General features: G+C 36.7%; 4 protein-coding genes and 2 pseudogenes across 4 annotated transcripts; 5 read left to right on the top strand and 1 right to left on the bottom strand.

Moving 5' to 3' along the window:
- The first annotated feature begins 13114 nt into the window (after positions 1 to 13114).
- On the top strand, positions 13115 to 14595 carry LOC145139613 (F-box protein At5g07610-like). The gene is made up of 2 exons (XM_079073372.1): positions 13115 to 14124; positions 14457 to 14595. Exons 1-2 carry the CDS (start codon positions 13115 to 13117, stop codon positions 14593 to 14595), a joined length of 1149 nt encoding a protein of 382 aa, XP_078929498.1.
- A 3886-nt stretch (positions 14596 to 18481) lies between these two features.
- On the top strand, positions 18482 to 19589 carry LOC145139612 (uncharacterized; annotated as a pseudogene).
- Positions 19590 to 20587: 998 nt separating this feature from the next.
- LOC145139611 (uncharacterized) lies at positions 20588 to 21262 on the top strand. The gene is made up of 2 exons (XM_079073371.1): positions 20588 to 20717; positions 20799 to 21262. Exons 1-2 carry the CDS (start codon positions 20588 to 20590, stop codon positions 21260 to 21262), a joined length of 594 nt encoding a protein of 197 aa, XP_078929497.1.
- A 522-nt stretch (positions 21263 to 21784) lies between these two features.
- On the top strand, positions 21785 to 23285 carry LOC145136219 (F-box protein At5g07610-like). The gene has a single exon (XM_079070389.1). The coding sequence runs from the start codon at positions 21889 to 21891 to the stop codon at positions 23113 to 23115; it is 1227 nt and encodes a 408-aa protein (XP_078926515.1). The 5' UTR covers positions 21785 to 21888; the 3' UTR covers positions 23116 to 23285.
- Positions 23286 to 30018: 6733 nt separating this feature from the next.
- LOC145137989 (F-box protein At5g07610-like) lies at positions 30019 to 31527 on the top strand (annotated as a pseudogene).
- Positions 31528 to 32779: 1252 nt separating this feature from the next.
- LOC145139610 (uncharacterized) lies at positions 32780 to 33847 on the bottom strand. Its single transcript, XM_079073370.1, has 2 exons — positions 33579 to 33847; positions 32780 to 33470 (listed from the first exon to the last, which is right to left on the bottom strand). Exons 1-2 carry the CDS (start codon positions 33845 to 33847, stop codon positions 32780 to 32782), a joined length of 960 nt encoding a protein of 319 aa, XP_078929496.1.
- Between the last annotated feature and the right edge of the window lie 31227 nt (positions 33848 to 65074).

The following is a 65074-nucleotide window of genomic DNA, read 5'->3' as shown; positions in this document are numbered from 1 at the left end:
GAAACTACGTCTTGTTTGGCCCACAAGATGTGAAGGTCTATCGAGATCTTAAAATATCAGAAAAGCCAACAATGGAAGGACGGAAAGTGGAGTCCGTCTATGTTCTCTCCGCAGAGTCTGCCTATGTAGATAAGACTCGTAAGACCGAGACAGCAGATCTATGGCATGCACGGCTGGGACATGTTGGTTATCACAAGTTGAAGGTAATAATGGAGAAATCCATGCTCAGTGGCTTACCTCAACTTGAAGTTAAAACAGATGTTGTTTGTGCTGGATGTCAGTATGGTAAAGCTCATCAATTACCATACAAGGAGTCAAATTTTAGAGCAAAGAAGCCACTAGAGTTAATTCACTCGGATGTGTTCGGTCCAGTCAAGCAGACATCAATTAGCGGGATGCAGTACATGGTGACATTCATTGATGATTATTCGAGATATGTGTGGGTTTTCTTCATGAAAGAAAAATCTGAAACATTCTCAAAGTTTCTAGAATTCAAGACAACGGTCGAAGGAGAAGTGAGAAAGAAGATTCGGTGTCTACGCTCAGACAATGGAGGAGAATACACCTCGGAAGAATTCAATAGCTATCTAAAAGAATGTGGTATACGTCATCAATTCACATGTGCCAACACACCTCAACAAAATGGTGTAGCTGAGAGAAAGAATCGACATCTTGCAGAAATTTGTCGAAGCATGCTACACGCGAAGAATGTCCCAGGAAGATTTTGGGCTGAAGCAATGCGAACTGCTGCCCATGTGATCAATAAACTTCCCCAACCAAGGTTAGGTTTCATCTCACCATTTGAGACACTATGGAACATGAAACCTACTGTTAGCTACTTTCGAGTATTTGGTTGTGTCTGCTACGTATTTGTACCTAGTCATTTACGTAGCAAGTTTGACAAGAAAGCAGTCAGGTGTATATTTGTTGGATATGACAATCAAAGAAAAGGATGGAGGTGTTGTGATCCAACAAGCGGAAGATGCTACACTTCAAGAGATGTAGTGTTCGATGAAGCATCTTCATGGTGGTCCTTAGAGAAGAAAGTATTACCAGACTCGGAAAATATTGAAGAAGTTTTAAAACAAAAGATAGGGGAGCAAACTGCACACATTTGGTCAAGTGTTGATACACCTGAAGATCCGAGCGACACTGATGTCATTGAGCAAGAAGTAACTCAAACAAGTAATGCCGGTGAAAGGGAGATGCCGCCTCCACAACTTCGAAGGACGGAAAGAATCCGAAAGCCTAATCCCAAGTATGCTAATGCGGCTATTTTAGAAGACGGTGTTAAAGAGCCGGAGACATATGAAGAAGCAATTAAGAATAAAGCTTGGCAGAAGGCAATGGAAGAAGAAGTTACAGCCTTAAAGCAGAATCAAACGTGGGAACTGGTACCAAGACCAAGAGATATAAAACCCATTTCCTGCAAGTGGGTTTATAAATTAAAGCGACGCACAGATGGATCAATTGAAAGATACAAGGCTCGTTTGGTGGCTCGAGGGTTCTCACAACAATATGGATTGGACTATGATGAAACATTTAGTCCAGTGGCGAAGATAACTACTGTACGGGTGCTGCTAGCTCTTGCAGCTAGTAAAGACTGGAAATTATGGCAGATGGATGTGAAGAATGCTTTCCTGCATGGAGAATTAGATCGGGAGATCTACATGAACCAACCAAAGGGATTTGAGGATGCAGTTAATCCCACTCATGTGTGCAAGCTGAGAAAAGCTCTTTACGGATTGAAGCAGGCACCAAGAGCCTGGTATGGTAAGATTGCTGAATTTCTTACCCGAAGTGGTTATTCAGTTGCACATGCTGACTCAAGCCTGTTTGTTAAAGAAAAAGAAGGGAAGTTGGCAATTGTGTTGGTTTATGTGGATGACTTGATCATCACCGGGGATGACGAAAGAGAAATCCATCAAACAAGAGAAAATCTATCGGTGCGATTCCAAATGAAAGAGCTGGGGGAGCTTAAACACTTCTTGGGGTTAGAAGTTGATCGTACAAAGGAAGGGTTGTTCCTCTGCCAACAAAAGTATACAAGAGATATACTTCAAAAGTTTGGCATGTTGGAGTGTAAGCCAGTATCAACACCAATAGAGCCAAATACCAAGATATGTGCTCATGAAGGAAAAGAGTTGGACGATGGAACGATGTATCGACAACTAGTAGGTAGTCTTATCTACCTAACTTTATCTCGGCCTGACATTGCTTATGCAGTTGGAGTTATGAGTCGATACATGCAAAATCCGAAGAAACCTCATTTGGATGCTGCCCGACGGATCTTAAGATATGTCAAAGGTACAATTGACTATGGTCTCTTGTATAAAAAAGGAGAAGACTGCAAGTTGGTTGGATATTGTGATGCTGACTATGCAGGAGACCATGATACCCGAAGATCAACCACTGGGTATGTGTTCAAGCTTGGGTCGGGGCCAATATCATGGTGTAGTAAAAGACAACCAACCGTATCATTGTCAACCACAGAAGCGGAGTACAAAGCAGCGGCCGTAGCAGCTCAAGAAAGTACATGGTTGGTACTCCTAATGGAGGACTTACATCAAAAAGTTGACTATGCGGTACCACTTCACTGCGATAACCAATCTGCAATTCGGCTGGCAGAAAATCCAGTATTTCATGCTAGAACAAAGCATGTGGAAGTGCATTATCACTTTATCAGAGAGAAAGTCTTGATGGAAGAAATTGAGATGCGACAGATCAAGACCGATGACCAAATAGCAGACTTGTTCACCAAAGGACTGAGTATTGGAAAATGTGAAGGTTTTCGCTGTCAGCTTAACATGGTACGAAGAATGAGGGCTAGTGCTGAGGGGGAGTGTTAAAGATCATCACTAGCCCAATAGAACAAATATTATCTAGAAGACTTTAGCTTGTTCTAGAACGCTCTAGAAGATTCTAGAACATTATGGAAGACTATGGAAGACTCCGGAATATACCGGAAGAGTCTAGAATACTCTAGAACGACATGGAAGACCCTGGAAGGTTATGGATCATTCTAGAAGACACTGGAGCAACCTAGACCTCTCCAGAACATGGTAGAATATTCTAGAAACATATGGAAGCATATAGAGTATGTTAGATATTTCTAGAGTTATCTAGTAGGTAGTAAGTGTATACTAGTATCTAGAACCTTCCTAAGAGGCCTATAAATAGGTGTGGAGCTCATTTGCTCCAAACCATCCAAGAAAGCCTCAAAGAGAGCAAAGTGTGTAGTAGTCTCACAAAGTGTAAGGTCTTCTTAAGTGTCTTAATAAAAGTCTTTTTTGTTTCCCATACAAAGAGTCGTGTTCAACAAGATGTGCTGAGAGGTGAAGAAGAAGATGAAACATTCATGGTGATCAGGATTCCAGGGAATAATATTATAAGGTATGATGTTGCCAACAAGAGTTGTAAGCAGATATATGATCTGAGCTCCTTTATCGATGAACCAATTAATCATGCGGAAGTTCATCGTTATATTGAAACCATAGTTTCCTTGTAAAATGTTCAATTTTATGTAAATTTATTGGTTATTGATTCATTAAGATTATAAATTGTGTTAAAAATAGCAAACTGATATTGCTTCACTACTATTAATAAAACAAAACTTTAACTACCTAAAGCGGATAGGGCAGCATGGGCCATGGCCCAAGCTTCCAAATTTTTGGGGCTCATTTTTATGTATCTATTTATATTATTTTAGAAATAAAAAATCTTTTGGTATTAAATCGTGGCAGGTAGAGACATAAATGGGCCTCATTTTTTTATTTTGTTTGGGGCCTCAAATCGGCTTGAGTCGGCCTAACTACGTTGATTGTATTGTTAATGAAATTGCCATGGGATAACCGATAACCAAATTCCAAATTGAATGGTGTCCGAACGTTAAACTATATTTAGAACAAAATACGTTGTTATTTCCTACAATTAACCAATAAAAAAATAAAGCTTACATATGATATAGTCGATTCACCAATGTATGTGTATGTGAGTACAAGTGCTAGAACCTGAATCAAGTAGATTAAATAAGGATTCTTCAAACCGAGTTTCCTCAAGTATTATAAGATATAAGTAAAAGAACTATTTTGATTGTTAATAAAAGATAAATAAAATCCAAGTCAAAATTAATGTACATTGGTATTTTGATGATCCAAATTACAGAAAACTAAAAATTAAAATGAAAGTACATTGCCCTATTTTGGTTAAAATATGCCAAAATTCACCAACCGGTGAAATTGTTGAAACAGTTGTGGTGTAAGCATATGCTCCACTTCTTCTTTTAGTTGATACGTGTTATCCCATCCAGGTGGAAGTCTTTCATCTTCATAATCTTTTTGCTCCATGTTTAAGTCTGCGGTGTGACACATTAGTTCTTCCAAACCACAAAACATCCGAAACTTACCATGACAGATTATGGCGTGATAACTTTACTACAAAAATGATGGAAAAATAAAGGACGTGAGGGGGTGTTTGAGCTTTGAATATGGAAATTACATTTAATCAATTTTCCTCTAGTGTTCTAATTTATTTTTTGTTGATTGAAATATGGCCATAGGAGCAGTTCTAGAGACATCAATACCATATAATAGTTTTGACATAGAAAAAATAGCAACTTACTTTGTGATAAACATTTTCATGAAGACTTTTTTATATGTCAATGTTTTAGGAAAAAAAAAATAAGTCTGTGTTTTAAGGTGTTTTATTTCTCCACCATTTCAGTGACAACGATAAGGAAAAAAATAAGTCGATGTTTTAGAACATCCGTGGTATCGATTCATAGAATTCTTGAAAGGGGTTTAATAGAATATTGTTGATTCTTGGATTTAAAACTGTAATATCGACTAACAGATTTAAAGCTTTTCGTGCTATTTTCTCATTACCGTCGACCCCTAATGGAATAGAGGAGGAACAGAATCGGAAATCGAGAATCGAGACTAAAACCAGTCGATTTCTAGGGCAAGAGGTGGAAAGAAATACGATACTACTAAGCTGAAATAGAGATTCAGAGCATACAATATAGGGGGAATTACTTTCAATCGGCGCAAACCCATAGTCATCGAAAATAACAATCGACGGGAGAGAGTGGCCGACTGAGTGGAGGAAAAAAACGAAAGTATGAGAACACAGAGAGGGTGCAAAGCGGTAGTGATTACTTTGACCTTGAATATACCAGATGATTTTGGATCTTGAAGCTGCTTCATTTCATGTTGAACTGGCTGCAGGCCGGCAGCCGGCGACTACAAACAGTGTCGTTGCACTCAGAGATCACAGAAGCGGTGAATGGAGCTTTCAGGAAGGATGCACTTGTTGTTCATGAACCGGATGAAGAGAGAGAGAGAGAGAGAGAGAGAGAGAGAGAGAGAGATAGAGAGAGAGAGAGAGAGAATTGATCGAAAACTTATATGAAATCTTACAGAGTAGATGGGGGTGACGATGGGTAGCGAAGCCTTCAAATTCTAGTTTTGTGGTGGACACGACTACCATTCGAGGGTTGTGAGGCGAAGGCGATCAGTGTGGTGAATGAGGCGGTGGATATGATCGAAGAAAACGGAAGTTGAGACGACGAAAAACCCATTAACTAACGATGGATGGTAGTGATGAAGGCTGTGGTAGAGGCAGTGTTTATAAACGAAATTTGAGATGGTTTTTTGCTGAACGAAAAGAATCGGTGGATGATATAATGGGAGTCAATGGACGAAGCGATGTGTGACAATATCGGAAGACAGGGAACACTCCAATGGTAGTGGATTCGCCCGTCTTGGAGAAGTTGACGTCAGAAAGATGGTAGAAAGAGGGGGAGGCGGAAAATCAAGGGTTTACGAACGAAACAAAATGAGGTAGATCGGTAGAGGTGATCTGATTTACCTCTTCTGTTGGCGGTGGGAAACAGGTGGAACTGGGAGAGAAAAACATGTGGAAGGATAAACACATGAAAAAAAACGTGTGTCCAAGACACGTAAACGTATTGTACACAGAATATAAAAAATTGACAAAATATGACCTCTGAAAGAAACCACCCAGAATTGTATCCACACATATAAATGAAGGACCGATTTTGCCAAATGTCTAGGAAGTTTACTGTTCCTAACTTTGGACAATTTTAATAATAATAATAATAATAATAATAATAATAATAATAACTAGATTGGTAACCCCCGCTTCGCGGGGGGCAGACGGACCAGATGTGTTCCTATGATATCGGTTGTAACCTTTGTTCAAGATATTTCGTATCTACTAAACGACACGTCTCTACCCATTTAGTCAAAGTCTGTCAAAATCTGACCCCGGCAATGTAAATTTTTAGCAAATTGAACCTCAGATTTGGGGAAAAATAAAGTATGTTGTCCGTATTGTTAAAAAGAGTAAAGTACATCGCTATTTACTGTATTTTGGCTTTTCATTTAAGAATAATGTCCTTATAAGAAAATATCATCCTATTCTTCAAAGAAAAAGAGAAAAAAAACCCCACCAAATGAAAATCAATCTAGAAAAAATAATCACATTAAGAAATGTTTCATTTTCTCAAGGATATACATTAGGCTATAGATAACAACCTACTATTTAGCAATGTCAAAAACAGATTTGTTTGCATATCAAAGTAGTATATCAAAACTTTACATCAACTAAAACCACAATCACTTATGAGAAAATTAAAAGAATTTCTCATATTAAGAAAAATACCCAATTAATCTAGGTAATAAATAAAATGAAAAATACATGGAACAAAAGAGAATTACAAAGTACCAAAAGCATTGTAGAAATGCTTACACACCATGAGCTTCAAAATTTCATAACCTTGGAAGCACATTCTTGAAAGAAAAAAAGTAGCAAATCATTTTTGTCTGTCTCTTCAATTAAAATGAGGTGCATAAAAGTCATAAACATCTTTTTTTCATATGGATGAATAAAAAAAACAACTGGAAATATGAAATATCTCCTCCCCACTTAAAAAAGGTAAGAGAGTGATTTGCTTTTGACTTCTTGTTTGTACAAACGACGAAAATGCCCATCTAGTCATAGAAAATAATATATAAATTAAAGAAACATGCACGAAATCTGGAATAAGAACGTGAAATTTTGGATCATTGGTTGCATATGCGTAGAAGTTATGTAGCATGGGGTCATAAATAGGAGGTAATACATCTGCAAATGGAAAAAAAAGATTAAATAATGAAAAGTTAAGAGTAATTAATTATCTTTATTTATTTTCAGTAAACATGGATGGTGGCTCACAGTGTCTGTCTAGTAGCATGATTTGGGATATAAAATTGTAAATCAAGCACATAGACAGTATGTTGTCAAACTGTCAAACTATAAATGACCAGTGTTTTATATATAATAATAAACTATTCAATAAAATAATTAAATAAAAAACAACAAATATAAGGATGAGGTTATTACCAGTAAATAGGCACCAGTCCTCTGTTGCATCTCCATCTTCCTGATCAAACTACTACATCCTCAAAATCATCTCTTTCACAAATCTCCTTGTTGATTTGCTCTCATTGGCCTGAGTAAAAGTGAAACTCTATTAAAATAATAATAATAATTAATTGGGATTTAATAGGAAAACCCTGATTTCCCTGTCTATTAAGTCGTCATATCCGTATTAAGGCTAAAGGAACACCCATTTAGTCAATGCGGGGGTTAGAAAGTGTTCAGTTGTAAAACATACAGTTACAGATACAGGTAGATACATGTTACAAACATAACTTCTTGTTTCCACTACTTTACTAATTTTAAGAATAGATTCCTGCCTATCAACTACTATTTCTCTTGGATATGAAAAGTGACTAACAGGAACATTTGAAAGATTGATTCCATTCCTCTCGCCCAAGAAAGGAGTTCCCAATTGATTGTAAAGAAATTACGAAAATACATATTCCATTACTCAACTTGGTCAAATGTACAATATTCTCCACCTTTGGTTACTATGAGTTAAATGGCATCTTAACCCATTAAGTGATGATGAAAATGACTTATAACCTGGAATCACTTGAAATCCAACTCAAATTACAATGTTTTTATGTGCAAATTGAAAGTATAATGATTTAAGATAGTTATAGACTAAGGGTATTTGGCTTGCATCATTTTAACATAAAAAAAATTATACAAACCATCTACTATTATTAACAAAAAAATCCCAAAAAACATAACCATTACCTTTGACAAAAAAGGCTAACATCAGGGGCAACTTGTTTCCATGGTGCATGCACATATTGTTGTTGACAAAACACATAAGCTATCGTTCGTTTCTTCCTGTTCTTCAGTTGATGGCGGAACGTCAGCTTAAAAGTTCTCTAAAATTTTAAGCAGGGACAACAATATGAGGTGGGTAAGGATTCATGAAAAGACATATCTGAATAACAATCAACATATTAGATGTATGAAATGATATAAAGCAAAAAAAAAGTGAAAGAAACTTACCATTCCTCCTGCTGCTGCAGCTGAAGCAAGATGCATGTAAGCACTTGTTTCAAGTTGATTTTACATGTTCCTTTGTTTGGCTCTGTTGTAGCTATTCAAACAAAAGGATATATATAAGTCCATAAGTTGGATATGCATGACACAAAAAAAGGAAAATTGTAAAATACCCTCAATCTTTATCAGCAATGCATGATTGTAAGGGTATTAATGTAGATAAAGGTTATAAGTTGTAAAATCCTAATGCAGAGTTTCATAAATAGGGAAGGAATATAGTGTATTTAAAAAATGGAATAGTGTATTTAATTCTGATAAAAATACTTTAACCGTGTCTGTAATCTGAAAAATGTAAGGCACCACACTGAAAAAAATCAAAAACCCCACTTGCTTGTGGCCAAAGGGTCTTACGAATTGGCAATTTTATTAGATCAACACACATACACCTTTTTGCCTTTATTTTCCCATTTCCTTCGGCCTCTGTGTGAATGATGATAATTGTTGGGTTTTTAGGTGGAATGTAAAGCTGCTAAACAAACAGAGAAGGCAAGGGGAAAACAGTCAAAGAAAAATGGCTACCACGTTAATAGTAAAAAAAAATGACAATAACCCACATTATCACAAATGTATAAACTAATGCAATATGAAACATATCATTATCTTAGGTTTCTACAAATGCAAATGATGGAGCATTGTATAAGAACTCACAATTTGGTTCATCAGGAGGATACTTTTGGTAATTTTCAGCTTGTATGATCTATTTGAGATGTCACCTATGCCTCCCTCTAGCTTGGCCTTTTGGATACATCTCGTACATCTGAATCTTTTTAAAACAAAGGAAGTCAAAGAGCCTACCTAAAATTTAGCATGAGTTAAAACATGGTCTAGCCATAGGAAACAACGTAAAGCCTTCTATAGAACATGATGTAGCTATAGGAAACAACCCAAAGTCTTATATGATTGCTTACAAATTTAAACTATAATGAATAAAGCAGCGACAATAAGCACCAGCAAACCTAAAATCTAGTCACTTCTCTCAGTCATTTTATCAAACAGGTCGTGTGCCTTTCCTACAATCATTCTTTATGCGGAAATCACAAATGGAAAATCAGTTATAATCAAATCCCCAAAAATTGATCACAAAGGTTTACAAAATACACGAAATTAAAAAAAAGGAAGCCAAATTCATTTGGCGATTGAATACGGAGATGAAAAATAGGAAAGCAACCCCAAATAGTAAAGGGCAACGGTACCTGGCTGATTAAACATCTGTACACTTGAAACCACATCATAAACCCAAAACTCAACCCTAACGATAGCTTATGTGGCCCTAGTCTGATCGAATTTCTGTTACAGGAAGAAACGAACGATAGCTTATGTGGCCCTGGTCTGATCGAAGCTGAAGCGGCGAAGCCATTGGAAGAGAGGAAGGGCGAGAAGAAACTGTAACAAATAAACAAATAGAAAGATGGATTAGTGGATGTTAACATAAATACGGTTGAAGGACCTTACCTCAAGCGATTGTGGATCTTTAGTCAACCAATCTTCGTGTGCATTCTGTGTGGGATTCGATGATGTTGGTAAATGAAGTCGGGGTCGATAGTAGGGAGATGGAAAGGGTTGTGAAAGACGAGGTGGGAAGGGTTAGATGGAGAGGAATCGATAGATAATGGAAAAAGCCGAGATTCCAGAGAGCGAATCAATCGGTGGACGGTTAAAGTAAGATGGATCGGTGGTGGGTTCTTCTGCATCATATGGCGGTGGATGTAGTAGCGGTGGTTTGTTATTTGAAGACGAAGCGGCTGTAGAAGCACCGTCGACAGCGGCGCAGGTAGAAGGAAACGTCGCCCAGTAAAGAAGAAGATGATTGTGTGGAAAAGAAGGAAGAAGAGGATTAAAATTATGAAGGCATTTGAAGCGGTGAAAGCGGTGGAAGGATCTGGAACTAAAAAGAGTGGTGGATGTGAAGAGAAGGTTTGGATAAGAAGCGGAAGGAAGAAACTGGAAGGTGCGATTAACTTACGGGTGTGGGGATAAATGACCGGGAAACCGGAACTGTTAACGAAGCCGATATTGCAACCAAAGGCAAAAACAGGGGCCATTTCACAAAATGACCCAAATATAGTTCAGGGACCATTTCTGCCAATCTATTAGGAACTTTACTGTTCCTTTTCTTCATAACTTTAATATATATATATATATATATATATATATATATATATATATATATATATATATATATATATATATAATAATAATAATGGCTAAATGATGATAAAATGTTTTTTTATATGTAGACCGATTCAAGCTGATTTGAGGCACCGAACAAAATAAAAAATAAAGACTTTTTTGCTGCTACCTGTCACGACTTAATACCAAAAGCTTTTTTATTTCTAAAATAATCTAAGTAGATACATAAAATGGGTCCCGAAAGTTTAGAGGCGTAGGTCATTGTTCATACTGTCCTACCCTCTGATAACCCTCTTTATATGATACAATTAAAATATAAATGACTTGAAAGAAGAAATTTATTATTATTTTTAGAACCGTTAACATACAAATTATGAATCATACTCTAAAACTTTTACTATAAGAATATTAGTTTTTTTTCTGACAAGCTTATTCGTGATAATTTTGTCTAAGGGAGGAGGGAGTCGTTCCCTCCCAACCCACCGAACCCACTGCCACATCAATTTTTCTCTTTTATTTTTCTTCATCTTTCTGAACCCACAACACACGAAAATCTTATCTTTTTTAACCCACTCAACCCACTCAATTAAAAAAAATACAAAACAACTAAGGTACAAGTTTTAAAACACATGGTACAAGAGAAAATAAGAAAGAGAAAGTAGAGAGAGATGATGAAGTGGGTTAGTAAAACCAATCAACCCACTCGTTGAAGCGGGAGTGGTACCGCCGATAACTCTATTGCTAATTAAGATTTTACATTTGATTGTGTTGTATTTTTTTTAATTGAGTGGGTTGAGTGGGTTCAAAAAGATAGGATTTCCGTGTGTTGTGGGTTCGGAAAGATGAAGAAAAATAAAAGAGAAAAAGTGATGTGGCAGTGGGTTCGGTGGGTTGGGAGGGAACGACTCCCTCCTCCCTGAACCCACTGCCACATCACTTTTTCTCTTTTATTTTTCTTCATCTTTCCGAACCCACAACACACGGAAATCCTATATTTTTGAACCCACTCAATTAAAAAAATACAAAATAACTAAGGTACAAGTTTTAGAACACATGGTACAAGAGAAAATAAGAAAGAGAAAGTAGAGAGAGATGATGAAGTGAGTTAGTGAAACCAATCAACCCACTCGTTGAAGCGGGAGTGATACCGCCGATAACTCTATTGCTAATTAATATTTTATATGTGATTGTTTTGTATTTTTTTTAATTGAGTGGGTTCAAAAAAATAGGGTTTCTGTGTGTTGTGGGTTCGGAAAGATGAAAAAAAATATAAGAGAAAAAATGATGTGGCAGTGAGTTCACTATTGAGAGGGAATGACTCCCTCCTCCCTAAATAGCCCCTTACAATGCATTACTAACGAAAAAGTATGTGGTAAAACGGGCCATAGGAAACACCTTTCGGAAAAATTTCTCACAAAATGTTTGACACATTTCCGACACAATTATTTGCTGGAAGAATCTGACAAAAAATTTTAACTCCTACTTTTCAATAGAATACCGACAAATTAAGATTCCTGGCATATTTTCGATGGAATTCCGACGAAGCTCTTTTTAGTAACAGTTGTTTATGCATATTTCTGTGGATATTTTGTCGGTAAAAATGCAGTTTTTTTTAAACATAATAAAAAAAATATAAAACCAAAATTCCAGATTATTATTGTTTTTATAAAAAAAAAATACAATAAATGAAAACCAAATGCAATTTCAACCACAATCATAGTAAATATTAATATAAAAAATATCCACTACAAGTTCAACAAAAAGTATAGCTACTATCCAATACAAGCACTTGTCCATAGTCCAACCTCTTCATCACCTATACTAGCTATAACGCTAAAATGACAACTTACATCTACTACTTCAAAAACAAGACTTTACCGAGTTATATTTGCTTAGTAACAACAATATAATGACATTAGCACACCTTCGAGAAATATATTCCTAGAATCCAAAGGATCACCTGGAATCATCACTCAACTCTTAGAAAGGTTTCCTCACAAAATAATGCAGAACGAACATGCTCCTTGCTAGATTCACACTTTTTTCATATAATTACATGTTTTTGAATTCATTATGGATTAATATATCAATAATTGTAAGGGAATAATTGCATTAATTAGTTTTCATCGAGAAAGAAATTAGTCTCCTAATGGTAAAAATGAAGAATGGCAATAAAAATAGTGGTACCATAAAAGGATCGTTAGTAAGGTCATGTCTTATCTATGATTGCAAAACTTTAAGCGATTCCAGTTCTTAGAAAGACCTCATACTACATTTTTTTTGATGGATGTGATTAGGAAAAAAAATTGATGATTAATGTTACACTATTTTCTATTTTCTACATTATATTTTGAGTGACGTTGTATTTTTGACAAATTCAAGTCAACATATAGAAAATCTTGGCAAAGCATCCGTTAGAAATCTATTTTCTGTTTACCATGAAAACACACCTTAAATACATATCTTCTTCAAGGCTATCAAGTATCAACCCACTCCAAAAATGGTTATCACCAGATCTAAAGTGAAGAAACTGCAGATCAACGATGATCTTCTAATCGAAATCTTTCTCCGGCTGCCTCTTGCCTCTGTTCGTCGATTCCAATCTGTATCCAAACACTGGCGTTCCCTTTTAACTGACCGGTGTTTCACCCTCATTTATAAAAATGGTTGTATCTCTCGTGGCTTGTTTGTTAAAGATTTCTACGTTCCTTTTGATGATGAGAACAGAAACCCTCCTTTTCTTAATCTCGACTTCTATCCTGATCCTCGTGGTATTAAAATCATCCAATCCTGTAATGGATTGCTCCTTTGTTGTAGCAAGAAGATCAAGCGTGATTGTATATACTACGTATTCAATCCCACCACCAAGCAATTCGCTCTGATTCCATCAGTTCCTGGAGGTGGACATGTTCGTAGAACTATCTGTTTTATGGCTCTCGCATTTCATCCAACTGATTGTCCTTGCTACAAACTTGTTTGCATTCGGTATATTAGACGTGATGAGAAGCTTTTTCAGATTCAAATCTACTCATCTGAGACAGAGAAATGGAAGATTTCAGATCAATCTTTCTCCGCGAATTCTTATACGTCCTTCAGCTCCGGGGTTTATTGGCATCAAGCGATTCACTGGGCTCACTCCAATGGTAATCCTTCCTACTTTAATCTCGACACAGAAGAATTGCAAACGATGCCATCATATTTTACTATCGACACACAAGATTTTACTGGACGCTATCATGAAGGAGAAAAGGCCGTTTACTTTGGGGAGTCAAGAGGCTGTCTGCATTTGGTGAAGAGGGTCCAGCGCAGTTTCCAACTGAAGGTGTACGAGATGTTGAATCATCATTCCGGGTGGTTCGTTAAATATATGGTGAAGCTTGATGTGCATCGCATGAATGCAATTCGGTGGTTCCCTGATCATTACGCTATTCAAGTCTTAGATGTGGTGAGGGGTGGAGAAGAAGATGAAACCTTCTTCATGGTGATCCAAATTCTTGGGAAGATCGTAAGGTACAATTTTCATGAAAAGAGTTTCAAGCAGATGTTTGATCAAACCATACCAATCTGGCATGGGGGAGCTTTTCGTTATATTGAAACCATAGTTACTTTCTAAAACCTCCCATTTATGTGTACATTTCTTAATTCTATCAGTCACTAGTTTTTATTTATCGAGAATATAAATCATGAAAAAGTAGCAACTTAATCCTTGTTATTACTAGGGAAAATTGTTAGAAAAGACCTTAAGTTTGTTGTTTTTCGGTTTTATCCCAACATCAATTTTTTTTTTTTTGCTTAACAGCATGAAACTTGCAAAAGTTTTTTGCATAAATGATATTTAGCAGGTTAACCACTCTAAGGCACTGTAACTTATGTTGCACAGGGACCATTTCTGAAAATTCAAATGTTTTCTTCTCCCCATCAGCCGATCGCAGTGATAAGGAGGATATTGAACACCTGGCCGGAGCTTTTATAGACAAATGAGAAAACGACAAACCGGACTAAAAAATAATAACAATAATCCTAACTTAATACTAAAACTCATAATATTTTAGGAGGTTTCAGGGGCGGAACGAGTTAGGAGGTGTTTAGCAAAGCTTAAAAAAGGAGTTTTTTTGATTTATTACCGGTTTGATACCGGTATAAATCAAAAAAAAATGTTTGGATAAAAAACAAATTATAGTTGTTGGCAACTTCTAATAAGTCAAAAAGTAATAATTAACATATCCGTTACTTATAAAAAAAACTCATTATTTCACCAAATAAGTTATAAGTCAAAAAGTCATAAGTCTTTTCAAATAAGCTTTGCCAAACAATCTCTTAGTTGGCACGGGTAGCCCGTGCTACCCCTCAAAAATTTCGAAGAAGAAGGTAAGAGAAGGCAGATGAATCATATTTTAGTCGTATGTATGTCAAGGTGCTACTCCTCAAATGAATTGTGCAATTCAAGAACTCACAACAATCCTAATCCCTTGTTTGGTATGCGGTAATAGAATCATGAAAGGACTACCGTATTCAAAAGGAATGAAAAATTGGATGTTTGGTTGGTGACCAGAAAGGAAACATCTATTCTTGATGGAATATCGTTCCCTCTAAATGTGTCTTTTTTATTCCCGCTAACCCCCTGTTTTTATTCCATTCCTTTCCTGTTTTGCCATTGGCTCCTTGAATCGTTCAAAATCCCCAGATCAGCAATTTAAACAATTGATTTCAGTCATTTCAATAAAACGAATAGCGTTTCAGCTTTCAGTCGTGTCATTGAATCGATTCCCATATTAGAAGCAATCAATTTTAACAGTAGAAGAAATTCGACGAGTTGAGTTTCTAAAAACAATTTGAACTATATATCTTAAAGGTATTGTAAACCTTTTCATAATTTCTTAGTAATTTGTTTTCAAACTCCTGGTTTTAAGTTCATATGCATAAGTTGACATTCTTGAACAAATCTGTGCATATTAACTGTTTGTTGAAATGTGTAAATGAAATGTCTTAAAGGTAGAGGGTGTAAGTTTATAGTCTTCTGTCTATGACAATAAAAAGTGTATGTCTAAAAGGTGTATGTATGATCCAGCAAAGAACAAGAGTTGTTGATATTACTAGCATAATGATCCAAAACAACAATCTGTGCGGTTTCTTTTTAAAGGTTAGCTTTTCTTTGCCTAGGTGGTAGTCTTGTAACAAGATTGACAAACTTATCTCATAGATGGAGTATATACTAGTTTAACTTTGGAAAGTTAATTTCAGTGTAAATTAAGTTTGATAGTTGGACAAGTTATTGACTAATATGTCTTTCTCGTAAGTTTGGTGATTCCGTTCCCTAGTTTTTAATTATTCGTTTTGGTTTTGTATTTGGGAACTTTTTGTCTTAATTGTATTATGAATAAGATGATGTAGCGAGGTTTGTAGGCAAGTCGAATTTTCTTTCGACTGGTAAAATCTTTAGATGAGTGTTGGGTACTGATGGTTAATTACCTCATTTTATTTGCAACCAACACATTTACTTTTTAGCATGGTTAATTAGCTCATTTTATTTGTTGCCAAAACATTTACTTTTTGGTTTTTAGGAACTTTTACATGTCAAACTTTTTTTATACCATTTAAAACGACTTGCTCACTTTTATTCAAGTCCCATTGTAGACATTTTCCCAAAAACAATAGAATAGGAAAAAAATTGTGATACCCCTAGAGGTTTCCGCCGCTGGGAGGTTTCCCAAATAATAATAACTCACAATAATCATCTAATGGCTGATTACTAGATGTTATTTTTGGACTTTATAATAAATAAAAATGCAGAACAGCTTTTGGAGAAAAAATGTTGCTTCTAAAATAAAAGTTGAACAACTCAAATACAACCTTTCTTGAAAGGTTGCATATTAGATAGCTTCACGGGATGCTATGCAATGTAGTTAGGGTTTAGGAGAATTATCAACACATACATTAAATTGGCACAAATGATAGGTCGATTTTGGAAATGATTTATGAACATCGATGAACATTGTTGGATTTTAATCGCAAACGTACAACTACATATTTATTTTGCCTTTATGCGTCATCAATGGTGCAAACATATATATAGCTTTCGTCCCATTGTTGAAGGAAAATAAGTATATAGTTTGTTTTGAGTTGCGTTTGCTCTATATATATATATATATATATATATATATATATATATATATATATATATATATATATATATATATATATATATATATATATATATATTGTCATTTCATCTAATAAATAATCGATTTTGGTTCTTGTTCATTTTAAGTCTTGGTTCTTCAAACCAAGTTCCTTGATCATAAGATATAAATAAAATAATTATTTTGATTTTTAATTAAAAAAAAATAAATGAAATACATGTCAACAACTCTTGGACATGAGTGACAAAGAGTTTTATGTAGAAAAGTGTCATTATTTTAAAAAAAAAATTAATATACTCTTAAAAGTTTTTTTTAACAGAAAAGTCTCGATTATTTAACATTTTGCCCAAATTAACGAAAAAATCATTTTTTATAATTTAATAGTAAATAACAAATTATGTAATTTTTTTCAAATAATAAGACTTTTTCACATAAAACTCAATAAACAAAACCCCATTTATTTGATGCCACATCGGATGAAAAACAAGTATACAAGAGTTGAATCCACTACAATAAAATAAAGGATAAATATTAAAAATATATATTCAAAATACAATTAAAACACAAATAAAATATAAATGACTTTTTGAACAAATTGATCATTAATACCATTTTAAGACGTCATTGTGAAAAGTCAAAGGGCATGTTTGGCGCGGAGCTTTTAGGAGCGTTTGAGCGCTTCTAGCTTCTAGCGTTTAACAAAACGCTCCATTATAAACAAAAAGTCTCATTTGGCGTGATGAGCGTTTAGCTTTTAACCTAAATCAAAAGCTCTAAAATCAATCGCTATATGAAGAAGCCTTCAAGAAAAATCTATTGGGCTTTGCATTCAATTTCCAGATTTGCCCACAATTAATAATTTTGATCGTACTCCTTATTTCTTCTCGATCTGTGCGATCTGCTTTAAACCTAACAACTAACGAACCTTTACCCCTTGCCGCCATTGCTAGATCAATCACCTCCTGCTGCTGTTTGCACCAGTAAGTATTTTTTTCTTTAACAAATTGTCATATCTATTAACAGTACGTATATGTTTGGTTTGTGTGGTTTTTCTCCCTGCATCGGTACTTCTCTAGAATAAAATAAGAACCATGCTTCTCTTTTAAATAAAAAATCTTGCTTTGACTTTTGTATTTTGTTCACAACCTTTTTTTATTGTAGCCACGTGAAAGACTACAACGTTTGTCCTTGTTTTCTATGTTAGCTTCAGATAGGCTCTTTATTGTACACTAGAGTTGTTTTTCTAGGCTTTTCTTTATCATGGCACATCAATAAATAAAATTTCTAGATACAAAAGTTACTAAAAGATTGTTGGATGTTCCATATTAGGTCGAGTGATAAAGCAAAATATATGCATCTTAAAAGCAAAAGTTACTGTTGGACAAGATTTGTCAATAACACATGTATTTTGTGGCTTAAAATCAATAGAATGCTTACTTTTTGTGCTATATGCTTTTACATACAAAATAAGTTAGTATTAAATAAACTGAAACATATTTACTTTATGATCTTTTATGGTTTATGAAAATAGTTTATAAAATAACATGTCAGACAATTTTCCCCGAGGAACTTATGCTTCTAAAACTAGTAACACATTTTATGATTGTCAAGGTGTATCTATTTGTGATTTAAGCTCTGTACACTTTGTTTGTTTGTGTTGTTGGCCTGCATTATATGTGTTTATAAAGTTCAGTATTTGTGGATTTAATTCAACTTTAGGTACATACATGGCCTCCAACAATGAAAATGCGAAAAAAAAGTTTGATTGGCCAGAGAAGTTTGTTATGATTTTTTGTGACATCTTAAAAAAATATATTATGAAATATGGACGTACTCAGCCAATTAAATGGCAAGATCTTCATCCAGTTTTTGAAAAAGATGCTGCTACTAAGCTAAACAACTACAAAGCATTAAAGAACAAATATGATGGAATGCGAAAAGACTATAATTTGTGGAAGTCCTTAAAAAATGGAGAAACGGGTTTAGGTTGGAACGAAAGTACAGGACAACTAAACTGTTCAGATGAATGGTGGGATCGAAAAATTAAGGTAGTAAGCTTAAATCATTTTTATTATCATAAACTTTAGCGTTATCTTGAACACTAATAGTGAAAAATTATATCATGTAGAAAAACTCATATGTTAAAGCCATTCGAAAAAAAACAACCTTCTTTAGAACTACAACTTGCATGGGATCAAATCTTTGGGGATGCAGTTGTCAGTGGTATAAACTGTGTGGCACCGTCCATGGATCATACTACTTTAAATGGCATGCCTAATGTTAATATTGATGATCAAAATCCGACGACGGGTGATAATGTTGTAACGGGTGATGACACTTTCTTCTCTTCACAATATCCTCAACACTCTTCTCATTTGGACTTAGGAAATGAAGATGGTGGCTACTATTCAGATTTGATGCATTATGCAAGAGATGTATTCTCACCGAACAATACCGGGGGTCTAATCAAGTCGAAAAGAGTTCCAAAGAAAGTTCTAAACTTAAACCTGTAGAAATGAAACGTAAAAAAGAGCATCGGCTGGATCTATAAAGTTACCGGAGCTTCTAACTGAACAAAATGTTATTCAAAAACGTGCTTTAGCAATATTAGAGTCAGATTCCCCTTCTTTTACCCATAGCCATGATTTTAGTATAAATGCAGCCGTAAACTTGATTAACCGAATGGTCGATGATGAATTAATGACAAAAGGGAGCACATTGTGGTGTTTTGCAATGAGTTTATTTGAAGATGCGGTGAAGAGGGAACTATTTATGAGTCTTCCGGATGATAGTGGCAGGTTGGCATGGTTGAATTATAAGAAAGACGGCAACTAAGTTTAATTGGTTAACATTGTCGATGATTCATTTTAGATTATTTTTTTCGTTTATTTGATTAGGTCATTTTCATTTGGATACTTGTCTATTTAGATTTAATTCGTTTTTTTTATTGTTTATTTGATTAGGTATTTTCATTTGGATACTTGTCTATTTGAAATTTTAATGCGACATCTATGATTTATTATGCCTTGTGTTTTAATGAATTTTTTAAATTTAGTCTAAATTGAACTAGATTCCTACTTATTTTATGCTGATAAAAATCATATTTAATAGGTACAAACGCTTCAATGGATATTGAAAGAAAGAAGAGGAGAAAAAACTTTATTGTTTACAGTTAATATTGAATTCATGCTCTACAACTACCATAGCTTCTACGTACTTTTATAAGTATATGTATAAGGTACCTTGTATGACATCAACTCAAACAGGAGAGGTTTCGATGAAGGAAATTTTAAATGGTAATCCTATTCGATGTGTTAATGCATTTAGAATGCATCCAAGTGTGTTCATGAAGCTTTGTAAAGAACTTGAACTAAAATATGGATTAAAGTCAAGTGATAACATGTCAACCGTTGAAAAGTTGGGAATATTTGTATACACACTCGCGATAGGTTTGTCTAATAGAGATGTTGGGAGCGATTTCAACGATCAGGATATACTGTTAGTAGTGCATTTCATGATGTTTTAGAGGCAATAACTGCCTGAGGAAATAGTTTCAACGGTCTAGCACGTGACATTATACGATCAAAAGATCCAACCTTTCGATTAATACCATTGCAAATCAAGAATGATAGAAGATACACGCCATATTTTAAGGTATGATATTTGTATGTTTGTTTTAAATTTTTAATACCATATGTCATTATTATTATTATTTAAAAAAAATGAATTTAGGATTGCATTGGATGTATTGATGGTACACATATAGCCGCATGCATCCCTAAAACTCAACAATTACGCTATATCGGTAGAAAAGGGATACGACATTTAATGTAATGGCAACTTGTGATTTTGATATGTGTTTTACCTTTGCATCTGTTGGATGGGAGGGTTGTGCACATGACACACGTGTTTTCCTTCATGCAATTAACACGCCATCAATGAACTTTCCAAAACCACCTGAAGGTAAATTATCATTATCTTTATTATTTTCTTAATATGATATAAGTAACATTTCAATTTTTTTGTTCTCCTCCAATATAATAGGTAAATATTATTTGGTAGATAAAGGTTATCCAGATAGAAATGGGTATATGGTTCCGTATTCCAAAACAAGATACCATCTATCTCAATTTGAAAATGAGCCTCCAAATAATATGCAAGAAACTTTCAACCGTTCACATTCATCACTGCGAAGTTATATTGAAAGATCATTTGGAATCTTGAAGAGTCAATGGAAAATACTCCATAAAATGCCCAAATTTAGTGTGCAAAATCAAATTGGCGTTATTATGACTACATTTGCCTTGCATAACTACAATCGTCGTAATGCTGAGCAAGCAACAGTTTTTGATATCGTGGAACTATATCCAGATTGCATACCAAATGATGAACCTCGTGATGTTCACGGTAATGACGGAAGTAATGAAGACTTATACGAAGGATCTAATAATATGAAGCGCATTCGCAATGATATTGCTACTTTAATATGGAATGCTCGACGTCGATGATTTTATCAATAGTTTTTACATTGCAATATAACTTGTGATTATTGTAATGGAACATAGTTATGCAAAGTTACTAAATTTTAAGAATTGTAGTTCGGCAATCTTTTATTTATTTATTATGTTTCACAATTAAAATTTAAACAAGTGCCCTTTTATGTAATTTTACACATTTCAAAAGCTTCCAGCTATACGCTACCCGCTACCCGCTACCCGCTACCAGCTAACAGCTATCCGTTACCCGCTTCCAGCTAGTTTTGCCAACCACGCCCAAAATATACTTAATACTTAATACATAACAGTTAGTTTTATATTGTATGTAACAATTTTATAGGAATAATTGTTATGTGCCATGTTTGGTTTCTAATAATATAATCCTGATATAATAAAGACATATAGGGGAGTACGTATAATTTATTACGAAATAGAACTTGTTCAAAATTTTCGGCTTAATTTCTTTTGTTAAAAATTCTGGACAAATTCAAGTCAACATCAAGAAAGTCTCGGGTAAAACTTCCATGGCAATCTTATTTTCTGTTTACTCATCGGCTTCCATGACAATCTTTCACCATGAAAACACCCCTTAAATACTCCTCCTCTTCAATACTCCCACCCTACTCCAAACTCCAAAAATGGTGAACACCAGAGCCAAACTCCAGAAAATCCACAACACCATGAAACTCTGCTTCTCGGAGGCTGCCATGGCCGATTCCGATCATCTGGCCACCCAATCTGGAGCTTTGATCGGTTCCAATGACGATCTTTTAATCCAAATCCTTCTCCGGCTTCCGGTTACCTCTGTTCTTCGATTCAGATCTGTATCCAAACACTGGCAATCCCTTTTGAGTCACCAACATTTCACCCTTCTGTATAACAAAGTTTCCATCTCACCTGGCCTTTTTGTTTCCAATTTGTATATTCCATTTGATGTTCAAAACCAAAGTCCTCCTCCTTTTCGAAACCTCGACTTCTACCCTGATATTTGTGGTATTAGAATCGTCCAATCTTGTAACGGATTGCTGCTATGCTGTAGCAAGAGGGGGCATGAACGAGTTCGCAAATATTACGTATTTAATCCCACAACTAAGCAATTTGCTCTCATCCCATCGGTTCCTGGAGGTATGGATGTTCGTAAAACCATCCGTTTTATGGGTTTGGCATTTCATCAAACAGGTTGTGTTCACTACAAGGTAGTTTGCATTCACGTTGTGAAGCCTGATGGGTTGTTTAAGATTCAAATCTACTCGTCTGATACAGGGAAATGGAAGATTTCAGATCAATCTTTCTATGCGCCTTATTATACACCTTTAAGATACGGAGTTTTTTTGAATCAAACGATCTACTGGGCTCCCTCCTGTGTTAATCCATTGTACTTTAAGCTCGATACACAGGAGTTGAAATCTCTGCCATTGCCATCTATCGGAGTTTATGGAGATGGAGGAATGCCACTTTACTTTGGGGAATCAAGAGGCCATTTGCATTTGGTGGAGAGGGCGGATTGGGGTGAGACCCATTTACACCTGAACGTGTATGAGTTGTTGAATGATCATTCTGGATGGTTTCTCAAGTATGCAGTGGAGCTTGATGAGCTTCTGAATGCTTACCCGGAGATGATCAATAGCTACCAGGATCCTTCAAGCCCTCGTTATTACGAATTCGAATTGTTTGATGTGGTGAGAGGTGAAGAAGAAGATGAAACATTCATGGTGATCAAAATTCCAGGGAAGATTATAAGGTACAACGTTGTGTACAAAAGTTTCAAGCAGATATTTGATCTGAGTCATCTGCACGACATTTCCTATGGACGAATAGGTCACTCGGATGTTCATCGCTATATTGAAAACTTGGCTTCTTTCTAACAAGAGTTGTCAATTACTTTGAAAAAAAAAAGTAATATAAGTTGCTTTTATAGATAAAAGTAAAACAAATGTGCTGATTTTATATACTAAAATTTGTATCAAGGGTTTTTAACCCAAATTAAGTCCTGTGGACATAGATAGATTTAGTAATCATATAATTTGTTTAATAATTCTAAATCTTACTTAAATAATTTGTTCTTTTTATAAACAAGTCTAATGTTTATATAAAAAAATGCATGCAATTAAAATAAATACTATAATATCTTTAGTCAATATTCGTTATATTTTTGTCGCAAAACCTGATACGATAGAAATATCAAATCACTATTAAGAATTTCAAATTTTAATATTGAAGATTAAAATTGAAACATTTAGACAAAAAGTAACAAAGGTTTAAAGGATAAATATAATTAAGAAGTATAATAAAACATTACTAAAATGAGGTTCATCATACAAACACAAGGTAAAAAAAATTTGGTATAAGGAAATTGTTTGATATAGTTTACCAAAAAACTATCACCTTGAATGGTAATTAAAAATCCTTTTTTTTGTAAATTATGTAACGTTTCAAATTCCATAAAATTTTCATTTTAAAAATAAAATAAACACCTATTTTTATAAAGATATAATTGATGTAAAACCATTTATTCATAAATTGTAATTTAACATTAGAGTTACAAGGAAAGACGATGCGAAATCTCAACTCATAAAAATTGTTGATGTGTGTAGAGTCATGCCTTTGTGATCTGATAAGTACCTAAAATCATTTAATCGTACGCCAATACTTAGTGAGTTCCCAAAATACTCTACACAACAATATACATACAATGCAGGAACACATGAGCCTTCAATATGACTGGACCGAATCGCAAGGCCTACAGTACACCTGAACCGCTCTCTATGGGCCTTCAATCCGACTAGACCATCTCGCAAAGCCTACAGTACACCTAGACCGCCCCATGTATCTTGGCCTATAACACATAGCAGGACCGTTTCAACCTAACCGACCACATGTCGACATATATACATACCAATAACAAACAAGCACATGTAATCATAACAAATCTACCTGCCTAACAGATCTCTACAACATAACAACATCAAATGCACAATGATACACAGATCACTACAACATAACAACATCATACACACAATGATATATATTATAGTACAAAGTATAGTGAGAAAACTCACTCGAGCTAACTAGTAGAGGCTTAACAGCAAAACTCAACAACAGAACAACTAACGCGAGCTACCTAGAACCAAAATGGAACTATTCCTTAGCTAAACACTCAATTTTATCATAGTTTGACCAAAAGTCAAATTTGACAAAAAAAAGTCAACGATCAATGGTCAACAAAAGTCAACGGTTAACCCAGTCAAAGTCAACAGTCAAAAGTCCATCAGCTGGCCACCACATCATGGCCAAGCATCTACCATGTTGTGGTGACCTCACGACAAAATAGTTGTGGAGACTGCTTATTGCCTCATTGTGGTGGCCATCTCATCACGTCATGGAACCTGTTTTGGCCAACTTGATGCATTAAGCTCTTAACCCTTCAAGCTATTCATTCATACTTTCCAGAAGATTTTCTTACACCCAAAGCATCATAAAAATCGTTGCTTTATAGGCATACATGTCCAATGCATGTCTTGAGCTCAAGCTAGGTCAAAATGATGAAAATGAGACCAAATCCTAATGCATGGCATCAAAACTTTATATGTAGGATCGATGATCGAATACAAACAAGAATGAACAATACGATTATCACAAAGATGGTTTTCACTAAGAAATGTTCTCACAAACAGAACGAGGCGCACAAAGCAGCTATTAGGGTTGAACTCTATTATAAGAATATATAGAGATACGATTATAGAAATCCCTACATTAATGGGATCGTATCTAATCTATAATATAGATTGATGCTAATCACAAAGATATCATATCATTCATCTAATAGCTATAGTTACTATATTTACAATACAAACTAAATTGTACAAATGTTACACGCTGACACGGGTCTTCACAAGTACGTGCTGGCGCTGGCGCTGGTGGTCAGTGTGTGTTAGTGTTTGACTCATCACATTAAAAGGTTAGACCTTACAATCTCCCCCAATCTGATGATGTCAAAACTAATCGCTAAAGAATGAAATAATAGACGAATCAACTACATCTGAAGTAGAATGTTGATATTTGCTCCTCCTTAGATTCAGCTCACCCTCAGATAAACTGTAACGCCCCATTTCTAGTATGTGATTTAAATAAAGTAATTTTCATTTCTTAAGGGGTACTCGACGAGTCAGTAGCCCGACTCGTTGAGTAGAGACGGGATTTGCACGCGGTTTAAGTTGGCGACTCGACGAGTCCATATTCTCGGACTCGGCGAGTCTGCCAGTCTGGATGAAACCCTAATTTCAAGGGTTTGCACCCTATTTAAACGTCATTATAGCCCCAAACCAGCCTCCTTCACTTCCCAGAGACTTATTCCCAAAATCCTAGCCTCCTTGAAGTGTGTGTGAGTGATCTTTGCCTTGTGAAGGGACTTTTGGTGCATTTTGGAGCAAGGAGAAGAAGGAAAAGGTAGAAGAACTCAAGGAAGAAGAAGTAGATCCAGAATACACTCCTCTTTGGCCATCCCTTCTGGTAATGAAGTTTCCATCTTGATTATTGTGCTAATAGATCTAGTTTGTCCCCAAATTGTTGGTTTTAAGCTCAAAAACCCCAAATCCTTTGTGATGAAGCCTTGTGATCGAGTCATATCTCAAATCTAGCCTCTCTTGAGCTCCATAAGCTCAAGGAGACCACCTTTTGGCAGCCATGGCTTTGTTTTAGTCAAGTAACCCCCCATAATAGCAAAGTATGAGTGTTATTGCTTCATTGCATCTTAGATACACGTAAAGTTAGCAACTTTACGTGTTCAGATAGTCCCAGAAGCTTAGATCTACGAATTGGATGCACTAAAGTTGATTAGAGTCGACTGTATGGAATCTGCATGCAAAGGACTCGGCGAGTCGTTCTTATGACTGGACGAGTCGGGTCGCGAGTCTTAGATTCCCGGTTCAATAGTAGCGAGCCTGTGTAGTGAGTAGAGTAAGGACTCAGTAAGTGAAGACTTGGATCTGGAAGCAGACGGACTCGACGAGTTGTTCATACGACTCGGCGAGTCATAGACTAGGTGTGTTCTTCTGTTGAAGGGAAACTCGACAAGTTGTTCATACAACTCGGCGAGTCGGATGAGGTTAGACTCGATGTTAGTATCGAAGAAGAACTCGTCGAGTCTTTGCCAAACTCGACGAGTAGAAGCGGGTAGAGGATTAGAATGGATGATAGGGACTCGGCGAGTTGGCGGCCCAACTCGGCGAGTCCGGTCAACTGAAAGTTGACTTTGACCAGGGGTAAATAGTCATTTTACCCTGAGATTAGTTATCAGTATTTGATTTAGTGTTTATGGGATTTGTAGCCGGGGAGTTCCGGAGCAGCGGTCAGACAATTTCAGATCTAGCATCTCAGCAGCCAGCGTTACGAGGTGAGTTTTCCTTCCAGTAGGAACGGGTCTACGGCCACAATGTCGGCCCGTTTAGTCAGTAGTAGTTTCCGGACTTCGGTCCGATGCAGTATTTCAGTGTGCTTGATGTCTTTGTGATCCAAGCATGTCTTCGTGTTATGTCTTCCGGACTTCGGTCCGATGAAGTATGCAGTTTATGTGTTATGTTAGTAGATATGATTTTGCTATGCTATGATCAGTCAGTTTCCGGACTTCGGTCCGATGCAGTTTCCGGACTTCGGTCCGATGCAGAGGGCAAGGCCCTGGTTAGTTTCCGGACTTCGGTCCGATGCAGTTTCCGGACTTCGGTCCGATGCAGAGGGCAAGGCCCTGGTTAGTTCCGGACTTCGGTCCGATGCAGTTTCCGGACTTCGGTCCGATGCAGAGGGCAAGGCCCTGGTTAGTTTCCGGACTTCGGTCCGATGCAGTTTCCGGATTTCGGTCCGATGCAGTGGGCAAGGCCCATTATGTGCTTTCTATGTTATTATATGGTATGTGGTAGTTTGGGGGAGCTCACTAAGCTTCGTGCTTACAGTTTCAGTTTTGGTTTCAGGTACTTCAGCTAGTAAGGGGAAGGGCTCGGGATGATGGCATGGCACCCACCACAGTTTAGCCTGGGAGTTAGACTCTGATATTTTGTTATGATTTGACATCAGTTGCGATATGAGACATATTTTATGATATTTTGAGATACACGACTTATGATTTTATTATATGATATTTTGATATTATGGTTTTAGTAATGTGTTAAAACAAAAAATTTTGGCTTGTATTTTTGGGATGTTTCATAAACATCAGCTAATTTTTGCTCCCCCTTAAATGTATAACCTTCTTCTTTCAAGAGAGTCAGTTATTCTATGAATGATCAAATAGAATCATTGTATAACTTAACATTTATCCACCTTTTTGAAAGCATCTTTGAACTACAAAACAACAAGAAACACAGTTGTGCGTAGTCTAACCAGTGTATCATGAGTTTCAGCGGAAAGATAGTTGTGAATTATGTGTTGCATCGGAAGGACATGAGGGATAGTGATGTCTCTTTATTGCATGTTGTTGTACTATAGATCATTGACATAGTATTGCAAAGTCTCATCAGCATTTGGCTTACGACACTGAATCATGAACTTCTTTTATTAGAAGAATAAAGACAATAAGGGAAAGATGTGTGTAATACATTTTGGTTTTTAAATGTACCCATCGGCATAGAGTGTCGAAGTTTTATCAGTATATGGCTAATATAGTTAATCATTAACTTCTTTGATATAATCTTTGCAGGGCTAGAGTGGGCAGGTGTATGTAGTATACCACGGTACATGATATACCCATCGGCACAGATTTTTCAAACTCTCATCAGCGTCTGGTATCATATGTTGAATCATAAAATTTTAAAGAAGAAATTAGCGTAAGAATGGGTTGGTGCGTGTGATAGACTACAGTACATAGTCTAACCATCGACACTGAGTTTCGAACTTTTATCACTGTATGGTATCATATAGTGAATCATCAAGTTCTATATTAGAAAACTTGTAGGGATGAGAGGTTAAAAACTTGGAATATGTCCATCGTCAATTCATAATGGTAGCATGTCATACCTCAGTCTAGGAAGTCAAGGACATGAATAACCCTTTATCATTTAACGACCTGACACGTATCTCATACGTTTTGTGAATGCAAGGATATACACGGACAAGGTTTGAGACCTCAAACATTGAATTAACTTAAGATCAATGTTTTCCTATAATAAGGATCCAGTCAAGCCTGGTAAACCAGTCTTGTCTCGGAATAACGATCAACAAAGTGCTCAAAATATAGAAAAGTAATAAGCATGAACCCTTGTGACATATACTATAACTTGGTTAAGATTATTCCTTCTAAATAATCTCCCATCAAAAAGTCATTTATGATGCTCATTGTCTCTAAATTGACTAACCCGAATCTGCGAACGTTACAAACCTTTTCATCAACAGATTGCATGGAAACCTTTCTATGTCCATTGTGGAGCTACCTATGTTGGAAGAGCTTAGTCTTTGGGATAATAACATCACAGGTACCATTCCTTCGATTTTGGGAATGAATGGTAAACTCAAAAAACTTGATCTTTCTACTAATAAACTCACCGGAGTTATCCCAAAGTCTTTATCCTTTGGTCGGAAGTTGGAAATCTTGATTTTGTTCAACTATTTCCTATTCGGGCCATTACCAGATGATCTTGGTAAATGTGAGTCACTTAGTAGAGTACAAATAGGGTAGAATCATTTGAGTGGATCGCTTCCAAAAGGGTTCTTGTATTTTCCTTCGTTGTCGCTTGTTGAGTTGTAGAATTGAAAGAAAAGAAGGAGGAGGAAATTTTAGACTTTTCAAAGTCAATACGGGTCAAGGGGAAATGGGTCAACAAGTGTGTATGTAGCAAATAGGTAACAGGGTTACCCCTTCATTTTTTTCAACGTGACCAATTAGACCCGAAACTTTATTCCCTCACAAAGCGTGCAAATAAGTTAGGGGACTGATTCGGCAATTTCAAAATACATTGTTGGGCTAACGTGTCATTTTTTTAATTATATTTCATTTAAAAAACAAAAAATCATTAAGGATATATTTGTAATTTTATGTGGCCCTAACACTTACTTTTTAACAGAGTCAAACGAACATCCAATATAAGGACCATTGGTGTGCTAAGTTTTGTCGAAAATGACCACTAGTGTGCTTAGTTTTGTTGAAAGGGACCATTCATGCAAAAAAAATCACAATGACTGTTTTGGGGACAATTTTAAAATTATAAGGACCATTTGTGAATCTTTATCTTATTTTTATTATTAAACATCTAAATAGGTCAAAGAAAAAAGAGAGAAAAAATTAGAAAAAGTGAAATTTTTATTTGGTATAATTCCTCCAAACCATAAAGATGACTCGATCAACTTTTCAATAGTTGAGCTAAACATTCTTTTTCTCAATCGAACAAGATCTAAGAATCCATTTAGTTTATGGAAAAAGAAGGAGGCACAAATGACCGCATGAGGATCAACCGGTTGGTAGTTGGTAATGGACAGGGCGAGGGGATTGCTTTTTCTTTGAGCAATTTTTTCAAAAACCGAATCTATCTGATTATGAGGTCATAAGATGACAATTCACTATTTATATGCTTAGTAGTAAAAAGGAATCGATTTACAAAGGTGTCAAATGGTGGACTAAACATGAAAAAATAGACCAAACTACATCTACCATTTCTATAATTTAAAACAATTTAATACCAATAATTAAATAATAAGAAATGTCCTTTTTGGTTTCTAATCCCTAAATGGGGGAAGTAATGTATAATTTATACCCAATAGAACTTGTTCAAAATTTTCGGCTCAGTTGTTTTTGTTAAAAATGTGGACAAATTAAAGTCAACATCAAGAGAGTCTCGGGCAAAGCTTCCATGGCACTCTTATTTTTTGTTGCTCATCGGCTTCCATGACAAACTTTCACCATGAAAACACCCCTTAAATACTCGCTGTCTTCAAGTCTCTCAACTCACTCCAAAAATGGTGAATACCATAGCCAAACTCCAGAAAATTCATAACACAATGAAGCTCTGCTTCTCGGAGGTTGCCATGGCAGATTCCGATCATCTGGCAACCCAATCCGGAGCTTTCATCGGTTCAAAATTTCAAATGATGATCTTCTAACTGAAATCCTTCTTCGGCTTCCAGTCACCTCTGTTCTTCAATTCAGATCTGTTTCTAAACACTGGCAATGGCTTTTGAGCCACCCACGTTTCACCCTGATGTATAAAAATGCTTCCATCTCTCCTGGCCTTTTTGTTTGCAATTCGTATATTCCATTTGATGTTGAGAACCAAAGTCCACCTCCTTTTCGAAATCTCGACTTCTACCCTGATTTTTGTGGTATTGGAATCGTGCAATCTTGTAACGGACTGCTGCTTTGCTGTAGCAAGAAGGGGCACGAGCGTGTTCGTAGATATTACGTATTCAATCCCACAACTAAGCAATTTGCACTCATTCCATCGGTTCCTGGAGGTATGGAAGTTCGTAAAAACATCCGTTTTATGATTCTGGCATTTCATCAAACAGGTTGTGTTCACTACAAGGTTGTTTGCATCCACGTTATGAATCCTGATGCGTTGTTCAAGATTCAAATTTACTCGTCTGAGACAGGGAAATGGAAGATTTTAGATCAATCTTTCTCTGCGCCATATTATACACCTTTAAGATATGGAGTTTTTTGGAATCAAGCGATCCACTGGGCTCCCTCTTTTGTTAATCCATCGTACTTTAAGCTCGATACACAGGAGTTGAAATCGCTGCCATTGCCGGAGACGGTGGCATCTTTCGGAGGTTATGGAGATCGAGCAATGCCCGTTTACTTTGGGGAATCACGAGGCCATCTGCATTTGGTGGACAGGGTCGATCGCAATGAGAGTACTTTACAGCTGAACGTGTACGAGATGTTGAACGATCATTCTGGATGGTTTCTCAAGTTTCAAGTGGAGCTTGATGAGCTGTTGAATGCTTACCCGAAGATGATCAATAGCTACCAGGATCCTTCGAGCCTTGATTATTACGAATTCGAATTGTTTGATGTGGTGAGAGGTGAAGAAGAAGATGATGAAGCATTCTTTGTGATCAAAGTTTCAGGGAAGATTATAAGGTACAATGTTGTGGACAAGAGTTTCAAGCAGATATTTGATCTTAATCATCTGACCGACCTTTCCTATGGACGAATCGGTGACTTGAAAGTTCATCGCTATATTGAGAACTTGGCTTCTTTCTAAAACGAGTTAATGAGTTATTACGCTTGAAAAAAATTTATATATATGTCGCTTTTATTGGTAAAACAAATGTGATGATTTCTACGGTGAATGTTGTATCAACAGCTCTTCTTTTTTTTTTTTTTTTAATTATTATTATTATTTTTTTTTCTTTTTCGATTAACTTTATCAAATAAATAATTATGAACTTAAATCTTACTCATATAATTTGTTCCATAAATCTTTGTGAAATTATTAATAACTTTTACTTAATTTGTTGTTTTTGAACATGTGGACATTAAATAAAATTAACTATCATAATGTATTATTATAATCTATGCAGGTCCGTTCCAAATATAATTTGGGCCGGGCGAGAAGGAAAAAAAGGACTCTATAATACATAAATTTCATCAACATTTTTGTATTAACCCATTAATTGAAAAAAAAAAAAAACTTGTACTAGCATCTTAATATAAAACAAAGCCTATAAAATTTTTGGGCTACCTTAAAAGATGGGTCATGGACGGTCGTCCCTATTGCCCATCCTTTGGGACGAGCCTGAATCTATGAAATGAAATTAATATATATGAGAAAACTCCATAAAAGTTCTTATATTATGGTTGTATAATCGATTTAATCATTACATCTTTTTATTTAATTAAGTCTAAAAAACCCATAATTATATTCATTTTGAAAATAATGTATATATATGTTGCTTTTATTGGTAAAATAAATGTGATGATTTCTATTAGAGCATAAGGTGTGGCCAACTAGTCATAACATCATTTTGATGCCATCTCACATGCCACATCACCAATGGTGTTATAACACCAAGTGGGGAAATGGTCACCATGTTGCATCTTGTTATAACACCAACTTTTTTTCATTTTATAATTTATTTTTTATTTTTCTTCGATTTTTTTTAATTTAGACAAATATTTTTTAAATATAACATAATAAATAAAACATAATGTTTAAAAATTATAAATAACATACAATAAAAAACAATTTTTAAACATTAAAATTAACATAGAAATTAAACTATTCATAACATCCAAATTCAATAAAAAAAAAATACAACGCTATTCGTTATCGTTATTGTTACCATAGAAGATATAATCTGTCAAGTCCTCTCGAAGTTGTCTGTGTTTATTTGCGTCCTGAATGTCAACAACTCGATGCAAATACTCTGTTGTTCCTGGTTGAAACTGAACGTGTTTGAGCTCCGTTGGGATATAGTGTGCTATATTTCGCCCTTTATCTTCTACTACCATGTTATGCATTATGATACATGCATACATGATATATCGTAGAGTTTCTAAATCCAATGGTCGTGCTGCATGTTCAACTATATGCCACTTCGCCTTCAGCACTCCAAAAGCACGTTCCACATCCTTACGTGATCCTTCTTGTCTTCTCTTAAAAATTTGTCTCGTTCTTCAACCGGGTGGCGGAATGCCTTCACGAATGTAAAATACTGAGGATATATTCCATCTGTAAGGTAATATCCGTATTTGTATTCGTTTCCATTCACCGTGAAAGGAGCATTCGGGGCCTTTCCATTCAAAAGATCGTCGAATATTGGCGACTGATCAAGAACGTTGACGTCGTTGTTGGAACCCGCAACCCCAAAAAATGCATGCCAAATCCATAAATCTTGAGAAGCAACAGCCTCTAAAACCAACGAAGGTGATACGTGATGACCACTTGTGTATTGCCCTTTCCATGCTACCGGACAATTTTTCCATTTCCAATGTGTGCAATCAATGCTTCCGATCATTCCGGGAAACCCATGGCGTTCTTCATGCGCCGCATACAATTCTTGCAAATCATGCAACGAAGGTTTCCGCAAATACACGTCTCCAAATGTTTCAACAACACCCCTTGACAATGTATACAAACTCTCATTTGCGGTTCTTTCGGACATTCTCATATAGTCATCCATGGTGTCGGGTGACTCCCCCATAGCCATCAAACGAATGGCCGCAACACATTTCTGCAAAGTTGTAAACCCTCCTCTACCTCTAGCATCATATCTCAATTGGAAAAATTCATACCTAAACATATATTAACTACAGTTTAAAAATATATTGTATATGTTGTAAAATTAAAGAAACATGTACTAGATTTTTTTTTTGTATAAAAGTATAGTAAAGAAGCGATACCGGCTTTCCAAGGCGTTGGCGATCCGTAGGAACACATTCCTACTCAAACGAAATCTTCTTTTGAAGTCCTTCGACCCGTATACACAATTATCCGCAAAGTAATCGTTATATAGATGCTTGTGTCCTTCCTCACGATTTCTGTTTAACATCGCACGTCTTGTTAGTAGCGGGGCTGAGTCTGGTTGTAGCAACTCGTTAGTATAATACTGATACATAATTCTGAAGAATATATCGTCATCGGAATCACCGGACGAGTCGAAAGGATCCATAATTTTTTTTGAAGATAATTGAGATTTATAGAGAGACAGAGAGAAGTTATGTGTTTAAAAAATTGTTTAGATATAATAGGTATTTATATAGGGAAAAAATAATTAATTTTAAAGTTTTTTTTTTTATTAAAATAACCGTATTCAAACGGTTTAAAATGGTTAACGTTCGATTTTTTCTCGTTTCATCGGGTGGAGACGGCAACGGGAAAAGCCACAACGAGCAACAATGGGGGGGGGGGCGGTGTGCACCTCGTCGTGACGCCGTTTTCAGCCTCCACGTAGGCAATAACGAGAAACGCGAGATCCACACCGTTTGCTCTTAGGGGTAGCAAATATCATTGAATATCAACCAACAGGTGTACCAAACGAATCAATTATGTTGGTAGCCAATATTTTTGGTAGCTAACATGTTTGGTTGTTAGTACCGTACCAATTAATTAATAATGACATGTTAATTGTACAAGGTTTAAATACCACGATATTACTATACCAACCAATTCATTTTTCATATATATAAAAAATTGTATGTTAACTTTAAATGTATTTGACGATAAATAGTTCAAGAACTTTGATATTAGTACTTACCGTCTAAAGTTTAATATCACATTAACGTATCTCATTTACTTCATTGTTAAGTTTAAACTCATGATACATAATTATAAATAAAAAAATAGATCAAATTTCCAATCCAGCCATTCACAAAACTCTTATTAATAAAACTCACATGTATGCTTTAATTGCACAATAACACATAAACCTTAATTCGTAAAACACTCATACATATCGGTAAATATCATTACCAATATGAACCAACTAAAATTACTGTTAGCCAATTAAGTTGATAACAATTATACTTGGTACACTAGTTGTAATTAAAATATTATACAAACTATAATTGTTATGATGCACGGTTTAAAAAAAATATTTAATACTATACCAATTTCACCCATAATCTCTATAATGAATGTTGCATCAATTATTTTTTTCAATTAACTTTACCAAATAAATAATTATTAACTTAAATATTCCTCATATAATTTATTTAATAAATCTTTGTGAAATATTTAATAACTTTTACTTAATTTGTTATTTTAAACACATGTAATATTTAAATAAAAAAATAAAAAATAACATTAAATAAAATTAACTTATCACAATGCATTATTACAATGCAAAAAATTAAAATACGAGAAACTCAATAAAAATTCTTATGTTTTGCTCAATCGTTTTAATACTTATATTTTTTATTCAATTAAGTCCAAAAAACGACAATTATATTTATTTTGACATATATGAGGGTCAATAGATCAATCACTTTCAAAATTTATACTTTTGGCCAAGATTTTAAACTTTATTATAAATGTGGTCAAAAATTTACACTTTAGGCCTAGATTTCAAAATTTTGTTACGATTTCATCATAAGTTTAGTTTTTTTTTACAAATTTTTATAATATTTTTCAAATATGTTTTTTGTTGTATAAAATTATATTTATATAAAAACATATTTATGTATACAAACATGTTTGTATACAAACACGTTTTTATATATAAATGTATACAAATACGTTTACTACGAAATAAGTGTTTGTATATAATTTATTATAAAACGTGTTTGGATACATTTTTTTTATAAAACATATTTGTATACAAATGCATTTATTATAAAATATGTGTTTGTATACACTTTTTTTATAACATACATGTTTGTATATATAGTTTTTTTTATAAAAATGGATTTCTTTATATTTATGTATTTATATACACACAAACACAAAATATTTTTTTATGTACTTAATAAATGCCTATCTGTATAGAAGCTTTTTAAGGTATATATGAGTATAATTGTTGGATCTATATGCCCAAGAATCATAATGATGTACTCAGGCCGGTAATTTGAGAGAACCCAAAACTTGCCCGGTACTTACAAGGTCGGGCATGAAGAAACTATAGTCTATCACGAACGAATCTAAGCTCAAATAACCCTGCACGGATCTCATAACCACATCCCAGGAAACCTGCAAAAGAGAAGATACGGAGCAATAAAATAAAATAAAAGGACAGAAGGTGAGACTGCTAATAAACTGGGCAATGGACAAAGAATCGGACATAATTATAAACTTGTGGAACCACGAATAGCCTATAAATACATCATAAACTTGATAACTATGGAAAAAAGAGAGAGCAAGAACCTTAACACACTACATCGTAGCATTTTATTCGCAATCTAACTTAGGCATTGGAGAGCAATACCGGGGTCCAACCCCGGTATGGCTGTCTGAACTAGCCTTTGTCCTTCTTATGCAGAGCATATTCCCAGATGGTTATTAGACCAAGATCCTTCGATGGTAGAGCTAAACATGCGCCTAGAGTTCGTCGTAATAACAAATCGTTATTGAGTGATATGGCTAATAACATATGATCCTATAGGGTCACACCTTTATCAAGTTGACACATTTTGTATATTTATTATTAATTAATATGATTAGTAATAAATAATATCAATTATTGTATTTTAATTAGAGAAAAACATTTATTTTCTGAAAATAATAATTAAAGAGAATACAAACTAGTTGTTATGTCATATTGTATGATTAAATAAGTCATGTACAAATGTTTTGGACACTTTGGCTACCCATGACTTAGCTAATTATTTGATCCTTAGTTAATGTAACTTGGAGAAGCAATTTTTGTCGCTTATGATGATGATGGTCGAAACTTTCCATGACATGGGAGGTTTCTTGTAAAACTTCCTCCCATGCTCCCCATGCTTGCTTTTGGTAGCTGTTACTTTATAGTTTAATATTGGCCAAGCTTTGACTTACATGAGGTAGTTTAAAGGATATTTCTTCAGGAAAAATAACCAACTTTTCTCTTATAAAGAAGGCCAAACAGTAGGTTGTTTTCCTCCCTTCACCTCTCTCCCTTTTGAAGCTAGTTTGGTGATTTAAAGCTCCATTGAGTTGTCTCATTTAGTGCTTATTTGAGTTAAGTGCTTAAAGGCTTAAGACACTCAAAAATACAAGAATAAACTTGCATTCCAAGTTCCTTATCTTGATGGTGGATACTTGTAGAGAAAATCATACTCTTTGATTTTTCTATCTTCGTTAACACCCCAAAACCAAGTAGGTTCAAAGGCTCCCAAAGTTATCATTCTAAAACACTTTATGGTTGTTTTAATATCATCTTAACCTATATAAATGGATCATAGATAATTTGGTTTGTTATAAACTCGAAAATAAACTTTTTATTTTTAAAGCTTTCGTTGCCTTTTTTTTTTATGAAAAACTAACTTATATTTTCCTAAAAAAGCATCAGTTGTATCAGAGTCATCTTTTATATGTTAGAATGATTTTTTTATGTTTGGTAATATTTGGTTTTTGAAAAACAAACATGGATTTCTTTTGGTTAAGAAATGTCAATATTTGTATTATTTGGCAACATGTTTGAAATTGTTTATATTTATATATAACCATTTTTCATGCATTTTGGTTATATATAAGTTTCCTTAGAAAAAAACAAAGAGTTGTTTGTTATTATATTTAATATATGTATGCTATTCATAAACTAGACATGGACTATTGTGTTTGTTGTGACATCCCCATTTTCACCGCCAATTTTAAACTTTTTCTTTATGTTTATTTTATTCAGAGTGTGAAACTGTAACATTCATAAAATTCTAGAAAATTTTAAACTTTTTAAACAAACCCAACACCATCATTGTTTAAAAATTGTTTCAAAGTAAGTTTCACATCAGAGAAATCCCAAAATTATAAAACAAAACACGAGGAGCTGCACGATCACACCTTCTCCTTTCCGCGATCCTCTGAGGTACCTGAAACACAATCCAAAACTGTACGCCCAAAGCTTTGTGAGTTTCCCCCAAAATACCACCATAACACATAAGCATAAATATCATAGCAACAACACACATATAGAACCTTCAACATGTCTCGACCGCCGCACTGGGCCTTCATCCTGTCTGGATCGTTCTCCGGGCCTTCGGCCTGACTGGTCCGCCTCACAGGCCTTCAGTCTATCCGGTCTGCCTTGGGTCTGTTGGCCTTCAGCACAAAGCAGGACCGCCTCAACCCAACGGCACACATGTCGACATATACATAACTCATAAACATATAATCAATCAATAGACAAGCAGAGATCTTATATATCAGTAAGCATAGCATTATCCTATCTACCATGATACAGATCTAACAGATCACTATAATACTCAATCATACAATAATCAGGATACCCATTCCAAAAGGGTCGGACTTGGTGCCTTCAACCCAACAAGTATAGTGAGGAACACTCACCTCACAAGTAGTGCTGAACTAATAAGATCTAACTCTGAATCTCGGCCCCCTACTCAAATGCCTACAACCACCATGTGACCAATTCCATCAAAATCCCGAAATACCCAAAATGCCCTCAAAAGTTAGCTTGGTCAAACATGGTCAAAGTCAAAGTTAAAGGTCAAGGTCAACAGTCCATGTTGACCCAACTCGTCGAGTGCACCAACAAGCTCGTCAAGTTTTTACAATGCTTAGAAGGACAGGAAAACCCTAGCCAACTCGCCGAGTTGGATGGAAAACTCGTTGAGTTTTCCCCAGCTTAACACATTCAGTCCTTGTATCGAATCTAAGGCTTCAAAATGTAGATCTGATACCCTGGAGCTGGAAAACCACGTAAAGTTGCCAACTTTATGTTCATGCATACCAAAAGAAGCTCTAGGACTCATGAAAGGCTTAATAAAGAACTTAATGCATGAATGAGGCCTAGAACCTAATAAAGCTTGCAACTTTTAGCCAAATGAGGCCATAAAATGGCCAGATCTAAAGTGACAACCCATAATATACTCAACTCCTTGAACAACTTGACAATGAGCCAATAATCACAATAAAACCTCAAGGAAGAGATCTAAGAAATAAGGAAGCAAGGTGTCGACTTTATACCTCAAAAAGACTACAACAAATGCGGAGGTTCTGGATCTATAGCCTTCCTCTCGAACTAGACAGCTCAAAATTCAAGGCTCCTTCAAAAGAGTACCAAAAATCAACTCTCCAAACTCTCCACAAGCTCACACACTCAACTTTGGAAGATGATACACGAAATTAGGGTTTCTGGACAGGGGAGGCTGGTAAGGAGGCTAGCCAAGGGACTTAAGGCTTTTAAATAGGGTGCAACACCCTAAAATTTAGGGTTTCTTTCTCAGCTGCCAACTCGCCGAGTTGGTTCAATAATATATGCGGCTAAAAGCCACCTCAACACGCCGAGTTGAGGCTCCCAACTCGCCGAGTTCCCAAGGAAAAACATGTTTAAAGAGTTAAATTACATACCTGAGGATTGGGATGTTACAACTCTCCCCCACTTGGACTAGGCTTCGTCCTCGAAGCCTACTGCAGTGAATAACTTCGGGAAATGCTCCCGCATCTCTGCCTTCGGCTCCCAGGTCTGCTCAGAGCCCTTCCGATGCTGCCACCATACCTTTACCAAGGGTACTTCCTTGCTCCGCAAAACCTTCACTTTTCTCTCCAAAATAGTTGGGGGCCTCTCAACATAGTTCAGGCACTCATCGACCTGAATGTCATCTAATGACATAACCGCATCCTCGTCTAAGACGCACTTCCACAGCTGCGAAACATGGAAGGTGTTATGGATCTGAATGAGCTCCTCAGGAAGGTTTAATATGTAGGAAACCTTGTAAACCCTGGCTATAATTTGGAATGGTCTAATATATCGGTGGCCTAACTTCCTGAAACATCCCAAAAATACAGTCCAAAAATTTCGTTTTAAATCATTTAAGAAAAACCATATTCCATCCACATCATAATAATAAAACCATAAGTATCAAAATGTCATAAATCAGGTATCTCAAAAATCTTGTATCATCTATCAATGTATCAAAATCATATGTCAAAATATCAGAGTGAATCCTCCCATGCTAAAAGTTGTGGTGTGTGCCATGCAGTCATCCCGAGCTCTTCCCCTTACTAGCGGAAGTACCTGAAACCAAAATTGAAAACTGTAAGCACGAAACTTAGTGAGTCTGCCCAAACTACCACATATCATACATAATCACATAATAACATACATTAGGCCTTGCCCACTACATCGGGCTCCGCCCGGCATCAGACCGAAGTTCGGTATACATATAACATATCATCAAGCATATAACATAAACACATAACATAAACATATAAACATTCCTCGGGCTTACCCCGACATCTGACCGAAATCCGGAACACATAACAAACACATACAAGAATCACAAAGACATCAACCATACAAACATTCCTCGGGCTTGCCCCGACATCAAACCGAAGTCCAGAAACATATAATCTACATCAGGCTAGCCCCGACATCGGACCCAAGTCCGATATAAGCTAACATACATAAACGGGCCGACATTGGTGCCTTACACCCGTTTCTACTAGAGGAAAACTCACTTCTCAAGTTGACTGCTGAAAACTCGTGTGAAGGAATCTCATATGGCTGCTCCAAAGACTTGCCGACTATCATTATCACAATAAACACTTAGTTAAAAACTGAAAATCCTTCTAAGGGTAAAATGACCATTTTACCCCCTGATCTAATTTGGACCATAACCTAGGCCTAATTCCTTATAATCTTTCCAACTCACTAATAACCCACTAAAGTCTCACTAATGGCCTAATTTTCTAAAATGGGCCCAACTCCACAAATGGGCCTTCCCTTAAGCCTAAATATGTCCTTGGTCCATTATATGACTTTTGATGGCCCATTTTGGCCCAACAAATGCTAAGCCCAAAGATTGGTCCAAACCGAGGCCCAAATTTCACAAAGCCCAAAATCTGAGAGTACGCTGAGCGTACTCCTCCATATGCTACGTGTACAGTTTGCATGGCTTGTATGCTGCGTGTACTGGCGTGTACACCCAGAGTACTACTCTGTTAAAACATTTTCTTCAAAACTGCTTAATCCCTCAAGACACTAAGTCCAAATTATAGATTTAAGTCCAATAACCCGTATTAACCCATAAAGCCGATTACTTGGTGGCTTGCAACCCACCAAGTGAGACCAAACTTGGAATATAGCAACTAACTTTCATGGAAATGACTCCAAACTCATGCATGGTCATAAAAGCACCTTAAAGGTCGATACTTTACTGCTTATGGTACATGAATATCACTGAGAGTGGCACCTCTTGGCCTAGAAACGAACTTGAGTCATAAAGGCCCATTCATGGAACTAAAAAGACCCCAAAACAACACTACACTAGATCTAAGTACTCAAAGAGAAATTTGAAATCTTTATACCTCCAATGAGTCCCAAAAGCTGATGTTATCCTGGATCTATGAGCTCAAGATACTCAAGTTCCTCTTCACTATCTTCTCCTTCCTTCTTTCAAGCTTCAGATCTCAAAACAAGCTTCACAAGGCCAAAACACACACAAGAATGAGAAAGGGAGGCTATCTAGGGTTTCTAAGAATGAGGGGCTGGTAAGGAGGCAAGGGTTTTTTTCATAATGTGGTATTTATATGGCTTAAACCTTAAAAATTAGGGTTTGGAATCTGCTCACGTACGCTGCGCGTACGTGCATGCGTCCCCCGCATCCAATTCTTCTCTACGCCCCGCGTACCCCAAGGTTACGCCCATCGTACGTCTTATGGGTGGCCCAAGTCTTCGGCACACTCACTAAAAGTCCACTCAATTAGTCCTTCTATTAACACTTAGCCCAACAATTAATTAAGAAATATTTAATAATTATTACCTCAAGTGACGATCGTTACACTTCCCCTCTTCCTAAAGCGAATCACGCCTTTCCAAGGTGAGACCTTCAGCAACACCGTATCACCGACCTGAAACTCCAACTCGGATCGACGTCGGTCAACATAGCTTTTCTACCGACTTTGAGTAGTCTATAATCTCTGTCTGATCTGTTGAATCATCTCTGTAGTCTGAAGAACCACCTCGGTCCGACCCAGGACCCTATGACCAACCTCCCCCAACAGACTGGGGTATGACATCTCCGCCCATACAAAAGCTCAAAAGGCGGAGCACCAATGCTGGAGTGGAAACTATTGTTGTAGGAGAACTCTACAAGAGGTAGGTAGGAGTCCCAACTCCTATCAAAATCAATGATGCATGCCTGCAGCATATCCTCGAGAGATTGAATCGTCTGCTCACTCTGGTCGTCGGTCTGTGGGTGATAAGTTATGCTGAAGTGCAACTTCATAACCAGTTCCTCATGAAACTTCTGCCAAAATCGGGAGGTGAACCGAACATCACTGTCTGAAACAATTAAGGTCGGAACCCCATGGCGAGCAACGATCTCGTAAATATACACATCGGCCAACTTCTCGGTCGACGAGCTCTCCCGAATTGCCAGAAAATGGGCACTCTTGATCAATTGATCCACGATGACCCAAATAACATCAAAACCATTTGCCGTCTTCGGTAACTTGGTGATGAAATCCATTGAAATTTGCTTCCATTTCCACATGGGAACCTCCCGAGGTTGCAGCTTTCCATGAGCCCTCTGATGCTCGGCCTTGACCATCCTACATGTCAAGCACCTCTCGACGTACCAGGCGAATAAACGTGTTTTCTTCAAAAACTCATATCTTCTTCATACGAGCTCCGTTTTTGACAGGTTTTATATCCACGCGTAGCTATCGACGAGATCTATAAATTTCATTTAGACTCTGTCGGCTAATTTTGTATTATTTTTAAAGTTGTATTTTTAACAGGATTAGATTGTTAAAGTCCGTTAAAAATTCATAACTCTCTCGTCCGACGTCCGTTTCCGACAATCTTTATATTGACAGATAGGTATTGACGAGATCTTCAATTCTCATTTAGATTGTTTCGGCTAAAAATCAACCAGTCTAAAATTCATTCTTATGCCCGCACTATTACGCTAAAACTTCGAAAAATCATAATTTCCTCATATGAAGTCATATTTAGACGTTCTCTACATGCACACTCTCGTTTTTACGATTACTATGAATTTTTTTTAGACTACGTATGCTAATAAGCGATCTATCTCCGATTCACTATTTACGATATCTGTAATTGTATTAGTTCGAACGTAAAACTTCAACGCATCATAACTTCTTCGTTATAACTCGGATTGGAGTATTCTGTATATCTCTGGAATCCTCATCACGACTACTTCCTCTTTCATGAAGGTTATTCGTCCTAATTATTATTCTATTTTAGACGTATATTTTATTCTTTTTTATTATATTGTTTTAAGCACGTATACTACACATAATTACATAAATCACATAATACTCAGATAATTATCTTTATTAACTTCTTAAAAGGTTACAGTTGTTGACCATTACAATCACATGACTTTATTAATGTCTAGCGAGAAACATGGCATTACAATTCTCTCCCCTTTAGGATGATTCCATCCTCGGAATCATGTATCAACAAACAAATGTGGGTAGCGACTCATCATTTCAATTTCTGTTTCCCAAGTGAGGTTCGACCCAGACGTATGTATCCATCGCACAAACACTAGTTCTACCATATTACATAGTAACTTCTTCGTCTTACGGTTATCAATCGATTCAGGTTCTTCAATTAGCCTCATATTCTCATCGACCCTTAACTCCGTAAGCAGAATTATATCGGGAACTTATCCCGAGAACTTCCTCAAATAACACACATGGAAAGTGCTATGAATGCCTATCATTTCTTCTGGTAATTCCAGCTTGTAAGCTTGGTTCCAAATTCTATGAAGAACTTTGAATGGTCCAATGAATCTTGGACTCAGCTTTCCGCTCTTTCCAAATCTAATAAGTCCCTTCCAAGGAGAGACTTTGAGCAACACCAAATCTCTAACTTTGAAAGTCATTGGTTGTCACTTCTTATCTGCATAGCTCTTCTGAGGATTTTGAGTTGCTAACATTCTTTCCCTAATCACTTTTAGTTTCTCAGCGGTCTGATGGACAATCTCAGGACCCATAAACTGCTTCTCTCCAACTTCAAGCCAACAAGACGACATACGACACTTTTGTATGTACAGTACTTGGTAAGGTGCCATATTATTGCTCGAATGGTAACTATTGTAATAGGAAAATTCTACCAAGGGCAGATGCCCATCCCAGTTACTGGGAAATTCCAAAGTACAAGCTCTCAACATATCCTCCAATGTTTGAATTGTCCTTTAACTCTGACCATTAGTCTGTGGATGGTAGGCTGTACTCAAACACAAATTTTTACCCATCTCTTCATGTAATCTCTTCCAAAATCTAGAGGTGAAATGATTGTCACGATCTGACACAATTTTCAAGGGAACACCATGAAGTTTCACTATCTCTTTAACGTAAACATGTGCAAGCTTATCCATAGATCATCTCTCATTGGCTGCCATGAAATGTGCACTCTTTGTGAATCGATCCACGATTACCCAAATCATGTAATGACCACTCTTTATCTTGGGTAGCTTAGTCATAAAATCCATGGTGATGTCTTCCCAATTGCCCATGTTTACAGGTAAAGGATCCAAACTCACATATGGTTTCTGATGCTGTGCCTTAACTCTCGCACATGTCACACATTCAACCACATACTTTGCAATGTCGAGATTCATCATCGACCACCAATAGTAAGGCTTTAGATCCATATACATCTTGGTACTGTCAGGATGAACTGAGTACATGGTCACTAGTGATTTCTTGTATGATGAGCTCGGGTCAAAATTAAGAATGATAAAAGTAAGCGGGTTTGGTAAAGATCTATTTACCTTACACTTGATAGAAAAAATCCTTAAATAATATACTTTTAATTAAAATATTAAACGTAAATAAAAAATAATTAATTAGAAATATATTTTTCCCCATGAAGTTTAGGACTACCATTGATGGCTTGTCAGATTAGGATGTTGGACGACGACTGTTAGGTGCTATTTGTGCACCTTTTTGCACACCTTTTAGTCCCATTTCATGCATCTATTTAGCATAATTGTTCTTCCTTTTTCTTGCATTTCATCATATTCATGTTAATCTCTAGAACAACCTTATTTGCACACTTTCATGTCTTTTTCAGGTAAACCGGAGCTTGGAATGCACTTTGGGAGGTGCCGGGAAGCATTGGTGAAGATTTCGGGATGATCGGGCGAAGAACGAAAAAGTTGGAAAAATCAAGTTTGGAATTGGAGTCAGAGGGGTACACGGCCCGTGTCTTTTTTACCTTATGCCCAACACGGGCCGTGTTCAGCCATTTTCAGAATTTTAAACCCCCAACACGGGCCGTGTGATTTTACACTAAAAGAACACGGGTCGTGTTGGCTGCTGAACAAATGTGTTTTAAGTCTAAAAGTTGGTTTTTATCACCCCCATTCACCCATAACTCACCCCCAAAAAAATTTCTCTCTTCCAAGAACCCCTAGGACCGAAACTATCACAATCTGTTTTGTGCTTTTGGGCTTGATACTTTATGTAGGCAAGCCTGGGGAGGTTGAAGAGGAAGTTCTCACCACCAACTGCAAGGCTCCAAGAACGATTCGGTAAATTCTTTCCATATCTTTAATCGTTCATATTTTGCGTTAAAATTCAATATGTGTACACTTGTGACTGTTTTAGACTCTTACCCAACCCGACTACCATCCCCCACCACCTTCTGGTGATTAGATAGGTTGTTCCGCCCTCTCCAAGCATCGGGGACGATGCTTATCTTTAAGCTTGGGGAGGGGTAGAGTTGTACACTAGGTTCATTCATGCATTTTCAAAAAAAAAAAATTAAAAAAAAAATTTTTATTTCATGTTTTTGCATTTAACCATTTTTTGCATTTCATATTCATGCATGCATTTTCAAAAAAAAAAAGCAAAAAACAAAAAAAAATGTACGAGATGATGACACTCTTTACATACAAGTGCTCCATGAAGTGGGAAAACGAAAAATCAAAATGAAAAAAATACCGAAGCAACCGAATTGTTACCAGAAGTGTAGAATCAGTTGTCATAACTATGGGACCCAAACACCGTAATTCGAGACCCTAGCCTTAGATAATAAAAAGAATTTATATTGAAACGTTTTTTGGGCGGTAATAACAGCTTTAGGATGATTTGCTTCTGAATATATAAAAAGAATCTTTATCGACAACTCTGGACCCACAGAACACGGACCTATTTGTTGACACGCGTTACCCCCGTGGTAACAGAGAGCTTAAGTATCATATCCACACAGTCAAGAAAGAAGGAAGGGTATAACTGTCATATCTAGTACCCAAATCAGAATTTCAAGTGCCAAAACGAAGAAATCTCAAGAAATTCCAAAAATGAAGATTGAAGAATCCAAGTTCAAAACGAAGTACAAATCAAAGTTCAATCAAATCAAAAGCCAATTCAAAGTCAAATCTGGCGAATGAAGAACTGTGTGATATGATACTTGTGGCTCTCGAAAAAGTGAAAGCATAAGAGCTGGGCCCCTTCGGGTGGGCTCGCTGTTTCAGCGAAAGCTGATTCACCGTGACGGGTTCTTAAGGATGCGTCGATTCTGATTCTTGGCCATCTAGTCTTAAGGACATGAGATCCGGACTATGTTATTTTCGCCCATAAAGCTTAGTAAGGTATAAAGTTTTAATAAAACTAGGGTTGGATTATTGGGTTACACCGTTTCGGGTCTTCCTCACTTTGGGAGTCTGTGATACATGGAAGGAAGCAGGATGGTCGCCTAGGTATTAATGATTAGAGCCCCATTGATGTAAGGTTTGATCGTATATGTCCATATTTATAAAAATAAATAAAAAGATTACTTGTGTTCTTAAATCTTTCGTTGGTTCAATTTTTGTTCCTTAAGTATCTTTTGTACATATGTTTCATTTTCATGGTTTTCATCGCATGCATTCATTCTTATCTTTTAGGATCTTTCTGTCCACATTTTTTCTATGTTTCTTTTTGCCATCTAGAAATCGTCCTGTTTGTCCGGTTCTTGTTCTTTCTTGAGGACAAGAAAGGTCTAAGCTTGGGGAGATTTGTTAGGTGCTATTTGTGCACCTTTTTGCACACCTTTTAGTCCCATTTCATGCATCTATTTAGCATAATTGTTCTTCCTTTTTCTTGCATTTCATCATATTCATGTTAATCTCTAGAACAACCTTATTTGCACACTTTCATGTCTTTTTTAAGTAAACCGGAGCTTGGAATGCACTTTGGGAGGTGCCGGGAAGCATTGGTGAAGATTTCGGGATGATCGGGCGAAGAACGAAAAAGTTGGAAAAATCAAGTTTGGAATTGGAGTCAGAGAGGTACACAGCGCGTGTTAAATTTACACTGAAAAGTGGGCACGGGGAGTGTTTGACCAAGAAGAAGTTGTTGACCATGCTGAACACGGGCCGTGTCAGTTTAGTGCAAATCAACACGGGCCGTGTTGGCTGCTGAACACGACCCGTGTCAGTTTAGCCTATTTTAACACGGGCCGTGTTCGACCCAAAAACCAACTTTTGACAGTTTTTCCTATCTTTCATATTACAGGTTGAGGGCCATTTTTAGACACACACAACATATCAGAGCACCATTGGAGAGGAGAATTCGAAGGTTTTTGCAAGGGTTTGTCCGTTAATCATTTGGAAACATTAATTCTCGTTTTTGTAAGTTGTAATTACACTTAATTTCATCTTTTAGACTTGTGATCTTGTTCTAGCCATGTGTGGCTAGAACCCTAACTTCTCCAATTTCATGTTTTGACTTTTTGGTTGTGAATCAAATCATATGACCTGATGTTTGTGTTTAATTTCTATCTAGTGAAACTGTTTTTACTTCAATCGAATGTTTGATTCTAATAATGATTCTTATTGGCCATTTGAATTAGGGTTAGGTCATTCAAGTTATTCATTTTGCAAAATCCGTAATTGTTTTGTGAATTGAACTAAGTAACAAGCATTAAATTGATTTCTTATGAATGAATTTAGTGTAAATCTTTTCACACATTCTTACGCTCCCGAGCTTGTGAGGAGTATTGGGTGTTGTTGGGAACATTCACAATAAGCTTAATGCAATCTTTTAATCTACTTCTAAGAGCTTGTTTAGATTAGGTTAGTAAGGTTAGGATTAATCAAAGAGCTTGTTTTGATTGATTAATGTGATGAATGGAAAGTGTTATAGCTTGTTAACACTTTCAAGTACCAACTTAGATAGAATGAAACAAATGTCTTGTCATCTTTGATTCACATTGGTAGATTGTCATACATGGAGTTGGAGTCCTTACAAAATCTGAACTTAATTCATTAGTTTAGTTGTTTACTCGTGTTTTAAATTGGTTTGCTACATCATTACACTCAAACCCCCCCCCCCTTATTTAATCTTTTGTGAACAAATACCTTATGCAAAGAGGTATATACTAATTATCCCGTGTCTCTGTGGATCGACCCTACTTGCCTTGTACTATCTTTTAGTGCAATATAGTGGGATTCTTTTGGAGTATATCGTACCCCTATTATTTGTTGGGTTTGACATGCCTAACAACGACAATAGGTTTAGGTTTGCAAAGACGGAAAATGAAGGGAATAGGTTGGCCCCCACTTGGATGTGGGTCCCACGAGATATATACATATACATAATTTTTGTTTTAACTTAACGGTACATTGAAATAACTTCGTAAGTAAGCTTACACCCACTTCATCTATTTGAAAACTTTCAACGGTCCTCTTTCTTCTCCATTCCACGCTAGTAAGCAATGTATCTGTGACAACCCGTTATTTTCAATCTTGTAAAAGTCAAACAAAGTCAACAAAGGTCATACATATCTAATAGAAGTCAAACTTGTTTTGTTAATTTATTAAGATAAATTAATAAGTCTTGTTATGCAAAAACCTTTATTATAAAGTGTTGAGAAAAATGGGAAGCAAAAACAGTCCAACCGAGAACCTCGCAACATCAAGCCTCGGACCGAAAACCCTCTTCGGACCGAAAACTCTTTTCGGCCGAAAAACCTCGCATGGCCACAATCTCGGACCGCAAACCATTTCCGACCGAGAACCCTCGGTCCTATTCTTTGGCACGAGATTTTGTGTGTTTTTGTCATTCCCAATGTAAGTGTCCCATCATGATTTCGGCCATATACACTAGTATACCGAAATCAACACTTCATTCTTACTCTTGCGAACCAAAAACACCTTTTTTCTCTCTCAAAGTCACAACCGAAAACTCTCAATTCCCTCTCAACTATCATCCGAAGATCACTTGTATCTTCATAGGATCATATCAAGTTTTTTAAGTGTTATTCATCCTTTCAATAAATCATCATCCATCATCTTCAACATAACCGAAAACACCTTTATCTTCTTGGTTTCATCAAGTGGCCGAAAACTCAAGGCTGACCGAAAACTCCAAACAGCCTCACGATTTACTTTTAACACTCCTTATTGTAAGTAAATCTTACATCTTAGGCTATTTCCTTAACATAATTGCCATTATATTCGCTAATTATATACATATATATTGCGTGAAAATGCCATTAGGACTCGGTTTTGTTACAAGATCTAACTGTGGAATTAACTCAACCATTTCGGATCTTCACTAGATTACTCACATAAGGTGAGTTCATACCCCCTATGTTTTACCATTTTTAAATGCTTTCAGGGGGAGAATACAAGTAGAACACAAAATATTTGTGTTAACACTTACATGTGATTACAAACCATTTTTAAGATACTAATGCTTTTATAAACTTATTAAACCATTTTTAAACTGTTTTCAAACTCTTAAATTGCTCTTTTTATCAAATCATATTCATATATATATCCTTATGTATAATTAGGATTTAACAGACTTAGGACTATTGCTTTTACCTTAACTCCTATTCCTTGTTTGGTTGTGGGCTTAAGGTAGGATCACCAGTACGAGTGGCAATTAAACCTTAATTATACATGCCAAGTATATATATGAGTATTAAACTTATTTCAATAACATTGCCAATCAGTTCAGTACAAACATAACATTAGGAAACTATAATAGGTATAGTTTTGAGATCTATTCACACTATTACTAGTTCAAAAATACATTACATGAATCAATACATAAGTACATACTACTTTTCATTACAAGTACATTATTTATTTACAAGAACAAGAGAACATATACATATTATACGTAAAAAATTTAATACTAGAATGTGAGATATTACTTCATGGTGCTTAGTAATATCCTTGCTAAGTCATGTTTTATAACCAGAGTCTCCTGGAGGGAGAGCGTGAATTTGTGTATAGAGCTATACGGGACTGACAATCCCGCACCTTGGCTGTTAGCTACAGTCAGGACCGGCAGGTCTACGGGTGACAAATGTCATAACTTTTCGACGCCTGAAGAACGTCGTGTATAATACTAGTCAATTAAGTATGGTTATAATCTCATTCACATTAAGCATTAACTAAACATTTCGGTTTACTAAACAAACATTACTTCAGTGGTTTTATTTTAAGTAATAAGACTACCTACCATTATTATCCAAGTACTAATACACTGTGGAGTTCATACAAGTGCAGTACACTATTTTCTATCAAAGAAAACATACATTTATGGAAAAAAACTCACACTCACACTATTTCAGAGTACAATAACATACAAACATTTTGGTCTTGAGGTCTAACACTGCCTTTCATTTAAATAGAGAAAATATGGGATTTTATGGGGAACATACTATCATTTTCATGGAACAAATACAAACATCAAATACTAAATGCTTATTGTGACAACCCGAAATTTCTATCTTGTGCAACCATTCAATTCAATCAAAGTCAGACTCGTTTCTGCTATCTTTTAGCACTGTTTAGGGTCTGTTCGAGTGTTATAAGCCTAGTACCTTCAAGAAGGAATGTTAGGAAGTGTATTCTAGAGTGCAGTGTGCAACATACAAGTCGGAAACTCCATTCATAAGGAGTTTACGACCGTAAACTAGAGTTTACGGCCGTAAATACCTCCTTGGCCGTAAACTCATGTCCATATATGAGTTTTACCTTCAATTCTAGTTATTTCTTACACTTCCAAGCCTAGATTTCGGATTCTCTCTCAACTATCATCAAGATTTTCACCTTGATCTTCAAAAGAGTAATCATTATTTCCATGTTATTAGATGTTATTCTTTTTAATCTAGTATCACCCTTTGATTTCATCTATGAAATTCATCTTTTGGGTTAGATCTTCAAGAGAACCAAGAACACACACTAGTTCTTGGACCTTAAACACCCCCTTCAAGCTTCAAAACGTAAGTAATCTTCCATATACTAGTTATACTATAGAAGCTCTTAACATACACCCTTGAAAACAACCATTTTCCCAAGAACAATGAGAGTTTACGGCCATGAGCATCTCCCTTGGCCGTAAACCCTTGTTAAGGTTCCTAGTTTGGCCATAAACTCTTCTTAAGGCTAGGAATGGGTCAAGACACACTTCCTGGATGCTGAATAGGACTATAAAACACTCTTTGGCATATGTATTCATGAGTGTACGGCCGTAAACTCATAGGGCCGTAAACCCCATGGCCGTAAACACATTGGGCCGTAAACATCATGGCCGTGAACACCATGTGTGGCCGTAAACCCCTTTATGTGCAATCACATGTGATTGTAACACTTCCATTCGAGTGTTTCCTAGTCCCTAAGGTGTTTCCTTGCATGATTAGTTGTTATATACACTAATTATATACATATATGTGTGATTATATGCTTATTAGGATCCGCTTGTGCCCGAGATTTCACTTAGCACTTAGCATCCTACAACCGATCTTTCATTCGTATCACTCACTACAGGTGAGTTCATACCCCTTAACTTATCTTTTAAATGATTTTAAATGCTTTTATGGGGGGAATACAAGTAGAAACATTATAGTTATTATATCAATCACATGTGATTAATAACTATCAAACAAGTGGATTTTCTTATACATCAAACTGTTTTATCAAGCAAACTCTTGAAAACATTTTATAAACTGACATCAAGTCATCTGTTACCATTCAAATGGTTAAAACTCTTTTATATGTTAAACTTTTTATTAAACTCTTTTAAACTTATATATATTGTCAAAATCATGTCTATATAGATATAGTTATATAAGTAAGGTTGAAAGGACTTAGGACTGATAACTCACTTTATTTCCTGTTCCTTGTTTGGTTGTGGACTTAGGGTATCCGATTATTTGTCCGAGTTTCGTTTGAATCTTAGTTATATATTATGTATATGTGTATAGATATAAAAGTTCCTACATCAGTTCTACACCTTTGGGTAGCAAGGGTGTACAAACATACACAGTCATTCAAACAACATTACTAGTAAACTATAATAGGTATAGTTTAGAGGTTTACTAGTCACTACTTCTAATACAATGAAACATACAAGAGTCAGTTCATTCATGAGTCAATACAAACTTACTATTATGAGAAACAGAAAGAACATACTATGATGAGAAACTAAGAGAACATACACTACACTATAGAAAGAGAACATACTATACACTAGAATCACTACTAGAAAAACAACCTTTTACGACGCGTAATGCGTGTCGTAAAACGCTCAGACGACGTGAAAATGTGTGTAAAGGAAGGCCCTGACATAACGAGAGACGACATGCTTTTGCGCGTCGTCTATAGACGGCGCGCATTTATGACACGCAATGCGTACCATTAAAGCCGATGTCAAGAAAGGCCATGTCATAAATGAAGATGACACAAATTTTTACGTATCGTAATTTTAATTTCTTTTTTAAAAAAATTATTTATAGATTTACTAATTTTCAAATTAAATTTGCATTTCATGTCTCATAATAGAAAATTATATACCATATACAAAAAATACAATCCATTGCACAAAAGTTAATGTCATACAAATAATCATTCCAATAGTAGACAAATATTTGTACATTATTATTAAGAGGTTTTCCCTAACTATATAACCTAGTACTACATTGCTATTTCCTTAGTTTGTGTACATTGTTGTAAGCAAGTGTGTATTGAAGCATGTAACGCTCGTAGATCAGGGCTAGTCAATTTAGAGACGTTAAGCGTAAAAAAAAAATGACTTTTTGATGGAAGATTATTTTGAAGGAATAATCTTAACTAAGTTGTAGTATATGTTACAAGGATTCCGTACATATAAAGAACGTTGAGATCCGAGTTATAACGAAGAAGTTATGACCTGTCGAAGTTTCGCGACAGAACCGGTACGACGCTGAATGACGTAAAAAGTAAATTTACGTTAGATCGATATTTAGCCTTAGTGATCTAAACGAAAGCCGTAGAGTTCGTTAAACCGAGAGAGTGCATTAAAAGAACGTCCAAATCTGACTTCGTATGAGGAAGTTATGATTTTTCTAAGTTTCGACTTAGCGGTATGTAGCCCGAATACTCGATTTGAGATCGAGCGGTTTTTAGCCGAAACAATCTAAACGAGAATCGAATATCTCGTTGATAGTAGTCCAACGGTAAAAAGACAGACGAAAACGGGCGTCGGATGAAGAAGTTATGAATTTATAACGGAGTTTTCGTGTCCCGGCCTACTAAAAATAATACAATAAAAATAAAGTCGAAATCAGCCGACGGAGTCTAAACGAAAGTTGTAGAGCTTAGTCTCACCTATGCGTGGATATAAAGAACGTCGCAAACGGTGTAACACCCATAAAATTTGAGCCAAATTAAAACATTTTAAATCATTCAAAAACCATTACGTTCATACAACTCGTTTTCAAAATAGTTTAAACATCAGAGTATCCCCCAGAACCATATCATATAAATCATAAAACATGAGGAGCGGTACGTTCACGCCTTCGCCTTGCCACGATCTCCTGAAGTACCTGAAACAATACACTGAAACTGTAAGCCCGAAAGCTTAGTGAGTTACCCCCAAAATACCAACCACACATATCATACTCATAACATATCATAAATAGAATAGCCATGCACATTGGGTCTATTGTGTGACTGGTCCGCCCGCACCGGGCCTTCAGTCCACCTGGTCCACCCTCCGAGTCTAGCCATGTACGTCGAGTCTACAGTGTGATTGGTCCGCCCGCACCGGGCCTACAATCCACCTGGTCCACTCTCTGAGTCTACAGTATGACTGGTCCGCCCGCACCGGGCCTTCAGTCGGCCTGGTCCACTCCCCGAGCCTCGGCACATCTGGTCCGCCCTCTTGGGGCCTTCAGCCTATCCGGACCGCTCGTTGGGCCTTCGGAATATCCGGTCCGCCCTAGGTATGTTGGCCTACAGCACAAAGCAGGACCCGCCTCAACCCAACCCCCGTCAAACAACCATGTGCACATACAACAATTAATCACATAACAATCCTCAACCAGACAAATAGTCTAACAGATCACATAGCATATCAACATCCTAACCAGGATTCCGACCTAACCGGTCACTAGCATAGCATTACCCTATATCCCGGGTACCGACCTTAACCAGGTCACTAACATAACACCATCCTAAATACCAGGATGCAGATCTAGCAAAACAATAACATAACAGCAATACCCGGATTTCCATCCGATAAAGGGCCGGCCTTGGTGCCGTAGAGCCTGTCGATATAGTGAGGATAACTCACCTTGCAACTGCCGAAATCCTGCAAATCTCTGACCGCTGACTCACCGGGACTCCCAACTATCACATGATAATCACCAAGTTAGAATCCAACATGACTTTCTAGGCCAAGGGCCCACAACACTCATTAAGTCCATCATCCTCTTATTGGGCTAAGACCCAAAACCAAATCCTCATGCAAAACCCAATATTGGCCCAATTTACTAAATTGGTCCCACCTCACCAAATGGGCCTATATCCAAGGTCCATAATAATTATTGGGTCTAAATTACTCCATCCATAATGTTCAGTCACGGCCCAAGCCCAGCTAGCCCATAAACAGCCCAATTACTCAAGGCCCAAAATTGAAAACCCAACAGAGGGCGTACGCTGGGCGTACTCCTCTGGTACGCGGGGCGTACGCACGTCTGCACCAAAAATCCTTCCATGTGCTTAATGGCTTAAAGCTCTTAACTCATAAAGTCTCAATCTTTATCCTTTTGGACGTCCATAAAGCTCTTAACTCAAGGTCTTAACCCATTAAGACCTTCCTACTTCTTACATGGGACAACCAAAGCCATTGGGACCTCATTTTTCTTACTCAAGACCTCTCCAATGGTCTGAAAGGACAGCTCATCTTAACCAAAACACATCATGCATCATAATGGGGGCTTTTGGGACAAGAAATGGTGTCAAAACCTCATAACACCTAGATCTACACAAAATAGATGTCAAGCAAGAGACTTTATACCTCAAAAGGGCTCCAGAAGATGATGCCTTCCCAGATATACGAGCTCCAGCCACCCAACTCCTTCCTTGACAACTTCTTCTTTCTTCTCCTAGGCTCTCCTTTGCCAAACCAAGCCAAGGTCAAATATCCACAATCATGGAAGAAAACGGCTACTTAGGGTTTCTAAGAGTAAGAGAGCAGATATGGAGGCTAGGGTTGGAACCATAATGTTCCTTATATAGTGGCTGGCCCTAAAATTAGGGTTTCTGGACACTGGACGTACGCTGGGCCTACGCCCTCAACACCCGCGTTCATTTAACCGCTCTACGTTGGGCGTAACCTATCTTACGTTGGGCGTACCCAACCAATTACACGCATGCACTCCATGCATGCCTAGGACCCCTTTGCCAAATATTTCCTTTAGGGACCATTATTGACACTATCTTCAAAGTGTCATAACTCCTTTATTCTAAGCCCGTTTCCGACGAACTTTATATCCACGAAAAGGTGGCGAGAAGCCCTACGCTTCTAGCAACACACCCCGACCCGAAACCTTCTCGAATAAAACCCATTTCCCATAAAAGACTGAAACGCCCTTACTCTTGATCTCGGGGATCCATGAATAATTACTCTTAGAACGGGGCGTTACTTCGGTCTACTAAAAATACAGACGAAAACGGAGTTTTCCTGTCCCGACCTACTAAAAATAATACAATAAAAATAAAGTCGAAATCAGCCGACGGAGTTTAAACGAAAGTTGTAGAGCTTAGTCTCACCTACGCATGGATATAAAGAACGTCGCAAACGGAGTTTGTATGAGGAAGATATGAATTTCGGAAGTTTTATAAATAATTAAAATATATTAATTTTATTATAAATTCGGATATTATCCGAAGGAGGAGGAGTCATCGATCTGATCCGAAGGGTACGCCCCACGTAACCTTTAAGTACGCCCAGCGTACTTCGGTCTTATGCGGCCCGAGAGAGAGCCACGATTCACCACCCGAAGGTCGCCACGTAGCAGTCTGATCCGAAGCGTACGCCCAGCGTAGGGCTTAGTACACCCAGCGTACCGAGTACGCCCAGCGTAATCCTTCTTTCAGCACCCTATAAATAGAAGTTGAGGGCTGCCGAATTTGTTTGCTCAAATCTTCCTTTCTCTCTTATTTTTGCATCGTTTTGCGTGCAAGAAATATCCCGAAGCCCCGGTATTAATCCCGAGCCCCGAAGCAAGTTCTGAAGCCCCGAAGATCCCGAGAAGTGAAATTCCCGAGCCGAAGCTCTGCCCGCGAGAAGCCCGGTTTTTGTGAAGATCTCCCGGTTTCACCGAAGAATACTACTTCTACAAGCCGTAGTGCGGTCTGATCATCTTCTGATCAAGTGAGTGTGTGGTTACTTTCTTCTAACACATAAATATGAAGTATTTGCTTTAAAATACGTGTTATGTGTATATATATTGTTGTTTATTTGGAGTGAGTGTATAGTCCCTTTCATAAACACAATTTTAATACAAGTATTGTCTGAATGTATTAAGTATATATTTTGGGTGAGAGTGTAGTCACTTTCTTTTAACACATAAATATGAAGTATTTGCTATGAAATACATGCTATGTGTTTATATACTATTGTTTATTTGAGATAAGTGTGGAATGGATGTTTTATATGGTTTTTAAATGAGTTAAACTGTATATGTATTTTATATCTACTAATATGTTGGGTAGAACATGGGTAGATGAGATGGTTGGTATGTGATAAAATGATGAGGTAAATGATGAGGTATGTAAGATGATTAAGATGATATTGGCAGATGCACCAATTAGAGAATGTCATAATACTAGCAGATGCGCTTAAGAATAATATTGGTAGATGCACCAATTAGAGAATGTCATAATACTAGCAGATGCGCTTAAGAATAATATTGGTAGATGCACCAAATAGAGAATGTCATAATACTAGCAGATGCGCTTATAGGATAATCCTGGCAGATGCGCTTATAGGATAATGTCAGCAGATGCGCCTAAAAGAGAATGTCATAAACCTGGCAGTCGTGCCTCATAGTGTATGACGTAATCCTGGCAGAGGCGCTTAAAGGATGATGTTGGTAGATGCGCCTTATGTAGCAATAGATTTTGTGCCAATTCCTTAGGTCAATCCTTAGGAATGAATGAATGACGGGTAGTTGAATTCTTAGGGTAAAATCTTAAGAAATAAAGAAGATAATGGGGATGGGTAATTGGGTTGATTGTTTGATGGTTGAATATAATAATTATATTATTGTGGGTTGAAAACCCTATATGCTCACCAGGCTCCCAAGCCTGACCCACTCAGTTTTCTTTGTATTACAGGTTGTGGCACAAGAGCATAAGTTGGCTGACGTAACGAGAGATATGGATTATAGGCTCGTAGTTATAATTAACTGTGTAAGGTCTATGTTGTTCTGTTTATGCTTTTGGTCTGTATTGAACATGACATCCCGAGATTTTGTTATATAATGAAAATACATTTCTTTAAAGAAATGCTTTGATAAATTCTTATCATATTTTGTTTTGGGAACAAATTCCGCAACTGTTTTCTGTAAAAGATTACTCTGATTTTAAAAACAAAGCATAAACAAATCGGTCTTTTCTGGCCGTGAAATTGGGGATGTCACAGTTGGTATCAGAGCATTAGTTTAAGCGAACTAGGAATTTGTAGGATTTCTAGACTTAAACTTAGAATGCTAAGTAATGATCGTGAGGAGTGTGTCTAAAATATGTTAGGTAGTACACCGAAATTGACACAAGCACTAGTATATTTTAGGAATGATGCCTAAAATGCTTTTATGTGCTAAATGTTATATGTTTGCCATATATGATATTATTTGTTCGGATCTATGGTCTGTTGCCGACCGGATCTGGAAACCTTATGTGTGTAGGATTCTAAGCGTATGATTACGATATTAGAACTAGCATGTAAACGTTTCAGAGTGATAAGGATGATTTAAATATCTACCATGAATGAGGATCTAAATTCACCTTATTCGGTGTATAGATCAAAAATGGCAAGAACCAGAAGTGGAGCTGGAAACGCAAATGAAAACAAGAATCAACCACCTGTGATTGAGCGAGTGGTTGTTGTAGCAGCAGCACCTGAGCCAATAACAATGGCCGGTGTACAAATGATGATTCAAACAATGTTGGATCGTCAGATGGAAGAAACGAGACGTCTGCTTAGGAAGAATCGAAAAGAACTGTCAATTCAAGTAGAAGAGCCCGAAGTGAATGGAGGGCATTCGGAGGGAGGTAACTTCAGTGGGACTATTGGTCAAGCCAACCCACCGTTAGTTAGACAAAACCATCAGGAGGGAGGAATTGATGGACTTGGATGCAAGTACAAAGACTTTTTGACTTGCAAACCATCGACCTTCACTGGGAAGGAGGATCCGATTGGAGTCATGGATTGGATTTCGGAAATGGAATTAGACTTTATGACATGTGGTTGCAAGAGCAAGTTACAAACCATATTTGCAGTGCGTCAGTTCAGAGGTGGCGCTGTTCGCTGGTGGAACACTCTGGGGAAGACCCTAAGCCCTAACGAGCCACTGCAACTGTCTTGGGCAGAGTTCTTGGTGCAATTCAAGCGCAAGTTCTGCTCGGCCCAAAACCTGGTAGAGTTGGAGAACAAATTTCTGATATTGAAGAAAGACAACATGTCAGTGGATGAATACACTAATGCCTTCACAGACAAGATGGAGTTTGCTTTGCGCATCGTCCCAGACGAGCTGGCAAAAGTCGACCGGTACGCAAAGGGACTCCCATGGGAGTATGTGGTGCCAGTGCGTCAGGCACCTACTCTAGAGGCAGCTATTTGGGCTGCCAAGTCTGTTGAGAATATGATCAAGGGGAGGACCGCCAGCAAGGTTGAAGTTGGCGAGAAGAGAAAGTTGGAAGGAACTTCAGGTTCTAATGAGAAAAGAAAATTCTCGAAGTCTGGAGGAGGAGGAAGAGATGAAGCAAGGTGGTGCGATAAGTGCAAGAAGAAGCACTCGGGAAAATGTGGCGCGGAGGTGACATGTTTCAAGTGTGGAAAGCATGGGCACTACGCCGATGAATGTATATTCAACAAAAAGGTGTGTTACAAATGTAATGAAAAGGGGCACTTCAAGCAAGACTGCCCAAGGAAAAATCAAGCAGCAAGGCTAGAGGCACCGCCAAAGCCAAAGGCAAGAGAATTTCAAATGATCCTTGATGAAGCAGATGGCAATGCAAGGAATCAGGAATAAGGATTTTATATCTAAAGATCAAGTTATAAAGTAGCGATGTGAATAGTAACATGTAGTGTAACCTATTTGAGGCATAGTATAGGGTGAACTTTAACCTCTGTGTAATCGTTTCAAGAATTAATATAAACCCTAGTTTTGCTATCTGATGTGTTGAATGATTGTGTGATTTTTTTTGCATGGTGACTTGGTCGACTGCGGGACAATACTTGGGACGAGTATGAGTAGGTGTGAAAGGTAGTAGATGCATATACTACCGGAAGCACATGACTCGCACATGGATCAGGGAAAGTCACAAGGTTACCAAGAAGCTAGTGATTGATTTCGTTTTATTATGGTATGCATTACCATTGTTTCGGTAATGACTAGTAAGATGGTTGTTGTTCCTGTTGGATATAGTGTCTAAGTCCATAACTATATTTGGTATGTACTTGACCCGACCCGGCATGGTCCATTTGGGTTGCACTTCACCCGAACAATTTATGGATAATCGTTTGAGAATAGTATAAGTTATGATTTATTAATATATTATAAGTCCTAATATATTAATATAAAATCATATTATTTAATTAGTATTGATCTATAATTAATCTAGAATTAATTTAGAGATCAAAAGTATGACTAATTAAATATGGGCTCTTGTATTTATATAGTGTGGGCTAATGCTTATTTGGAATGGGCTAGGCTTGCATGGAAAGTCCATGGATACTCCATGGAGCTTTAACCCATGGATCTCATGGAAATGAAAAGACATGGGTATTAGGGTTTACATGAATGTAACCCTAATCCACCACACTATATAAAGGAGGCTTTGGTTCTTGAAATCACACGAGTTGTGCTGAGTAAAGTAAGAGGGCCGATTTCAAGAAGGTGATTACTATTCTCTCAAAGTTCCAAGTTTGTGGTGATTTGTGATTTCCATTTGAGGCATCCACACTATTGGTGCTAGGCTCTAAAACTCCAAGCAATCAACTACAACTACAAGGTAAGTAATTCTACTAGCTTTATTTGATTCAAGTTCCCCATGCCATGCTAGATAGGATAAGAACCTTGGAAAAATAATTATTTGCATGTATCATAGTCAAACATAGATCCAATGTTTCTAGGGTTGCATGTACACCATAGGAGTGTTAGAATGCTCAAAAACCCATCAGTTCCGACCCTAGTGGTCATATCCAATTGGAGTCCGACTACGGTGAGTATGTTACGTGGTTCAGAGAACTAGGTTCGAAGTAACATCTAACGTAAGTCAGAAGATTGAAGTCAATGCGATCATTGGTATCGCGCTCGTTGTTAATAAAGTTTGTAGCTAGAAATGCTACATGCTGAAATGTGATTATATCACATTAGAATATGAAGGAAGGTATATTCCATTCTGGAATTTAACTTTAAAAAGACCGAGTCTAAGCGTCGCATCGTGCGATGAGAGGTCAGTAGAGCACGACCCATCGGCATGTTACAATAGATAAAGGAAAGTATTTATCCTAAGAAGAAGAAGGAGTCCACAATAAGGACTTATTTGGTAACTCGAAGGTTATGATTGAAAGTCCAACTTAGTACGAAAAGCAGATGCAAGATTGAGCATCGTCTGCAGTAAAGAAGCCCTAGAGTTAGATACTCTTTCGAGGAAACGTAGAAGTTACGGTTATTACCTAGGATGAAGAGATAACGTATGGAATCATTATACAAGCCCTATTTCGTTGATGATTCTGGGACGTAATCATCTTAAGGGGGAGATAATTGTCACGCCCGAAGATCAGGGCTAGTCAATTTAGAGACGTTAAGCGTAAAAAAAATGACTTTTTGATGGAAGATTATTTTGAAGGAATAATCTTAACTAAGTTGTAGTATATGTTACAAGGATTCCGTACATATAAAGAACGTTGAGATCCGAGTTATAACGAAGAAGTTATGATCTGTCGAAGTTTTGCGACAGAACCGGCACGACGCTAAATGACGTAAAAAGTGAATTTACGTTAGATCGATATTTAGCCTTATTGATCTAAACAAAATTCGTAGAGTTCGTTAAACCGAGAGTGTGCATTAAAAGAACGTCCAAATCTGACTTCGTATGAGGAAGTTATGATTTTTCTAAGTTTCGACTTAGCGGTATGCAGCCCGAATACTCGATTTGAGATCGAGCGGTTTTTAGCCGAAAAAATCTAAACGAGAATCGAAGATCTCGTCGATAGTAGTCCAACGGTAAAAAGACAGACGAAAACGGGCGTCGGATGAAGAAGTTATGAATTTATAACGAAGTTTTCCTGTCCCGGCTTACTAAAAATAATACAATAAAAATAAAATCGAAAACAGCCGACGGAGTCTAAACGAAAGTTGTAGAGCTTAGTCTCACCTACGCGTGGATATAAAGAACGTCGTAAACGGAGTTCGTATGAGGAAGATATAAATTTCGGAAGTTTTATAAATAATTAAAATATATTAATTTTATTATAAATTCGGATATTATCCGAAGGAGGAGTCATCGATCTGATCCTTAGGGTACGCCCCGCGTAACCTTTAAGTACGCCTAGCGTACTTCGATCTTATGCGGCCCGAGAGAGAGCCACGATTCACCACCCGAAGGTCGCCACGTAGCAGTCTGATCCGAAGCATACGCCCAGCGTAGGGCTTAGTACGCCCAGCGTACCGAGTACGCCCAACGTACTCCGAAATTACGCCCAGCGTAATCCTTCTTTCAACACCCTATAAATAGAAGTTGAGGGCTGCCGAATTTGTTTGCTCAAATCTTCCTTTCTCTCTCATTTTTGCATCGTTTTGCGTGCAAGAAATATCCCGAAGCCCCGGTATTAATTCCGAGCCCCGGTATTAATTCCGAGCCCCGAAGCAAGTTCCGAAGCCCCGCAGATCCCGAGAAGTGAAATTTCCGAGCCGAAGCTCTGCCCGCGAGAAGCCCGGTTTTTGTGAAGATCTCCCGGTTTCACCAAAGAATACTACTTCTACAAGCCGTAGTGCGGTCCGATCATCTTCTGATCAAGTGAGTGTGTGGTTACTTTCTTCTAACACATAAATATGAAGTATTTGCTTTAAAATACGTGTTATGTGTATATATATTGTTGTTTATTTGGAGTGAGTGTATAGTCCCTTTCATAAACACAATTTTAATACAAGTATTGTCTGAATGTATTAAGTATATATTTTGGGTGAGAGTGTAGTCACTTTCTTTTAACACATAAATATGAAGTATTTGCTATGAAATACATGCTATGTGTTTATATACTATTGTTTATTTGAGATAAGTGTGGAATGGATGTTTTATATGGTTTTTAAATTAGTTAAACTGTATATGTATTTTATATCTACTAATATGTTGGGTAGAACATGGGTAGATGAGATAGTTGGTATGTGATAAAATGATGAGGTAAATGATGAGGTATGTAAGATGATTAAGAATGATATTGGCAGATGCACCAATTAGAGAATGTCATAATACTAGCAGATGTGCTTAAGAATAATATTGGTAGATGCACCAATTAGAGAATGTCATAATACTAGCAGATGCGCTTAAGAATAATATTGGTAGATGCACCAAATAGAGAATGTCATAATACTAGCAGATGCGCTTATAGGATAATCCTAGCAGATGCGCTTATAAGATAATGTCGGCAGATGCGCCTAAAAGAGAATGTCATAAACCTGGCAGTCGCGCCTCATAGTGTATGACGTAATCCTGGCAGAGGCGCTTAAAGGATGATGTTGGTAGATGCGCTTTATGTAGCAATAGATTTTGTGCCAATTCCTTAGGTCAATCCTTAGGAATGAATGAATGACGGGTAGTTAAATTCTTAGGGTAAAATCCTAAGAAATAAAGAAGATAATGGGGATGGGTAATTGGGTTGATTGTTTGATGGTTGAATATAATAATTATATTATTGTGGGTTGAAAACCTTATATGCTCACCAGGCTCCCAAGCCTGACCCACTCAATTTTCTTTGTATTAGAGGTTGTGGCACAAGAGCATAAGTTGGCTGACGTAACAAGAGATATGGATTATAGGCCCGTAGTTATAATTAACTGTGTAAGGTCTATGTTGTTCTGTTTACGCTTTTGGTCTGTATTGAACATGACATCCCGAGATTTTGTTATATAATGAAAATACATTTCTTTAAAGAAATGCTTTGATAAATTCTTATCATATTTTGTTTTGGGAACAAATTCCGCAACTGTTGTCTGTAAAAGATTACTCTGATTTTAAAAACAAAGCATAAACAAATCGGTCTTTTCTGGCCGTGAAATTGGGGATGTTAGAAAGCACCATCCATGCAGTAGTACCCCCTTGACCAATGCTAGTATCAGAACATAAAGCACCTTTCTGCACAAAAAACAACAATCAGTCAACAAAGAGTCAACATTCTTTAAAATACGATATGAACCTTCTCAAGTGATGCACATGGACCAAGAATACCCTGAATTACAATTTACAATTTACAACAAAAACAAGAACTGATTGAGTCAACCTAGAAGAATAAAATGCTAGGTCAACTTAGCTAAGTATTGAATCCATATGTAACGAATACAATCACAAATGCAAGTGATTAATGTCATTAATGGCATAATTTGTTGCCCTTGTCTTACCTTTATTAGCACCATATATCTCGTCTCATTTCACCTCCAAAATCAACAAATTCAAATATCCATGATTTGGACCTAAGAACATGGGAATACAAAGATACAAATAATATTTAATAACATTGTCCCAAATATAAACACTAAGAGATGGTGATAGAAGAGAGCGAAAAATGTTATCATATCTCACGAGGGATGTTGCTGATTTGTCTTTCTTCCAACATGTCTTTGTTGTTCAACTTGTAACTTATTCGTATGCGCATAATGATTGCTTTCTGCCATAACAAACAACATTCATCATGTAAACGATATTTTAAAAAAAAAACACACAAACATTTCATTCCATGATGATTTGTTTATAGTTACCTTACCATGTTGAGTGTTGGTAACTCGTAATTTTTGTGTTATTGAGCCGTTACCATTTCCAGGAAGAGAGTTACTGCTAGCAGATTCCAAATGCAACTGAAAAATTTTAAAAATAACTTTTTTTTACCAAAATTTAGTATAAAATAATAAATAAATAAACATACTAGGTGGTGGAGGGGTAGGACCAAATCTGTGTAATAAATCCATCATAGGTGAAGGTGATGAAAGGCTGCCTAATGGAGTAACTGAAGTTTTGATATTATTATTATTATCTTGATTTATTGATAATATATCATCATGTGGTGTAGATGAACCATTTTGATATTTAGCTGAATAAACATACCTCTGGGTTCCGGGTTTCAGGTCAAATTAAAAAGTCTTCACCAACCCGTGACCCAACAATAGTCAAATTAAGTCTTTGACAAATCTCCATGTATATTACACTAAGTAAAATCGCTGCCAAAAGGGTAGTTTATATATATAAGCAGTTGGTGGATCATTGAATGCAACCCTTGAAAGACCGAAGTCACAGATCTTGAGTTTGCAATCCTTATTGGCCAAAATATTTTTGGGGTTTAGATCTCTGTGAAAGACATTTGCTACAAAAGAAGTAATTCACAATCAGAATACACAAAAATATAACAAGGCATGATTACTTCAAACAATTAAACAAATACTCATATCATCAGATGATAACATTGTATGACTTGAGTGTATGTATTTCAGTCCTCGAAGAAGCTGATAAAGAAAGAATTGATAGTGTTCTGGTGTTAAGTCATCGTTTCCTTTAATAAC

The sequence above is a fragment of the Lactuca virosa genome, chromosome 9 (genome assembly GCF_052849685.1).
Source record: "Lactuca virosa cultivar CGN04683 chromosome 9, Lactuca_virosa_CGN04683_v6, whole genome shotgun sequence".
Taxonomy (NCBI): domain Eukaryota; kingdom Viridiplantae; phylum Streptophyta; class Magnoliopsida; order Asterales; family Asteraceae; genus Lactuca; species Lactuca virosa.
Note: the sequence above shows the minus strand (reverse complement) of the source record. Positions and strands in the feature narration are given on the sequence as shown.

What these genes read in the sequence shown, in the direction of transcription:
- LOC145139613 (XM_079073372.1), top strand. Translation starts at nt 13,115, where the DNA reads ATGGTTATCACCAGATCTAAAGTGAAGAAACTGCAGATCAACGATGAT. An exon ending in ATTCTTGGGAAGATCGTAAG is followed by an intron (nt 14,125 to 14,456) that starts GTACAATTTTCA and finishes GATATTTAGCAG; the next exon opens with GTTAACCACTCTAAGGCACT.
- LOC145139611 (XM_079073371.1), top strand. Translation starts at nt 20,588, where the DNA reads ATGGCAACTTGTGATTTTGATATGTGTTTTACCTTTGCATCTGTTGGA. An exon ending in CTTTCCAAAACCACCTGAAG is followed by an intron (nt 20,718 to 20,798) that starts GTAAATTATCAT and finishes CCAATATAATAG; the next exon opens with GTAAATATTATTTGGTAGAT.
- LOC145136219 (XM_079070389.1), top strand. Translation starts at nt 21,889, where the DNA reads ATGGTGAACACCAGAGCCAAACTCCAGAAAATCCACAACACCATGAAA.
- LOC145139610 (XM_079073370.1), bottom strand. Translation starts at nt 33,847, where the DNA reads ATGGATCCTTTCGACTCGTCCGGTGATTCCGATGACGATATATTCTTC. An exon ending in GCCAACGCCTTGGAAAGCCG is followed by an intron (nt 33,471 to 33,578) that starts GTATCGCTTCTT and finishes ATATATGTTTAG; the next exon opens with GTATGAATTTTTCCAATTGA.